Raw genomic sequence first — 64,286 nt, 5'->3', positions numbered from 1 at the left:
CTTTGGAAATGGTTCAGCATGTCTATTATTACTGAGCATGCACTTACCTATGAGCCAGCAACAGAAGTAGATACAGAAAGGCACATAGGAATGTTTGGCTGGGCGTGGTGGCTCATGCCTGTAATCCCAGCACTTTGGGTGGCCAAGGAGGGCAGATCACGAGGTCAAGAGATCGAGACCATCCTGGCCAACATGATGAAACACCATCTCTACTAAAAATACAAAAAATTAGCTGGGCTTGGTAGCACACACCTGTAGTCCCAGCTACTCGAGAGGCCAAGGCAGGAGGATCGCTTGAACCTGGGAGGCAGAGGTTGCAGTGAGCCGAGATTTGCGCCACTGCACTACAGCCTGGCAACAGAACAAGACTCCGTCTAAAAAAAAAAAAAGGAATGTTCATAGCATTATCCAAACCGGGAAAAACCCAGACATCCACCAGCAAAAACCTAAAGACAAAACTGTAATATATATTTGCAATGGAAGGATATAGAACAATGAAAATAACCACCACATGCACCAACACAGAGGATACTTAGCGAAAGAAGCCAGACACAAAGAAGAACATACCAGATGATCCATTCAAAGCTTGAACCCAGGCAAAATTAACGTGTGGCAACAGAAGTGAAGATAATTGTGACTTTTGTGGAGGAGGGAATGTATGACTGGGTGAGGGCTGTTCTGTTGCTTGTGCTAGCTGATGAGTGTGTTTACTTTGTAACAATTTACTGAGCTTTAATGTGGCAAACTGTGCTCCTAGCTATTTAGCCAACTGATTTGAAACTTTTGTCCATACAAAAATATGTATAGCAGCTTTATTCATAACTACCCCAAAGTGAAGTCACCAAGATGTCTTTAAGCAGATGAATGGATGAACACACTGTGGTATCCATTCAATGAAAATCATTTGGCAATAAAAGGAAGTGAGCTATTGATTCACACTATAACATAGATCGATTTTAAATGCATTTTGCTAGTGAAAAGCCATCCCCAAAGGTTCTGTTTATATTACATTCCAGAAAATGAAAAACTGTAGGGATGGAAAACAGATTGGCAGTTGCCAGGGGCTGAGGAAAAGGAAAGATTAGCTACATAGAGGATGCACGAGAGAATTTTAAGGAGATGGAACTGTTCTGTATCATACTGAGGAAGTGCTTACATGACTGTATCCTGATCAAACCCATAGAACCATACATGATGAAGGGGGATCTTTAATGTATGCGAAATTTAAAAATTAACCAAGATGTCTGGAGAATCCCAGGATGGAATGCAGCTTGTAACAAATGACCTAACTGAACTATAAATGTATGACATAATGTCACTGGAGCATGTGGAGAAAAAACAAACTGGCCTAAGTAACTTTGGAAAGTGATATTATGACTAGAAACTGAAAGGCTAAGGATAAAAGGAATTGTCCACAAACATTGTACTGTAGTTGGTAAATTTGTTTCTCCAAGGGATATGCACTAACAAGTCAGAGATGGCTTTACCTGCATATTAAGGTTGAATAAATGAGTCATGGATAGTGAGAGCCAGATTTCTCACTGTTGGAGAGAGAAGTCACAGTGAGCAAGCTAGAATGAACACTGTGGTACTGGATTAGAGTCAAAATTGTGTGTGTGTGTGTGTGTGTGTGTGCGCATGTGTGTATGTGTGTGTGTGTCTTAGCTCTGTTTGCCTAGTATGCCCAAAAGCAATGACATCCTAGCATTAGTGTGCACACTGAGCTCCCAGATCTTGGTTTCTAAAACCATTCCCCAATAAAAGGAACCAAAGCTCCTTGGAGAAATGGCTGAGTCTAGGGCTAGGGTAGGAAATATGTAAGAGGAGCCTGAAGCATCTTGTAGTGCCAGAAAGTAAGGAATTGCTACAAACTGAAGGATATTGGTGTGTCAAAAAGGCCAGAAGCCAACTGAATGAGCTCCCAGTGGCTGAGCTTCCACCAGGGTCTGGGTGAGAGGTCTGGTGGGAGCTGAGGGCATCACGTAACTAACCAGGGAAATCCTTGGAATGGGAATGAGGCTGGCAGAAACAAGAAATTGGCAGAATGTTTAGGAGAAGCGTGCATTGGGTGGACATTCATGTTGAGAAAAAGAATGACAGGGCAAGGGTATTAATCAGACGTGGCAGAAATGGAGGCAGAGGATGGAAGGTTTTCTGACAGCAGGTTGTAGGGGGCAGAGCATCAGGGAGAAGTAGCCCATGGAAACCAGGTCCGAGCAACGGTCCCTGAAGGGGAGTTTGGTAGCAGGTGGGGTTTGTGAGAGATCAAGAAAGGAGATTGCTGGGCAACGTGTAGGGGTTCCCATGGTCTCTGGGAGTTAGAAAGGACGAAGGGATCTTAGAAAAGGGAACTTTGGTTAGTGAGTGAATGTGGGGCCCTTTGGCCATAGGTAGGAGCTCTGCATAGCAGCGGTGGCACTGGCACACTGCTCGGGGGGCTCTGTCGAGACCCATCAAAGGCCTTGCTCTCCTGCTGTTTGGTTTTGAAAGGAAAGGGTTCATCAGAGCCAGGTCAGGGATTTCTGCAGGGAGGGAGCCTCACTTGGGGGCTGATTGGAGGTGTCAGGTAAAATGCCCTCCTTGAGGAGGGATTGATTCAAGTGGGAGGGGCAGGAGCCCTCATCCAAAGGCAGTGTCTGGAGGTAGGTGAACCCAAACTCCACCTACCTTGTCTCTTATTCCATTGGGGCTGCTCTAACAAAATACCATAAATTTCTGTGGCTTATAAACAACAGACATTTATTTCTCACATTTCTGGAGGCTGGAAGTCCAAGATCAAGGCACTGGCAGATTCCACATCTCCTGAGGGCTGCTTCCTTATAGATGGCAGCTTCTAGATTTTTCCTCCCATGGTAGATGAGGAAGCCCTTTTCTCTTCAGCCCATTATGAGGGTACTAATCCCATTCATGAAGGCTCTACCCTTATGACCTAATCACCTCCCACAGGCCCCACCTCCTAATTCCATCTCATTAAGCTTTAGCGTATGTATAGGTTGGGGGTGGTTTACAAACAGTCCAGAGTACCTTGTGACATCCTAAAGGCCAGAGTCAGGGTGAGAGGGCCCCTTCCCTCTTCCTCTTGGAAAGTGAAGCAGGGAATATGAAGGGAAATCAGAGTCTGTTTCAAAGGATACTGCGCATTAGTCAAACACCCATATTACAGATAGAAAGCCTGATGCGAAGACAGCAGGGAGAATGGGCCAAGGCCATACAGCAATCCAGTGGTAAAGGGGCCAGCTCATATCTCTGCAGCAGGAAATAGAAACTTTGAAAGCACCTGGCAATGACTATAATGATACAAGTGACCACTACTACATGCATTCTTCCATTTCTCACAACCACCTGTGAGGTCAGTTTTGTGTAGCCCATTTGACAATGAGGTCCGAGAGGAATGCAGTGTGTTGTGACTTTGTTAAAGTCAAAACACCTGCCATCAGTGCAGCCACTGGCTAAATTTCAGGTGTGCACACAAGGATTTTGTTAAACTTCACGAGTGGTTGTCGGAACCAGACCAGGCACTGAGGAGCGAGGCAGCTTTGAGGAGGAAGTGGCACTGATGCTGGAAACTTAGGTTCTGATGGGGACAGACCTAGAAGAAGGATCACTAAGAGTGACAGGTGGGAGATAGAGTGAAATCATTCAGAGGAGGGAGAGGTAGCTTTCCTCTGAAGGCTGAGGGGGTGGAAGTGAACTTCACAGATGAAAGGGGGCTCAGAGTCTAAACATCTCCGAGAGCTGAGAAGCTATTTATCTGGCCTCTGGATGTGTATCTAAATGTATATGTATATATTTGGTCAAAATGAAGTCACTTACAGACTGTATTTAAGTGAAAAGATTCTGCAATTTACCACCTGCTGGCTCTAACCCAGGATGGCCCAGCCCTTCCTTAGTTTGCACTTCTTTCCTCATGAAGTTGAATTGTTTTCATGTTTTTAAGTTATGCATTTTGTAGTCAGTGAGTTGTCATTTTACATTCTTTGCCCACATCTCCTTCCCTTTAATAATTATGGATTGTTATCTCCCATTTACATCCAGGAAACTTCAAGAGGTTGCTAAGGGTCTCCTTCAAGAAAGGGTTTGTAGCTTATCTGAACTTGTAGATTTCTTGGATAATTTGACGCATGTTCAGAAAAATGAATTTTTTTTTTGCTTTCGCTCACATCAGTATTAGTCTGTTCTCACACTGCGAATAAAAACATACCTGAGACTGGGTAATTATAAAGGAAAGAGGCTTAATTGACTCACAGTTCCACATGGCTGCGGAAGCCTCACAATCATGGCAGAAGGCAAGGAGGAGCAAGTCACATCTTACATGATGGCAGGGAAGAAAGAATGAAAGCCAAGCAAAAGAGGTTTCCCCTTATAAAACCATCAGAACTTGTGAAACTTATTCACTACTGTAAGAACTGTATGGGGGGAACCACCCCCATGATTTAATTATCTCCCATCAGGTCCCTCCTACAATACATGGGAATTATGGGAGCTACAATTCAAGATGAGATTTGGGTGGGGACACAGCCAAACCATATCAGATCCAATTTCACATATTTTTGGACCCAGGAAACCCCACTAAGGCCAAGATTACATATGCTTTTCCAGAGTCTGCTTTTGAAGTCTTCAGGAGGCTCCTGTGGAGAAAGGAGCTGCTGTCCAAGCCAGAGGGCCTGTGGGTGGGATGGGCAGCTTCCTCCACATTCCCTGTTTTCCAGGCTCGGGGGGCAGCCACTGGGAAATGGATGCAGTCAGGTCACTTGCAGGCCATTCGCCCAGCAGAGAAGCCACCAGGGTGGGAAGTGGCTCACTAGGATGAGTGCTGGGCCAGGTCTGGTCAGTGTGACCACCTTGTCCTGAGCTTATGATGATGAAGCTGCAGTCGGTCAGGGGCACGCAGAACAGAGTGCAGCAGTCTGTGTGGTCTCCCCCTGCAGCGGCATCTAGATGCTCTGCATGAAGGACAGGAGTGTCTCCATATCCCAGGGCTTCCACAGCAGGAAAAGAACTGACGAGGAGCAGTTCCAGGGATGGGAGAAGACAGAAGGACAAGCCTTGCTGTAAACTCAGGACAAGCCTCTTGGAAACAGTTTCAGAAACAGGCTGGAGGTGGATATGAGGAGGTGAGAGTAGAGGGGCTGATGGCCCCAGTCAATCAGTGGATGGCACTCCCAAGGCTCAGGAAAGCTGCCCAGGGTGTCTAGGCACCCCTTTAGGTCTCAAACGCTGGTATGCATCGATTCTGGAAGGCTCGTTAAAACATAGATTGCCAGCTCCACTCAGGTTTCTGATTCAGAGTGCTTGGCTTGGTGCTGGGAATTTGTATTTCAACAAGTTCCCCAGTGAGGCTGTTGCTCCTGGTCCTGGGACCCCTCACTGAGAACCAATAATGTTTCAGGATCCTTGAGGTGTCACTTTTCTGGACAGAAACCTCTGTGGAGGGTGGAGCCATTGCCCAATATTTGTTCAGGACCAATGGGCTTGTTCCACTCACTCAGCTCATTCCACTCACTTGGCCTGGCAGGCTGCACTCAGCTCACACCACCAGCCTGGATCCCAGGCCTGCCAAGGGTAAGCCAGGCATGGAGTAGTGAGGGGTGTGTGAGCAAGTGAGCATGGGGTCTGGTCACTGCACAGTCAGGCATGCCAGCTGCTGCAGTGGGATGGGCAGTTCCAAGTGCCAGCATGGGCACCAGCTCTCTGTGAAGCTGTGGCTGAACTAGGGACACTGCAAGCAGCTTCCACAGCTGCCACCAGGGAACACAGTGGTGCCCAGAAGCTTGAAGACTCCAGGAACCACAAGGCCCCAAAGAGGGAGTCAAAGCCCTGGCCTGGGGAGCTCCCAGGTCTGGGCTCCCTGAAGGGCTGCAGCTCTTCTCTCCTTCTCTTCATCTGCAACATGGGGAGCAAGGGACATGTATCGGCACTGTTTGTGTTATAACTCTTTCAGCCCTGCTATTCAGCAAGTCCTGAGTTCCTGTCCCGCATCCAGGAAGAATGAGGTACACAGACAAGTGAAGAATGAGCAAGGTGAAGAGGTGCTTTATTGAGTGACAGAATAGCTCAGAGGAAGCCCCGGAATGGGTAGCTCCTCCCTGCAGCTGGTCATCATGTTGAGTGTTCAGCAGACAGGAGGCCCTGAAGTGGGTGGCTCCTCTCTGTAGCTAGTTGTCCTGATGTCTACTCAGCTCTGGCTGAGCCTGGGGCTTTTATGGGCCTCAGAGGAGAGGAAATGCCACCCTGATTGGTCCATGGACAACCACAGGTGGGCTGGAAAAGACATCACAATTTCCCACTATGGTCCATGGGACTGCTGTCCTGGCCACCAGCCTTCAGGACACCCCTGACCTGAAGGTGGGGCCTCACCAGGGACCTGCCCCCCCCCAACCCTATAACCTGTCTGCCTCCTGCTGCTTCTCATGGTGCCAAGGCTGTAGGTGCCAAGGGGTGCCTGCAGGTCAGCGCCAAGCTGCCCTCAGGCCCCCATCAGCTTCCCTCCTATGCTCATCAGTGCCCAAAGTCTGGAGGGTGCTGAGGTGGCAGCGGGCTGATGTGTCAGTACTGCCCCAAGCAGGTGCACACCCAGCTAGGCTGTGACAGCACCCAGGCTTAGCTGGACTTTGCTCTGAGATTGGAGGGGGTGCCAACAGCAAGGAGAAGCCAGGCAGTGGGAGCAGGCATTTTCAAGCCCGCGAGGGGGGGCCTTCCCTGGCCCCCAAGGGTGCAAGGATGCCTGGGTCTGCAGCCACAACTTGGGCAGCTACAGCTGTGCCCAGAGTGGGTGTGGCTCCTTCTTGCTCCATGGAGCAGGAGGCCTGGGTCCATAGCCAAGAGTTGGGTGGCTGCGGCTGCATCCAGGGAGCTCCCACCCCACCAACTCTGAATGAGTGGGGCTCTCATTTGTCTCCAGCTGCTGCTGGTTCCACAGAATGTGCAGCCCTGGCTGCACCTCCTTGCCACAGCCAGTGTGATGGCAGCAGCCACTTCAGACAGGCCACCACTGCCATCAATAAGAGGTCTACAAATTCCTGGTTTCCAGTGTCCTGGCTGCTATGAACATGGTACCCATGTGGTTCATCCTGGAGACATGGCTTTTGCCTGTAACAGTGGCTCACCAAATCCTGCTGCATGACACAAACCATGACCAAGAGCCGATAAGAGCCACTCCTTGGATGTAACAGAAACCAGCTTAATGCTGCTTGCAGGACAGTTCTTTGGGTGGCTTGGACCAATGCAGTTCTCCTCACCTTTTTTTCTTTTTTTTCATTTTGAACGGAATCTCACTCTGTTGCCCAGGCTGGAGTGCAGTGGTGTGATCTCGGCTCACTGCAACCTCCGCCCCCAGGGTTCTAGCAATTCTCCTTCCTCAGCCTCCACAGTAGCTGGGATTACAGGCACCTGCCACCACGTCTGGTTAATTTTTTTGTATTTGTAGTAGAGATGGGGTTTAGCCATGTTGGCCAGGTTGGCCTCAAACTCCTGACTTCATGTGATCCACCTGCCTCGGCCTCCCAAAATGCTGGGATTACAGGCGTGAGCCACCATGCTCGGCCCCCACTTTTTTGCTTATAGTTCTCGAGAATAACTATAGAATGTGCTGAAAATGCAACATCCTGAGATAAGGAGGAACTGACCAAAACAGCCCAGGCTCTGTTCTTGTTCCCTCTAGAAACAGAGTGTTCTCCAATGCTTTAGCCCAGCAATTCCCACTACCTTTGAGTATAACACCCAGCGCCAGCTACTCTGCCGGGTCTCTTAGTTGTGGTACAAGTGGAGCAAACAGATGAGAGTCCATCCACTCTGGACAGCTTTCCTGAGGCTTGGAGGACTGGCTTGTCCTGAAACCTAGGCTTCTATTTTCCCTCACAGCCAATCTGTAAGTAATAAACCCACTTCAGTTCACCTGTTTATGGAGTGGGCAGTGTGTGAGGCCCTGGGGTGATTCAGTGAATCACATCAGGTGAGCATGAGGGGCTGCCTGGGAGAGGGGAAAGGCCATGTCAGGAAGGAAGGCCAGGAGAGGGGACCTGGTGTGGCAGAGGGCACTGTCCCTGGGGGAGTGGTGAGAGCCCTTAAGAGAGGAGGTTTGGATCCTGAAATCAGCAGGGAAGCCTGGAAAGATTAGCTGCGGAGAAGCAGACAGGGGTTTCAGCCTAATGCCTTGCTGGATGAAGAACTGCTTGGGTCAAATTTGCCTTTGAATCCTGGAACGTGGTGCCTGGTTTTCCCTCTGCATGTTGCCCTGTTTCTCAGCTACCTGTGTGTGTGGGTCCTGAGGTGGGGCCATCATGGTACACTTGAGGAGGGGCTCCGTGTGGGACTCCAGGGATCCACAGTTCAGAGCTGGTTCCTCAGGGAGTAACGAAAGGGGTGGGGAGGAACCCAATCCTGGGCCTGGGAATGGGTACAGCAGAAAGTGAAAGTCAAAAGTGCAAGCAATGAAGAAAACAGTAAAACAGTGCCAACACTGCGCATGTTCAGTGGAAGGCAAGGCATGCCTTGCATTCGCAGTCACTAAGTCACACCACCTCCTCAAAAACCCTGGGGAGTTGGTGCTGACTTCCCAAGGCCACGGAGCCAGCAGTTGCAGAGCAGGATTTGTGCTTTCCTCAGCCAGGCTGTGCTGCCCTGCCACGCCCGCGCCAGGAGGCCACGCCCCCAGTGGAAGGCCATGCCCCCACGGCTTGCAAGGCTGGACTGCAGGCGGGTGAAGGACTCGGTGTCCTGTCTTGTAATTTGTCTCTTAAGTGTGACACAAACACACACACACACACCACGTTTGAAATTTGCTCCATGACACTCAACTTCAGAAATCTCATGTAACTTTAATATTCAAAATCCATGTCAACCCCAATCATGTTTGTGGGGTTCTATGGGGTCTCGAATGAGGAATAGCTAGCTGGATTCCAGTCCACAATGGGCACCCTCACTGTTCGGCAGCATCCTGGGCCACAGTCCTCACGATTGGCTGGGCCAAAGAGACCCAGGACGCTGCAGGTTCAAGGCCAAGGCACTGGCCAGCCCTACGCCCACCAGCTGGACCCAGCCCAGTCCTTGTTCGTCCTCAGCTCCTCCCCCGCCTCAGGGAAGTCGCGTCCTGGTCAGGAGGACCTGCAACAGCCCACACTGTGTCCTTAGGGCGAGGGGGCTGTAAGAGTTAAAGAAAGAGGAAAGAAACATGAAAAGTGGCTAAACAGTCAAAGACAGGTTTATTTTGGAGAATAAACCTGAGGGGCTTCTAGCCTATTTCTGTCAGGAGCATTCTGTCTTACAGACTAGGAGTGTTTTAGCGTGAGAGAGCTTATCACAGATTTGAAGTGTTTCTGTGTGGGGGAGAAGTTTATGGCAGGGTTGGAATGTCTCCCGCGGGAGGGGATGTTATCTCAGGGCTGGCATGTCTCTGGTCGGAGAGGGGTTTATCTTAGGGTTGCAATGTTTCTGGTCAGAGATGTCATTTGTGGTTTATGGTCATGCTGACCGTAGCCATCAGGCTGATGACCTTTAGATTTAGGCAGTTTTTGATCAAGGGGAACTTTAAGATGGCGGTGCTTGTACAAGATGGAGATGCTCCTGCTCTGTCAGGGGCGAGGAGAGGCAACTCTGGGTGAGACCGCAGCAACAACAGCAGCAGAAAGGACCAACCTGCAGCTGGGCGCAGACCTGTCGGCAGGTCCTCCTGACCAGGACGCGACTTTCCTGAGGCGGGGAAGGAGCTGAGGACTAACAAGGACTGGGCCGGGTCCAGCTCGCGGGCGTAAGGCTGGCCAGTGCCTTGGCCTTGAACCTGCAGCGTCCTGTAATCCCAGCACTCTGGGAGGCGGAGGTGGGTGGATCATGAGGTCAAGAGATCGAGACCATCTTGGCCAACATGGTGAAACCACGTCTGTACTGAAAATACAAAAAATTAGCCAGGTACGGTGGCGGGCGCCTGTAGTCCCAGCTACTTGGGAGGCTGAGGCAGGAGAATCGCTTGAACCTGGGAGGCGGAGGTTGCAGTGAGCTGAGATCGCGCCACTGCACTCCAGCCTGGCGACAGAACAAGACTCCACCTAAAAAAAAAAAAAAAAAGTACCAACCTGCTCGTTTTTGGTGCATTGCTATAAATAACTCTTCCGTTAAATAAATGTACGGGCTAACGCTGCTGCTTTTGCTGTGAGGCTCTCATCTCAGCTTTGGAGGACGGAGACCAGTTGCTGGTAGAGTTCACGCACTCCAGCAGAGAGGGACTTCTGTGGTCCCCACAGCATGCGATTGGCTGGCAAAGGGCCTCGCAGAGGATGGACGCCCCCAGGCGGCCCTGCTGGGAGACGCCTGCCTGGGCAGTGCCTCTTCCCCACCGCCTGTCCTGGGCTGGCCCGCCTTCTTGGTTTAGGAAGCCAGATTCTCTGGTCCCGGCCGACTGTGCTTAGCCATTGTTTGTTGTTTTTTTCTTTTTTTTCCCTTTGAGATAGGATCTCGCTCTGCTGCCCAGGCTGGAGTGCAGTTATGAGATCTCGGCTCACTGCCCCTTCAAACTCCTGGGCTCAAGTGATTCTCCCACTTCAGCCTCCTGAGTAGTTTGGACCACAGGTGCGCTCCACCACCGCCCAGCTTATTTTCTTTTTTCTTAATAGTAGAGATGGGGTCTTGCTACATCGCCCAGGCTGGTCTTGAACTCCTGGGCTCCAGCAATCCTCCCTCCTCGGCCTCCCAAAGTGCTGGGATTACCGGCATGAGCCACCACCCGGCCTGCTTAGCCACTCTTAAGAGAGCGTTTGTTAGCGACAAATTCTCTTAGTTTTCCTTCATCTGAGAATGCCTATTTGTCCATTCTTGCAGGGCATTTTTGTTTGATGGGTTTTTTTCTTTCAATAAGGGGAAAAATATGCCACTTCCTTCTGGCCTTCAGAGTTCCATATGAGAAATCTATTGTCACTTGTGATGTTTTCCCTTTATAGATGAGGTGTCATTTCTTTCTCACAGCTTTCAAGACTTTTTATTTGCCTTTAAGTTTACAGAAGTTCAACTATGATGTCCCTTGGAGTGTCTTTGTGTTCATCCTGTTTGGTGGTCGCTAAGCTAAGCTTCTTAAGTCTATAGCTTTGTCTTTTGCCAGAGTTGGTAAGTTTTTGGTCATGATTTCCTCAAATATGTTTTGAGGACCACCTCTTTGTACTCTCCTTCTGTGACTGCAATGGCAGGAATGTCAGGTATTCCATGTGGATCCCACAGGTCCTGAAGTTCGTTTTTACACCCTGTTTTCTCTCCATTGTTCATATTGCTCTATCTTCGAGTTTACCAGTTCTTTTCTTGTTACCTCCATTCTATTGTGGAGCTCATCAGCTGAGTATTTTAAGCAGTCAAATGCTTCATATTTTAGTCCAGTTTTAGATTTACAGACCAGTCCAGCAGGTGGTACAGAATTCCATCTGCTCACCCCACTTCTCTGCCTGTTTCCTCTATTGTTAACGTCTTGGATTGTGGTGGTACATATGTTAAAATGAATGAACCATTATTGACACATTATAAATAACTATCGTCTATACTTCATATTAAGGTTCACTCTGTTGTACAATTCTCTGAGTTTTGACAAATGCATAAAGGTATCCACCTTTACAATTTCATATAGAATAATCTTGCCACCCTAAAAATCCCCTGTACTTCACTCATCTATCCCCCTCCCCCAAAATTTCTGGCAACCCCTGATCTTTTTACCATCTCTATAGTTTTGCCTTTTCCAGAATGTTATATAGTTGGATCCATACTATATATAACCTTTTCAGACTGGCTTCTTTCCCCTAGCAATATGCATTTGGATATCCTCTATGTCTTTTCATTGTTTGATAGCTCATTTCTCTTTTTTTTCTTTTTTTTTTTTTTGAGACCAGTTCTCATTCTGTCACCCAGTGGTGCAATCAAGGCTCCCTTGCAGCCTCAAACTCCCAGGCTCAAGCGACCGTCCTAGTTCAGCCCAAGTAGCTCTTCTCTTCTCTTCTCTTCTTTTCTCTCTCTCTCTCTCTTTCTTTCTTTCTTTCTTTCTTCTTTTTTTTTGATGGAGTCTCACTATGTTGACCAGGCTGGACTGCAGTGGTGTGATCTGCAACCTCTGCCTCCTGGGTTCAAGCAATTCTTCTGCCTCAGCCTCCCAAGTAGCTGGGATGACAGGCATGCCCCACCATGCCCAGCTAATTTTTGTATTTTTAGTAGAGATGGGGTTTCACCATATTGGCCAGGCTGGTCTCGAACTCCTGACCTTGTGATCTGCCCACCTCAGTCTCCCAAAGTGCTGGGATTACAGGCGTGAGCTACCGCGCCCGGCCTCTTTTGGTATTTTTTAATCATGTTGCTCATTTTCTTATTGTTGAGTTTTAAAAGACTTGTATATTTTGGATACAAGTCCTTTATTAAATATGTATTTTGGAAATATTTTCCCCATCTCTTGCTCCCATCTTCATTCTCATAACAGTTTTTAACTTTAATAAAGTCCAACTTACCAATTTTTTTCTTTCATGCATTGTGCTTTTGGTTGTATCTTATTTATTTATTTAGAGATGGAGTCTCACTCTGTCACACAGGCTAGAGTGCTGTGGCACAATCTCAGCTCACTGCAACCTCTGCCTCCCAGGCTCAAGCAATCCTCCCCCATTAGCCTCCCAAGTAGCTGGCACCACAGATGCATACCACCACACCTGCTAATTTTTTGTATTTTTGGTAGAGATGAGGTTTCACCATGTTGCCCAGGCTGGCCTCAAACTCCTGAGTTCTAGCTATCTGCCCGCCTCGGCTTCCCAAAGTGCTGGGATTACAGGTGTAAGCCACTGCACCTGCCCTTAGCTGTATCTAAAAACACATCACCAAACCCAAGGCCACCTGGATTTTCTCCTTTGATCTTCTAGATTTTTTTAAAATTATTATTATACTTTAAGTTCTAGGGTACATGTGCACAACGTGCAGGTTTGTTACATATGTATACATGTGCCATGTTGGTTTGCTGCACCCATTAACTCGTCATTTACATTAGGCATCTCTGCTAATGCTATCCCTCCCCCATCCCCCCACCCCATGACAGGCCCCGGTGTGTGATGTTCCCCGTCCCTGGTGTCCAAGCGTTCTCATTGTTCAATTCCCACATTGTGAGAACATGCGGTGTTTGGTTTTCTGTCCTTTGTGATTCTGCATTCTACATTTAGATCTTTGATCCATTTTGAGTTTTAATTTTTGAGAAGGGTGTAAAGTCTGAGCTTAGATTCTTTTTTTTTTTGTACATGGATGTTCAGTTTTTAAGCACCACTTGTTGAAGAGACTATATTCCTTCATTTAATTGCCTTTGCTTCTTTGTCAAAGCTCAGCTGACTATATTTGCCTAGGTCAATTTCTGGGCTCACTCTTTGGAACCATTGATCAATCTGCCTGTTCTTTCACTAATGCCATGCTATCTCAATTATTTAGCTGGATAGTAAGTCTTAAAGTTGGGTAGTGTCAGTCCTCTGAGTTGTCATTCTTCAGCATTTTGACTACTCTGAGTCTTTTGCCTCTTCATATAAGCTTTAGAATAAATGTCTTGATATCCACAAAATAACCTGCTAGAATTTTGATTGGAATTGTGTTGAATCTATAGATCAAGAAGGGGAGTATTAACATCTTAACAATACTGAGTCTTGCTATCCTTGCACATGAAATATCTATCGATTTATTTAGGTTTTCTTTGATTTCTTTCATCAAAGTTTTGAAGTTTTCCTCATATAGATCTCGTACATATTTTGTTTACTTTATGCCTACATATTTCATTTTGGGGGTACTCATGTAAATAGCATTGCATTTGAAATTCCAAATTCCAATTTTTTTCATTGCTAGCATATAGGAAAGCAAATAATTTTTAATATTAACCTTATGAAAATGGTGTAGATTTGTGTCCCCACTCAAATCTCATGTTTAATTGTAATCCCCAGTGTAGGAGGAAGGTCTTGGGGGAGGTGATAGGATCATGGTGGAGGATTTCTCCCTTGCCATTCTTGTGATAGTGAGTTCTCACCAGATCTGATTGTTTAAAAGTATGTAGCACCTCCCCCCTTTTGCTCTCTCTTCCTCCTGCTCCAGCCATGTAAGACGTGCCACCTCCCTCTTCACCTTCTGCCATGATTGTAAGTTTCCTGAGGCTTCCTCAGCCATGCTTCTTGTGCAGCCTGAAGAATTGTGAGCCAGTTAAACCTCTTTTCTTTATAAATTACCCAGTCTCAGGTAGTTCTTTATAGCGGTGCAAGAACAGACTAATACAGAAAATTGGTACTGGGAAGTAGAGCATTACTATAAAGATACCTGAAAATGTGGAAGCAGCTTTGGAAGTGGGTAATGGGCAGAGGTTGGAACAGTTTGGAGAGCTTAGAAGAAGACAGGAAGGGCCAGGCGCAGTGGCTTATGCCTGTAATCCCAGCACTCTGGGAGGCTGAGGCAGGCGGATCACAAGGTCAGGAGATTGAGACCATTCTGGCTAACACGGTGAAACCCGATCTCTACTAAAAATACACACACACACACAAATTAGTCAGGTGTGGTGGCATGTGCCTGTAGTCCCAGCTACTTGGGAGGGGCTGAGGCAGGAGAATCACTTGAACTCAGGAGGCAGAGTGGTGAAAGTGGGCATCTCTTGTTCCAGATCTTAGAGTAAAGGCTTTCAGTTGTTTTCCCATTCAGTAAGATACTACTTGTGGGTGTGTCTTACATGGCTTTTATTGTGTTGAGGTATGTTTCTTCTATACCCTGTTTTTTTAAGGGTTTTTACAATAAAATGTTGAATTTTATCAAATGCTTTACAGCATCAATTCACATTATTATGAATTTTGTCCTTCATTTGTTGATATGATGATCACATTGATTTGTGTTATGTTGAACCATCCTTCCATTCTTGGCATAAATTCCACTTGGTCATTATGAATAATTTTCAATATGTTGTGGACTTTGTTTTGCCTGTAAATTTTCTTGAGGATTTTTGCATCAATTTTCCTTAGGGATATTGGCCTGTAGTTTTCTTTTTTAATGTGTCTTTGATTTAAGTATCAGGCATTGAAATATTTCTCCCTCCTGTATTTTTTGGAATAGTTTGAATAGGATTGGTATTAGTTCTTCTGTAAATATTTGGTAAAATACAGCAGTGAAGCTATTGCTTCCAGGATTTTCTTTGTTGATACTTTTTATTAAGGCTTTGATCTCATTATTTGTTATTGGTCGGTTCAGATTTTGAATTTCTTCATGGTTCAATCTTGGTAGGTTGAACTACTACAAGAAAACACTGGGGAAATTCTCCAGGACATTAGACTGGGGAAAGATTTCTTAAGCAATACTCCACAAGCACAGGCAACCAAAGCAAAAGAGGACAAATGGGATCTCATTAAGTTAAAAAGCTTCTGCACAGCAAAAGAGACAATCAACAAAGAGAAAATCCACAAAATGGGGAAACATATTTGCAAACTGTCCATTTGACAAGGGATTAATAACCACAATATATAAAAAGCTAAAACAACTGTATAGAGAAAAATCAAATAATCTGATTTTAAAATGGGCAAAAGGTCTTAATAGACATTTCTCAAAGAAGAAATACAAAAAGCTAATAGACTTAGGAAAAGGTGACCAACACCACTGATTATCAGAGAAATGCAAATCAGAGCTATGAGGATATATCATCTCACCCCAGTTAAAATGGGTTTTATTCAAAAGATAGGCAATAACAAATGCTGGTGAGGATATGGAAAAATGTGAACCCTTGCATACTGTTGGTGGGAATGTAAATTAGTGCAACCACTATGGAGAACAATTTGGAAGTTCCTCAAAAACTAAAAATAGAGCTACCATATGATCCAACCATCTCATTGCTAGATATATACACAAAAGAGAAAATAAATATATCGAAGAGATAGCTGCACTCCTATGTTTATTGCATTACTATTCACAATATCCAAGATGTGGAAGCAACCTAAGTGTCCACCAACAGATGAATGGATAAAGAAAATGTGCATATATACAATGGAGTACTATTCAGCCATAACAAAGAATGAGATTCTGTCATTAGTGACAACATGGAATGGTGCCGGACGACATTATTTTAAGTGAAATAAGCCAGCCACAGAAAGAAAAGCTTTGCACATTCACACTCATTTTAGGGAGCTAAACATTAAAACAATTAAACTCATGAAGATACAGTAGAATGGTTGTTACTTGAGGCTGGGAAGTGCAGTCGGTGGGGGGAAGTGGGGATAGTTAATAGGTACAAAATACAGTTACAATGAATAAGATCTATTATTTGATAGCACAACAGGGTAACTACAATAGTTTTTTTGTACATTTTAAAATAACTGCGTATAACTGAATTGTTTATAATACAAAGAAATGATAAATGTTTGAGATGATGGATATCCCATTTACCCTGATGTGATTATTAGGCATTGTATGTTTGTATCAAAATATCTCATGTACCCCATAAATATATATGCCTACTATGTACCCATAAAAACTGAAAAAGACCCATAGACGGTGACATCTGGGGATTCCCCTAATACAATAGCGGGTTCTGGCTGATCATCCCACAGGGAAGCCACTCAGCAGCCACACAGTTCCCCTTACGCACACACCCCTAGTAATCAGCTCTGTTAGTGTATAAACATTAAAATATGTGCAGACAATATCACAAGTCATACGGGAAATGGAAAGCAAGACCACAGTGAGGTACAACTTCATACCCATTAAAATGGCTATTATAATGCAAACAAAAAAAGATGGAAAATAACCATCTGGTATGCAGATTATGTTACCTCTGGTCATATGCACTTAAGAAGAGGGGGAGAACTCAAGGCCTCAGAACAAGAGAGAAGTTCAGGCCAGGCTCTGGGCAGTAACTAGTCATGTGGACTCTGAACAATTACCTCATCCTTCATGGCCTCAATTTCCACATCTGTGAAATAAAGGGTCTGGCCAGGAGACACATAACAGCATTCTACATGTAACTGAAGAAATAGTGCCATGGATAGGTGAGGGAGGGTAATTAATGGAATTGCCTCTAGAGGGCAAATAAGTAACAGAATTGCCCCCAGTTTCTTCACGGCTTTCTAAAGAGGGGTAAAGACTTGCTGGATGCCAGATGTCTTCCAGGGATCCCAGAGAATTGGTCTAGGGAGGCAGTGCTTTACTGTATTATAGAAGAGGAATTAATCACACTAATTGCTTACTCTGTACTTTTGCTTAATGATACAATATAAACAAATACAATGAGAAATAATTTTAAAGCAATCAAAGCGCCTTCAAGTTATTAAAGCTCCTGAAGAATCAAACATTACACCCATATATAGAATTATTATACTAGGCACAATTAATGATTTGATTTATAGATGTTTTTATATAGGTTTGATATGCAACAAGTCTAGGGGTAAAAAATCAATAAAATCTGACTTCTAATAAGCAGGAGTTTCTGCCTTTTTCTTAAAAAATAAACTATTATATCAAAATGGTAAAAATGAACATTTTAAAATAAAAATTATCAACATATATTATCATTCTGCCTACTGAATTTTAATTTATCCTCAAAGTTCAAAAAAAAAAAAAACTTCTTTCTCATGCAGTTTCCCCATATCCCTAATTAGGATGAATTATTGAAGCATCCTGGGTGATTCCTGAACACTTTCGATCCTTCAGTTATTCAGGTCCAGTTTAATGGCACCTGAGAACAATTATATACTGAGAACTGTGCTATACTGACAAAGGCGACCAAAGAGCTTATACAGGGGCATACCTGTACCCTCACATCAGCTCCCAAGTCTCCAGAGGGAAACGGACAGGACATGATGAATCAGCTCTCTTTTTACTGTGTTATGCTTGGAAAGATTGTTATGGAGACACAGAAGACAGATAAATCAACCTTGCCTGGAAAACTGGAAAAAGGTTCAAGCAGGAGGCAAATTTAGACCAATATGTATCAAGAACTCGTTGATTCTTACAGGAGGAGGATATTACCAGACAGACAAGTGAAATGACAAAGCCATTCTAGAAATAGAAAAGGTAAGGAAAAGAATCAAGAAGTGGAAGTTAAAGGCCAGCTCTGGGTGCTTTGTGACCAGAGCCCAGTTGGCAGTGGGAAGATTTATGTTCTATACTAAGGACGTTCTCTGTAATGACAATCCACCCTGTTGCACTAATAATTTAAGAGCATTTATATGAATATATACAATTCAGGGAAAGATAAAGAGAAAAAATTGCTATCAACTCTGTGTAGATTTGGAAACTGGTATCAAAGGAACAGTTTCAGCTGCATTTCTTTGTCTAGAAAGTTTTATTTAAAAATGTAGTCTACTAACTTGAGCCTCAATTTTTGGCAATAAACTAAAAAACGCTACACAAACCATCACAGAATTCACTTTGTCCTTGCAGGAAAGAAAAAAGAAGAAAACAAACCTCCATGTGAGAGGGGGTCTAAAAGAACTCTCCAAACCTCCATGATTTTGCAGGAGACAAGACAAGGGTAATTACCTGCAGCACCTGGACCCATCTAGATTAACTAAATTTAATGAGGCTCCAGAGGAAGGTCTTCAAGACTCAGACCTTAGTTATGATTAGAAATTAATCACCTGTGTCTTCAGATAGCCCCCGTTCCATGTTTAGAGAGAGATCTTTGAGCACCCATCTTCATTCATTTGAGAACAGGGTCACTGAGAGGGAGTCTCTGAGGTCACAGAGTGTATTAGTTCACTTTCACACTGCCATGAAGAAACACCCAAGACTGGGTGATTTATAAAGGAAAGAAGTTTAATTGAGTCACAGTTCCACATGGCTGGGGAGGCCTCAGGAAATTTACAATCACGGTGGAAGGGGAAGCAAACATGTCCTTCTTCATGTGGCAGCAGGAGAGAGAAGTGCAAAACGAAGAGGGGAAAGGTCACTTATAAAACCATCAGATCTCGTGAGAACTCACTCAGTTTCACGAGACCAGCATGTGGGAACCACTCCCATGATGTAATCACCTCCCACGAGGTCCCTCCCCCAAAACGAGGGGATTACAATTCAAAATGACATTTGGGTGCAGACACAGAGCCAGACCATATTACAGAGCCAGAAGAGCTGAGCAGTGGGCACTTAGTAAATGTTCATTAAACGAAACCCCTAAACAAGGCTGGCTTCATAGAGGTGCCACCTGTGCAATGGCAAAAGCCCCACATTCAGAGGGGACCTGAACTTGGTTTAATGCTATGTTGTCACTGCCTTCAAATTCTTAACATTTTTTTAACAAATGACTCCATTTTCAGTTCACACCGGGTCCTGCAAATTATGTACCCAGTCCTGCCCCTGAAACAAAGATATGGTTTGTTCATGAAGGGGCTCCCTCGACCCTTCCCTGTGCATCTCACTCCAAGATGCCCTAAGTAAAAGGGAACAAAGAGCTAGGAGAAGGTAGTAGTTGATGATGATCTTGGAGGTCCCACCTGACCATGGCTGGCGATGCATATGTGTGGGTGGGAGAATTTGGTTGCTCTCTCCTGGCAGCCTCCATCCCATGCAGAAGGCCTGCACTTTGCCTGTCTGTCCCCCTATGTCCTCTACCTGACTCAGGAGTGTGGATGGGGGAGGGGAGGCATTGGGCCCAGTGCTCCTGGTCCCAGCTGGAGTTCTCTGTTGATCTGGGAGATTTGGCTCCTCTGACTACTCCTACCCCATCGCCATTAGGACAGGAGTTGGTGAAGGGGACAGGGTGGGAGGCTTAATTAGCAGCCAGGGCCAGGCAGCAGGCAGTGGGGCAAAGATCAGGCTGACTTTTCCTGCTACAGATCTGCTCTCTGGAAGAGGCATTCATGGACTGGCTTAAGCTGTGGCTTGGCTATTTTAGGAATATTCTTAACCCTTCCTGAGTCACTGCTGTCATCAGACTTCTCTCCCAGGGCTCAGAGCACCAGACTGTTCCCTCTCCCTGTCCCCTTCTCCCCAGTCCCTGCTTTCCTCCCTGGCAGTTGAGAAGGTCAGAGTTTTCTCAGGGGTGGGGCAGGTTGACTTCTGCCAAGGAAAACTCCCGGGTCCCTGAGTCCCCTTCTTTGTCCTGCCCTGTGACTTTTCCCTCTTCATCACAGCTCTGGACTCAGCCAAGTGGCACAATGGGCATCACCTCAGCCCTTCTTCTCATCTTATAAAATTGGAACCTCAGACTCTCTCATCTGAAAACAGCTGACCTGTATCCCAAGAGTAAGATGGGAAGCTGTAGTCCTGACTTCAAACCTCTGGCAGAGCATGAGCCCCTGCGTGCCTGGCTTTGATGCCCCATTAGGGGCAAGTTTCCACAGCCAGAACCCCTCATGGGGTTCCCTCTGCCTGTTTTTTCCTCCACTCCACGTCCTTCCCAGAGTCTGGCTTCTTGGAAAAGCCTAGGCCAGGATATAGGCATTACCTATGTAAGGCCAAGGGGAGTCCCACTGCTGGCCAGAAGGGCTCAACATCAATATATCTGAAATTCAAGCCATACAGGGGGAAGAGATATTGGCTCAGTGTCAAGGGTTTCTGTGTCCACGCTAGGCTTGCCTGAGCTGGGAGGCCCAGGACATCTGGGCTTTGTGATGCCTTCTGACACTAGGAGTTGGAGTTTGCCACCAACTGCTATTGGGAAAGCTTGACTTGGTGATACAGGCGTAATGCTGATGATGCCATACAAATGCCCAAGGGCCTATAGTGTGCCTGACACTGTCCTGGGCAATGGGTATAGAGGATCAATAATCATTCTCTTCCTGAGAAAGGAAGCTCTCCTGGGCTGGTTAACCAGGCATCTGGCCACAAGCCTGGTCTAGTGTTGATGGGCTCCAGCAAGTGAGTCATCCCAACTAATTCCCCCTCTTCCAGGTTATCACAACAAGCCCAGCTCCAGAAGTGAAAGAGCTGGCTGCAGATGGGGGTGAGGCCAGATGAAAATGCTTTCGCTCCCCTCAAGGGCTGCAGAGGGGGCTCTTGCAAAGGGGGTCATTGAACTGCAGTTTCTTCTGTCTCCAATCCAGAAAGAGCCTGATGGATTGATAAAGGTGTCCTGGGAAAGATTTTGAGTTCAAAGAGACAATCCCCTCCAGGAACTCCAGAAGAATTTTGTCTGGCGTTTAAAGAGTAAGAAGCTGCTGGGTGTGGCAGCTCACACCTGTAATTGTTGTGCTTTGGGAGCTACAGGCAGGAGGATCACTTGAGGCTAGGAGTTAGAGAACAGTCTGGGCAATACAGTGAGACACTCCCCACTACAAAAAAAGCAAGAATACCCCTCTCTTTACCCCTACTTGAGAGACGTGACTAGAAGGCAGAAAGCTGGCTGTTGACGGGGGAGTCTCTCTCTTCAGGCAGAGGTAGGGCTGCTTCCTGGGACAGAGGCATAGATGGTATTTCTGGCTCTGCAGTTCCTGATGAAGACATACTGGGGCACCCAGGCTAACCTTTGGCAAAACTAGGAGCTGAACTCAGGAGTCCCTGATGCCAGCCTCGCTGATGCGATCCCCCCTCCCCTCCCCCATGTGTCTTGCTCCCTAGCTCCCTCCCCACCAGCTTCCAGGCCAGGACCCCCAGCTGGCTGGTGGAGGATGTCTTGCTCCTCAGCAGCTAGGATTTGTAAGTATTTATAGGAACATGGAACAGATCAGTGGCTGACAGGCCCAGGGAGCGTGCAGGCCCCTTCCCAGAGGTCAGCAGCTTCACTCCCCCTTCCTGCACCCCATCCTGATTTGACGGAACCCAGGATGACAAAGAGGGAGTAGGTGAGCAAGGTATGGGGTGGCAGCCTCCATAGGAGCTCAAAGGATGTATTTGTCCATCTGCCCTGGGCTCAGCTTCCACACTCTGAGTCACTCACATCCCTCCACCCTAGCCGGAGCTCACCTGTGTGCCCACATGACCAAGACCACACTGACCCCAAATGTACAGTTTCAACTCTCAACACTTCACTGTCACACTCACGTGTGTACACACATGCTTTCTAAATTCCACAGCCACATGGATGCTCACAGGCTCACACCTTTGCACACACACAGGCTCACTCACAGGCCTACGGGGGGCCCAGATCCCGGTCATTCCCACAGGTCTTTATAAGGGTTCTGGGAGGGAAACTTGTTTCCTGTCTAAGGCAGGGTGGGAGTATGTGTGTGTGGGGGGGGAACGAGAGTGAGTGTGAGAGTGCATGTATGTTAGTGTGGGTGTGTATGTGTGTAAGGAGCAGGAGTGACTGGGTCCTGAGTTTAGGGAGTGGGGAAGAGAAAGGAGAGATGGAGACAAGCGCGGACCAAGAGACACTCAGAGCTGACATCCTGGAAGAGAAGCCAGGCTGAGATAAGAGCAAGGCAAAGAAATAGACACCGACAAGGATCAAGCCAGGGCAGGGTAGGGACTGGGGACAGATCCCGCCCCCATGAGAAGCTGTCACATTGTTGCTCAGGTGGCCTGTGACAGCAGCGCCATCTCCAGCTGGAGCCTCCCCTCTCTGGATCTTGTCATTGTAACTTTGCTTTGCTACTTGGGCAGCCAGGAGTGGTGACAGGCAGGGAATATGGTGCCCAGGGCAGCTAGCCATGCCACTCCAGTCCGGCTGCCAACCCACCTGTCACTGCCCATCTCATCACCTGTGGGGGTGGGGGTGGGTGCAGATGAAACCAGCGATCACCTTGGCTACCCTTGCCTCCTAGTGCCACAGTGGAGGCTAGGGGAGCAACCGGCCTTCCTCCCCAAAAGGTGGTCAGGGTTAACCGCACTTTGCCCAGGTCACTGAAGCCTGCAGCTGAGCTTGGGGAGAATGGGCCGTCTCTGCTCCCAGGCACCCAGGAACTACTGGAGAGAGACAGGAACCAGCCTATGAGACAGGGGCTTAAGGAGGAGGTTGGAGAAGACACGCGTTTGGCATAAACCGGGGGCCCCTCTCTGCGCTCACCGAGCCGGCGGCCTGGGCGGTGCTGAGCCTGCCCCTGGCGGCGTTCGCCTGGGACAGCGCCTGAGCGGTGGCCGATCCCACCTGGATGTCCCGGGTCGGCTCCCACCCCACGCCGTCCCCGGCCGCAGTGGGGAGAGGCTCGCGCTGGTCCTTGCCATACTTGGCTGCTGCCGGGCTCGGGGTCCCGCGTCGTACACGCCCCATCAGCCCTGGCCGCCGCTCCTGAGGGAACGCCCCGGGGAGCCGTTCCGGGCCCCGACGGCTGCGGGCCCCGGAGCCAAGAGAAGAAGCAGGTCCCAGGGCCGACTCCGCAGCAGCATCTCCAGCTTTGTCCGGGAAGCAGAGGCCGCCGCCGGCCACAGTCGTGGGTGAGAAGAAGGGCGCGAGGCGGCCGGGGCTCCTGCCGGGCACCCCAAGTGCGCGCCAGGCTTCTCCATGACAGCTGCGGCCCGGGCTGCCTGGGGCCTGGGACTCCGGCGCGGTCCGGCCGCGAGAAAGGCAGGCGCTGCCCCAGTGGGGAAGGGGCAAGGCTGCGGCTCCGGCCACCGGGCGGGGGCACAGAAACGACCCCGGCGCCGTCTGAGCGCCCAGGTCCGTTCCTGCCGCGGCCAAGAGACACCCGAGAGCGCCGGCGGCTGGGGGACCAGAGGGCCCTGCAACTCACCAGGCGGCCTCGCGGCGCAAAAGCGGGCGGAGCCAGAGAAGGGGCTCGGCTAGGCGGCCACGCTCCCTCCCCGGAGGGCGGCGGGACTCGGATTTCGCCGCTGGTTTTAAAATTGTGCCTGCGGAGCCCAGGACGCTGGGAGGAGCGTTCTGCGCCCCTCCGGTCGCGGTCTCCGCACTAAACCGACTTCCAGAGCCGCCTCTGCTCCCTGTAGGGGCGGAGGGGCGGGCACCGAAGTCCCACCAAGTCGCAGGTCCTCAGCCTGGGGCATGCTTTCTATGCTCCGGATGCAGGGGGGTACTCTGCCTCTCTGCTCCCTGGGGGCCAAGGCGTGCGCTGCAGGCTGGAGCTGCGGCTCCGAGGCTTCCAGGAGCCCCGGCCCCGCCGTCGGTGGAGAAACGCTGGGGGCTTCGAGGTCGCGGCTTCCGGAAATCCGGTTACTGAGCGGAGTTGGGGGTCAGGTTCCAAAGGGATAGCGCCCCGGGTTGTAATCACCATCCGGCCCGCCGCTTCTGCAGCCGCGAGTCTACAGCGGAGCTGTTGGGTGGACCAAGCGGGTGAGGCGCGGGCAGGCAGCGGCTCCGCCTCGTAATCCTCCTCCGACCGGTGCCCAGGGGCTGGCCCCACCTTTCCGTCGGTCACCCACCAACGCCGCTCCCTCGATCCCCAGCACCCCTCCAGGCCCAGTTCGCTTCAGAGGCGCGAGACCCGGAAAACAAGGAAGAAGCGAGCTCAGCCTCAATCCCCGTCCCCACCCCACTTTCGGGGCCGCTGCGCTGGAGAATTGAAGGGGGTGGACCCCGGATTAAAGCCGCTCCCTTCCCAGCCTCGCTCCTCTTTCCTTCTGTCCGTGATGATTTCTTTATTGTCAGGCGAGAGCCAGGCTCCCCGCGCTCACGGGACCGGGCGGTTGGGAGCAGGTTCTGGAGCTCACGCCTGGCGTAGGCGGAGGTGACCCCAGCGCCCTCGCCCGTGCAGGGGAAACAGCTGGTTCCCGCCCGGATGGGGAAACCTGGACTGCGTGGGCTCGGGCGCCTGGCAGGCATGCGGGGCCTCTAAGGCTTGGCCACTGTCACGGGTCCTGTGGTTGTTGCTTCCCCCCTCGCCACGCCCTTCTCCTGGGACGGAGATTCATTCCCTGGCGGGTGTCGGGGACCTGGGCGCAGATTCATTCCCTGGCGGGTGTCGGGGACCTGGCGCTCTTGCAGGGACGCCCCCCGGAGTCTGATACGTGGACTTTAAGATCAGACGCTTCGGGGCCGGGCTGGGAAAAACTGGCGGAAAATATTACAACTCTACTCTCAATGCCAGGCTGTTGTAGAAGCTCCTGGGACAAGCCGTGAAGTCTCCGCAGGAGGCTTCAGAGATATACTAGGCGGCTGCTCAGTTCGCCAAGGTCTTTTCCATTGACTCACAAGCGCCGCCTGGAGGAGGAGGCCGCGCTGGACGCGCCGGCGGCGCCTTTGCCTGGGGGAGCGCAGCCCCGAGCTGTGGCGTGGCCGCGCTGGGAGCGGCGTGTCAGAGGCTGGGCCTGGGGACCCGAGGTTGGGCGGGGCGCAGGAGGTGGGCTCAGGGCTCTCCAGAGCACCCCCCTGAGCTGACCCGCAGGACTGCCGGGCCAGTAGGCACGGGGCCCGCGCGGTGACCTGCGGCCCCGAGGCTGGAGCAGCCACTGCAAACGCCGCGCTGGCCCCAAACACTGCGTCCTTGAAATGTTTTAATTAAGAATAATTAATAGGGCCGGGAGTGGAGGCTCAAGCCTGAATCCCCAGCACCTGGCGAGGCCGAGGTGGGAGGATCCCTTGAGCCCAGAGGTTCAAGACTAGCCTGGGCAACACAGTCAGACTCCATCCCTACAAAACAAACAAACGAAAATAAAACAAACAAAATGAAATTAGCCCGGCATGGTGGCGCGGGCCTGTGGCCCCAGCTCCTCGGGAGGCTGAGGCAGGAAGATGGCTTGCGACCGCACCACTGCACTCCAGCCTGGGAGACAGAGCAAGACCCTGTCTCAAAAAATGTGTATGTCTGGGTAAATGTATAGATTTTAAAACTATTTTGAAGGCGGCCTTTTTAACTTTAAACTGACCACTCTGGAGGAGACGCCTGACCCAGAGCGCTTTCCCTAAAGTTCGGTGCCCAAAGTGCACCTTCCCATGGTTGGGGTTTCTGCCTTTCGCCAAGCCTTGCCTCTTGCAGAAGTGGGCTCCAAAGTGTCTCCCGCTCCGCCCCAACTGGAGAACAGTGTAAATTGTCGGCCGGGCGCGGGACCTCATGCCTGTAATCCCAGCACTTTGGGTGGCTGAGGCGGGCAGATCGCTTGAGGTCAGGAGGTCGACACCAACCTGCCTAAACATGGTGAAACCCCGTCTCTACTAAAACTACAAAAATTAGCCGGGCGTGGTGGCGGGCGCCTGTAATCCCAGCTACTCAGGAGTCTGAGGCAACAGAATTGCTTGAATCCGGGAGGCGGAGGTTGTAGTGAGCCGAGATCGCGCCACCGCACTCCAGCCTGGGCAACAAGAGTGAGACCGCGTCTTAAAAAAAAAAAAGAATTGTCAACCAGAGGGAGCGGCAATTCAGAAGCACGCTGAAGCCAAGTCCTCAAGACTAGAAAGCATGAAGCAGGGGAGGCGTTTTGAAAGCGTAAGGACAAAAGACCATGGGCCTGGATGGCTGATTCCGGGATCAGCATCGTAATTTGTTGAGAAGGAGGCCGTGCTGTGCTGCCAGTTATTAATGGGTTTAATCGGTTGATACACAGCCCTACTGGCCTAACCAGTAGCCCAGGGCCCGAGAGGATTTGCAGGTCGTGTCAGAATTTGATTGAAGTTCCTTCCACTTGGCATAAGGAGACACCATCAGCCTGATTGAGAGGGTCATGGTGAGATGGAGCCCGCCAAGGTGGCAGCGCTGAGCTGACCAGGCCACGGACCATAGAGTGGGAGCCTTTCCTGCCCCCTTAACCGCAGCTAACATCAAAAGCACTGGTATGGGCTGTCTAACTGGAACCTGAGTTGGTCTTTGTAATTACGATTCTTTTGGGTTTATTTTGCCAGTTCATTATCCACCCCTCTGAAATCAGGCCTCCCAAATTTAACAGGTGCTGGGGAGGACCCCAGGGAGTGGCTTGTGGGGGCTAGCTGGTGAAACTGCCCTTTCCTTTCTGTTCTATGAGTGTGATGGTGTTTGAGAAATATGGGGCTATGGTTCAGGCACACTTCACATGTGCAAAGATGGAGAAAGCACTCACCTACACATTTAGGCTCAGAATATTGATTGAAACATTTTGAAATATCAAAAATAAAATGTTATTTTTAAAGTTTCTCTGAGATTTCGCTTAAGTTTTGGTAGATATTCTTAAATTTTAGTGACCTCAGTTTGGGAATTCAGTAAGCCAAATATTGTATCCTTATTATTAGTTATATAGAACTATGCCTTAGACTTTGTTAGAAACTTCTGCTTCAGCTTGACTGACTCATTTTCCATTTCTGGTTGTACAAAATGAACTGACATTTTAATGCTGTGGCCACCTTTAAATAAAGTACAATGTGACAAAAAAATACAAATGTTTTCAGAGATAAATGCATTCTTTGACATCTGAGGTTACAGCAAATCTATTCTTCGCCTGCTTGCTTGTTCAGAGTTGTAATATTTGCTTTGGTGTAGAGCTGAAGACACAAATTGGTAACCAGTGGAATTATATGGCCTCAGACTTATTTATTCTCATCATTTGTTTCCCTCATATGCAAATTTATTCTGTACCAGGAAATGTCAATTTAATTATATTCTACAGTACACAGTGAATCATGTAAAGTTAGTCAAGTTGTAAATACGCTAGAACCATTTAAGCTCACAAAAATATATCAGCGCATCATGGGTAAGTGACCTTCCCCTGAGAAAGCGTATCTGTTTAACTTGCATGATCTCACCCTTTAGTGTTTACTTCTTTAGTCTACATTTGTTTCTCAGTTTTAAGTATAATCATGATATGAAGAGACAAGTGAAATCACCACAATTTTGTTTCCAAAATGTGAGACCATGCAAATACTGAAATGAGATTGAATATCCAAAATATCAAACCACAATTATGGCTTTGCTTTACTTTTTGCCTGTTTAAGTGACATGTGGCCTACAATAGTTGGTAGGTATTCCTACCACAACCTTGCTTAGAATAGTGGTTGGCTAAATATAAACTTTAGAGATGAAGGTGGTTCTATACCCAGATTTCAGAGTGACTGCTATGTCCACTTTACTTTCTTTAAAATACATATTTTTTTACTTTTCATTTTCATTTTCTTCTTGGTTGACTTATTTTGGCTTAGGGATTTTTTTTTCCCTTATGATCTCAAGAAATTTTTTCTCATTTAAAAAGACATAATCGTGCCAGGTGTGGTGGCTCACGCTTGTAATCCCAGCACTTTGGGAGGCTGAGGTGGGTGGATCACCTGAGGTCAGCAGTTTGAGACCAGCCCGGCCAAAATGATGAAACCTCGTGTCTACTAAAAATACAAAAAATAGCTGGGCATGGTGGCAGGCGCCTGTAATCCCAGCTACTCAGGAGGCTGAGGCAGGAGAATCGCTTGAACCCAGGAGGCAGAGGTTGCAGTGAGCTGAGATCACGCCATTGGACTCCAGCTGGGTGACAAGAGTGAAACTCTGTCTCAAAAAAAAAAAATTGTAACTTTTCCCATATAAAAAAAAAAACACAAGATCTGGAATACAGAGAGAAGCATAAAGCTTTGCAGGTCATAGATGTAATCTTCCAGGAAAAATTTCTTTCAGATGTGACCAGAATTGGAAACATATTCCCTGCCGTCAGATAGCACTGGCTTAGGAGATGAATGAGGAGGAGTCTGCAGGCTACCTCGAGGATAAGAAGGAGGCAAAAGGCAAGCACAGGGGCAGCATGCACTCAGACTAGGGCTGCTCCTTCCTGGGCAAGTTTCAGAAACTCACTGACAGAGCTAGAAGCTCCCATAGAGATGAATGCCCACATTTTCCAGATGGGAGAACTGACGCATTGAAAGGCTGAATGACTTGTCTAAGACTTTGGGGCCAGAACAGGGATCTTATTCCAGTATTTCTTGCATGAAACCATTCTACTTTCCATGTTTCTAATTTATAACTTTTTAAAGGTCATTTTAAAAAGGAAATAACATAAACATCAAGTCTGGAGGCTAGTGGTGGGATTATTCGCATTTATTTTTCCACTTGACTTGACATTTCAGGGCAATAGTGATGCTTAAGTAAAACCAAAATTATCCTGGGAATATAAAAAATAATATATCTGTTTACATTTTGGTGTGGGATGAGTAGAATCTTGTTTTCAAATTCCTTGTTTGAAAGGCTATTAAGAAGAATACACCCTCACTTAACAGTTTTCTAATTCCTTGGTGGTATCCTCTGTCCCTTGGTAACATGTGAAAGTAGAGCACACTTTTCTATTTTTGTTCCTGCCGCACCCCTCATAAGGTGAAGCACGCATAGAGCACTCCCAGGGTCAGTGTGAGCCCAGCACCAGCTCAGGCTGCCGATGCTCCAGAGTCGGATTCCACCTTCCACTCAAATGGCAGCCACAGGTAGACGTGCCCATCACAACCAACTCTGTGCGGTCATAATCTCTGTTTATTCTACAAGTGGTTTCCACACGAAAAATGGCACAATGTTTCTCCGAGGATAACTACATAAAAATCAGCATACTTAAATTCACAGCAAATATTCAGACAATTGATGAAAACACTTACCCAAACAGTAATTGTAGACTATGCCTTCTGAATATATTTTTCATAAACTTGCAGTAAGGAATCCTCACAGGCACTGAACAATTCAAAAAACGCAAAGCTGTTTGTTAGAATACTGGTGATTTCGGGTAGAAACTCATGCATATCCTGGTAAGGGTTGAAGTTGCACAGGTGTTTTCATTTGTCAAAGCCCAGAAAACCATAAGCTTTAGATTTGTAAATTATGTTGTATTATATGCAACCTTTCTTTTTAAAAATGAGCTGTAAGTGGTCTCCCAGACAGTAGCTCAGCCTCCAGGACTCTCTTCCAGCATGGCCAAAGACACCTCTTCACACAAGATGGTAGCAGCAAATCATAGGTGCAATCACACCAAATTCACAGAAGATCAATTGAAAATCCTCATCAATACCTTCAATCAAAAATCTTACCCAGGTTATGCTATGAAACAAAAACTTGCTTTAGAAATCAATACAGAAGAGTCCAGAATGCTTGTTTAATGCTTCTAAGACTTTTCAGTGGATTAGTCTAAATGATAAGTGTATTTTTAAAATTTTTAATAAAAATTTATAATTTTTAAGTAAACCTTTCTGTTAACAGTCTTGATTAGAGGATTTTAATTATGCTTAGAGAGAATACATCTGTATCTTCTTCTATTTCATTTGAAAAGTACCACTTTTCAATGTCACACCCATAATGAGGCAGAGTCTAGCTCTGTTGCCCAGGCTGGAGTGCAGTGGCGTGATCTCAGCTCACTGCAATCTCCAGCTCCCAGGTTCAAGCAATTCCCTACCTCAGCCTCCAGAGAAGCTGGGATTACAGGCACACACCACCACACCTGGCTATTTTTTTGTATTTTTAGTAGAGATGGAGTTTCACCATCTTGGCCAGGCTGGTCTTGAACTCCTGACCTCATGATCCACCCACCTCCATCTCCATCTCCCAAAGTGCTGGGATTACAGGCATGAGCCACCGCGCCTGGCTTTTTTTTTTTTTTTTTTTTTTTTTTTTTTTTGAGACAGAGTCTCGCTCTGTCACCCAGAATTGAAGAGCTAGGCACAGATTCCAGAAAAGACCAGAACCTGACTTTAGATTCAAGCCACAGCCATGGGCAAGATCAACCTGGTGTGGAATTTCAAAGTAGAGAAGCCAGACGGTGTCATACCACCTATAGCGCCTCTCAATTACACACTCTCATCAAGGCATTTATGATAAACCCATACCCTGGGATTGATTCCAGAGAACAACTTGCTGAAGAAATTGGTGCTCCAGAGTCAAGAGTCCAAATTTGGTTCCAAAATCAAAGATCTATATTTCATCTCCACAGAAAAAGAGAAACTGTTGTGTTCTTAGAACAAGAAGACCAGGGGCAAGATTTCTGAGGGACTTCAAGGTACAGAAAACACACAAAATGGCACCAACCTCACTAGCACTCTCATTTCTCTAGAGCCAGAACATGGTGAACACAGTCAAGTTCAGTGTATTTGGTATTATCAACTTAGGCCCCAACTCTCTCTCACAGTCCTCCTGGGAATCTATCCTTTTGCTGAAAGTGCAAGTTAAGCCTTCTGAAGATGGTAAAGAACTTGGCCGGGTGTGGTGGCTCACGCTTGTGATCTCAGCACTTTGGGAGGCTGAGGCAGGAAGATTGCTTAAGCCCAGGAGTTTGAAACCAGTCTGGGCAGCATAGTAAGACCCTGTCTGTATTATAAAAAACAAAATAAATAAAAAGGACTGTAGGAGGCCGAGACAGGTATAGGAGGCACCACACTACCCTATTGACACAGCCTGGATCCAGAGTTCGGCAGAACTTGAGACAATGAAAATAAACTTAGTAATAATCATTTTTCAATCATCGCAGTAATTATTGATTTGGACAAAAATCAGTTAACCTCAAAACCTTAAAGTGACACTGCTCTGCCTATGGAGCAGCCTTTCTTTTATTCCTTTAGTTTCTTAATAAATTTTCTTTCACTTAAAAAAAAACCTTATAGTTTGACAAAGAATGAGATATATACCTCATCTCAAAGAATTTCCTCACACACAGTTATTAATTACAAAAGGAAAATGCGTAATTTTGCAGTGGAGAAATATGGCCAACCCCACCCTAACCAAGTGGCTGGTAGTCACTGCACCAGTAATGGCACAAACCAATGTGAGATGCTTCCTGATACAATACACTAAAAAGGGCACAGTCTTTTCTGCATGTTGCTGACAAAAAGTGGGTAAGCTGAAACTGAAACTAATAATTAGGCAATGTCAAGCAAACACGAATTCAGGTTGACAGCCTGCAAAGTAACATCCATGTACTCTTCAGCAATGGATTGATCCTAGCTACTCAGGAATCTGAGGCGGGAGGATTGTTTGAGGCCAGGAGTTCCAGATCAGCTTGGGCAACATGATGAGACCCCGCCTCTACAAACGTCTTTTTAAAAATGAGCCGGGCAGGGAGCGGCGGCTCACGCCTGTAATCCCAGCACTTTGGGAGGCCGAGGTGGGCGGATTACGAGGTCAGGAGCTCAAGACTGTCCTGGTTAACACGATGAAACGCCGTCTCTACTAAAAATACAAAAAATTAGCCGGGCATGGTGGCGGGCGCCTGTAGTCCCAGCTACTCACGAGGCTGAGGCAGGAGAATGGCGTGAACCCAGGAGGCGGAGCTTGCAGTGAGCCGAGATCGCGCCACTGCACTCCAGCCTGGGCGACAGAGCGAGACTCTGACTCAAAAACAAAACAAAACAAAACAAAACAAAACAAAACAAAACAAAAACCAGGTGTGGTAGCGTGCATCTGTAGCCTCAGCTACTCAGAAGCCTGAGGCAAGAGGATAGTTTGGACACAGGAGATCGAGGCTGCAGTGAGCTATGATCGTACTACGGCACTCCAGCCTGGGTGACATAGCACTTTTCTGTTTCCAAACAACAACAAGAAAACAAAAAAATGGATAGAATAATGGCAATAAAATGGAGAAAAAGTAGGCTGACTCAGGAAATGCTTAGAAAATGCAGCCATACCTCAAAGATATTGTGGATTTGGTTCCAGACCATCACAATAAAGCAAATATTGCTATAAAGCGAGTCAAACAAATTGTTTTGTTTCCTTGTGAATATAAAGTTATATTGACTGGGTGTGATGGCTCATGCCTATAATCCCAGTACTTTAGGAGATGGAGGCGGGAGGATCACTTGAGATGGAGGTTGCAGTGAGCCGAGATCACGCGACTGCCCTCCAGCCTGGGCAACAGAGTGAGATTCAGTCTCAAAAAAAAAAAAAAAAAAAAAAAAAAAAAAAATTAGCCAGGCGTGGTGGTAAGTGCCTGTAATTCCATTTACTAAGGAGGCTGAGGCAGAGAATTGCTTCAACCTGGGAGGCAGAGGTTGCAGTGAGCCGAGATCAGGCCACTGCACTCCAGCCTGGGCAACAGAGCGAGACTGGGTCTTAAAAAAAAAAAAAGGCCGAGCGCAGTGGCTCATGCCCGTAATCCCAGCACTTTGGGAGACCGAGGCAGGTGGATCACGAGGTCAGGAGTTCAAGACCAGCCTGGCCAAGATGGTGAAACTCCATCTCTACTAAACATACAAAAAATAGCCAGGTGTGGTGGCATGTGCCTGTAATCCCAGCTACTCTGGAAGCTGAGGTAGGGAATTGCTTGAACCTGGGAGCTGGAGGTTGCAGTGAGCTGAGATCACACCACTGCACTCCAGCCTGGGCGACAGAGCTAGACTCTGACTCATTATGGGTGTGACATTGAAAACTGGTGCTTTTCAAATGAAATAGAAGATACAGATGTATTATCTCTAAGCATAATTAAAATCCTCTAATCAAGACTGTTAACAGAAAGGTTTACTTAAAAATTATAATTTTTTATTAAAAAATGCACTTATCTTTTAGACCAATCCACTGAAAAGTCCTAGAAGCATTAAACAAAACAGAAGCAGAAAGCTCCTTGGTGCCATAACTTTGGATTCTCCATATCATCACTCACTAAAAGGAACCAAAGCTTCTTGGAGAAATGGCTGCTTTCTGGCTGCAGGCAGGCAATGTGCAAAATCAGTCTAGAGCACCTTGTCATACTGGAAAGCAAGGGCACTTTTATACCCCCCAGGATCATGTCCATAGGATCCGAGAGGCAACTTGAAGGAGGTCCCACTATCCAAACATGAACTAATATAAGCATCAATAATAATGATGACCACAAGCCAGGCATGGTGGTTCACACCTGTAAGCCCAACACTTTGGGAAGCTAAAACAGATGGATTGCTTTAGCCCAGATGTTCAAGACAAGGCTGGGCAACATGGTAAAACCCTCTGTCTGCCAAAAATAGAAAACAAAAAAATTAGGCAGGCATGGTAGCATGTGCCTGTAGTCCCAGCTACTTGAGAGGCTGAGGTGGCAGGGTCACCTAAGCCCAGGAGTCTGAGGCTGCAGTGAGCTTTGATCATGCCACTGCAGTCCAGCCTGGGCCATAAAGCAAGATTCATCTCAAAAAAACCCAAACAAACAAAAATGATGATGATGATGATGATGATGATGACTGCAATGAGCAGGTGCACACCTGATGTTTAAATCATCAAGCTTATAATGATATTAAAGCATGCAGTCAATAGAATAAATACATCATCCAGATATTGGAATTAGCATTAAAAGACTGCAGTACTCCCCCTTTATCTGTGGGGCGTACTTTGGAAGACCTCCGTGGATCTCTTAAACCATGGATAATATCAAACCCTACCTTAGCACTTAACACACACTGTGGCTGTAACTTTTGCAGTTTGAGGTACAAAAGCAAAACTAGCAATAATTTATTTTTCCTTTTCCACAATTTTACAAATAAAAGATTAATTCTTACCCTAGATGTTAGCAACCTCAGCATATTTTTTTTCCTCATTAAGTGGAAAACTTTCTGCTTTTCAGTTACTGAAAGCATTTTCAGGTTTCTCTTTTGCATATCTGAATTGCCAGCATCACTACTCTTGCATATTGGGACCATTACTAAATAAAATAAGGGTTACTTGAACACAAACACTGCTACACTAAGCTAGGTCCATCTGATAACTTAGATGGCTGCAAATGTCTAATGAGCAGGAAGCAGGAAGTGTGGACCTGCCGAGCAAAGGGATATGTCGCATCCTGAACCGGATACAGCAGAATGGCGGGAGGTTGCATCACATTTCTCAGAACAGTGCATGACTTAAAACTTACAAACTGTTTACTTCTGGAGTTTTATATTTAATATTTTTTGACTGTGGGTGACTGAAAGTGAGGAAAGTAAAGCCACAAATAAGGGGATACTACTATATTATAGATATGCTCAAGGACTGAAATAATAATAATATTGAGTAAACATGTGTGAAATCTCAGTAGAGATAAAAACTTAAAAAAATTAAAATTTGAGTACTTAAAAATACAATATCTTACAGAAAAATTTCATTAGACTGAGAAGAGGCAGGAGAATAATTCCCAATATTTATTTTTAAAAAATCAACCCATTTTTGGCCAGGCACGGTGGCTCACCCCTATAATCCTAGCATTTTGGGAGGCAAAGGCAGGCAGATCATGAGGTCAGGAGATCGAGACCATCCTGCCTAACACGATGAAACCCCATTTCTACTAAAAATACAAAAAAAATTAGCTGAGCGTGGTGGCGGGTGCCTGTAGTCCCAGCTACTCGGGAGGCTGAGGCAGGATAATGGTGTGAATCTGGGAGGTGGAGCTTGCAGTGAGCTCAGATCTTGCCACTGCACTCCAGCCTGGGTGACAGAGCAAGACTCTCTCTCAAAAAAAAAAAAAAAATCAACCCATTTTTAATTTCTTCAAGTGCTTTCTAGGATTTTAGGAAAGCAGAATACTACTTAGAAAACTGGTAAATAAAAAAGTAACTGATAAATAGAAAATGGTAAATAAAGGGAAAGAATCCCATATTTATTCTACTTTTTCTCTACAAGCAGTACCTCAGGGTAACCAAAGAAATAATGAAGAAAAACTATCTACAAAAGTTTTCTATTCAATATATGAAAGAAGAATAATAGAATTAAAATGGCTCAATTTCTTGACCTCTAATTTAATCAGTTTTGGAAGTTATCATCCCTGCTGCTCTGGGTTTGGTTCAGCCAGGAAAACAGCCAATTAAGTATTATAGAAATAAACAGTTTAATATAAGAATTAGTGCCTACATTCTTGTGCATCTAAGCAGAAAAAAAAATGAAGGTTTGGCAGGTTGCCTACAGAAAGTCAGAAACACAATCACAAATGGCATCAGCTGAAAACACTGATATAGGAGGGAAAGCAACAGCTCATGAAGAGTCCAGGAAACTTCTGTATTCACCAGGATTATGAAGTACATGCTCATGTGAGGTCTATGATGGGGCTATATCTGGATGCTAGAATTGCTGAGAAGAAACTTGTTAAAAGCTGTGAAAGTCTCCATGCCTGGCTGCCAAAAATTGCTCACAGTGACTTCGGCTTTACTTTTGTCTTTGGAATTGTGTGTGAATTTTCTCTATTTGCAAATTTTATGAGGATTCATTTAGGGAAGACAGTTCTAGAATACAGGCTTCTTAGTTTTAGAAAACTGTAGTGGTTGCTGCCAAGTTGGCAAAATAATTCAAAACAGCTGCTAATATCACAAAAAGAAAGACAACTAGAAATAATGTTTGGGTAGAAAAACATAATGTTGTCTATGAAATATTCTTCAAAAAAATCTAAACAGTTCCTTAAACTTTCATGTTTTTCTAAAAAACACTTAGTTATAAGGGTTAATGGAAGACATCCTAAAACTCTTCTGTTGTGGGAACTCAGGGACCCCGAACGGAGGGACCAGCTGGAATTGTGGCAGAGGAACATAAATTGTGAAGATTTCATTTTAATATGGACATTTATCAGTTCCCATATAATACTTTTATAATTTCTTATGCCTGTCTTTAATCTCTTAATCCTGTTATCTTCGTAAGCTGAGGATGTATGTCACCTCAGGACCACTGTGATAATTGTGTTAACTGTACAAATTGATTGTAAAACATGTGTGGTTGAAGAGTATGAAATCAGTGCACCTTGAAAAAGAACAGAATAACAGCGATTTTTAGGGAACAAGGGAAGACAACCATAAGGTCTGACTGCCTGTGGGGTTGGGCAAAAAGAGCCATATTTATCTTCTTGCAAAGAGCCTATAAATGGATGTGCAAGTAGGGAAGATATCACTAAATTCTTTTCCTAGCAAGGAATATTATTATTAATACTCTGGGAAAGGAATGCATTCCTGTGGGGAGGTCTATAAATGGCTGCTCTGGGAATGTCTGTCTTATGCTGTTGAGATAAGGACTGAGATACGCCCTGGTCTCCTGCAGTACCCTCAGGCTTACTAGGGTGGGGAAAATCTCCACCCTGGTAAATTTGAGGTCTGACTGGTTCTCTGCTCTTGAACCCTGTTTTCTGTTGTTTAAGATGTTTATCAAGACAATACATGCACCGCTGAACATAGACCCTTATCAGTGGTTCTGCTGTTGCCTTTTGTCCTGTTCCCTCAAAAGCATGTGATCTTTGTTAGACCCTATTAGTAGTTCTGCTTTTTGCCCTTTGAAGCATGTGATCTTTGTACCTACTCCCTGTTCTTACACCCCCTCCCCTTTTGAAACCCTTAATAAAAACTTGCTGGTCTGAGACTCAGGTGGGCATCACAGTCCTACCGATATGTGATGTCACCCCCGGTGGCCCAGCTGTAAAATTCCTCTCTTTATACTGTCTCTCTTTATTTCTCAGCCAGCTGACACTTATGGAAAATAGAAAGAACCTACATTGAAATATTGGGGGTGGGTTCCACCAATACAGATTCTCATATTCTGGTGATTAAGATGGGAGCATCTGTGGGGGTGTCCATTTCACACAGAGTAAAAGCCCAAGTTCTGACAATGTCCTACTAGTTCCCATGTGAACCAGACCCCACTTCCTGTATAAGCTCATTGGTTACAACTCTTTCCCCTTCACTCACTCTGTTCCAGGTACACCGGCCTTGCTCTTCCTCAGCACAAGCCCACCCAGGACATTTGCACTTACTGTTCTCTCTGTCAGGAGACCTCCCTCCTTCCTTTAAGTCTCTGCATAAAGGGAACCACCCTATGAGTGAGGGTTTCTCTGATTACCCCTTCCCCATCTGGACACTCCCTTCCATGCTCAATTTTTTCCCAGAGCTCTTAATATCACAAGTCTGTCATTTATATTCTCTCTTTCTCTCTCTCTTTCTTTCTTCTGTCCTCTCCCACTAGAACATCATCAATAACGGGTGTTCTGTCTCTTGTCATAATCCTTAGCAAATACCAGGGGCTCAACAAACAGTTGTTGAATAAGTGAATCTTACTTTAATGGAAAAGCAATTTCCTTGGACTCAAAGATCTGCCCTAAAGTAGGAACTTAACCTGAATAAATAAATGAATGAATGGGTACAGGAGAGACTCAACTTACATCTCATTTTTGATAGGTATAAAGACTAATATGAAAGCAGTGCTTTACTACTTAGAAATCAGACATAACGGTTTAAGTGGCTTATTCAAGGACATACAATAAAGGGAAAGTAATACAGTCACATATTAAAACTCCAGCTAAGCCCCTGACTTTATTTTGCTGTGTCCCTGCATGTTCTCAGACCTGACAAATCAGAACTTATCTAGATTCTCTTGCTTGGCTGAAATATTAGTACCAAAAAGGTTACAAGTTAATAAACTCTGGATTTATTATGAAAGGAAATTTCACAGAAATCTCAAAAGCATTTATCTTGTATATTCAGATACGTAAAAAATATACAGAGAGATATCATCATCCATGCTTTAAAACACCCCCAGAAGCAAACCTGAAGCATAAACTTCATGTGCATCATCAGTGCCCAGCACTGCCCATCAGCCAGCCCAGAGCAGCATCCATATGGTCACCTCAGGTGTTGGAGACACAAAGAAACAAAAGACGTTCCCATCGGGGGTCATGTTTGTTGAGGGGAAAGAGACACGGGGACAATGCAACTGACTTGGAATGGGACAGCAATTTGTCTTCCAGAGGCCGTCTCAGCTGCATTTTGCAAAGTGTTATGCTAGCCTTGCTCACACACCAGCAAAGCCCATGCCAACTCACCATCCAGCAACATCTCTCTGCCTGCTTTTTTTGAGGGGGTGTGCCAGGGTTGTGTTTTGTTCAAACTTGAAAACTGCATTTCTAGGAATCCTTTTACCAGCATATGGGTGGGAAAGAGGACCACACCGTGATGAGGAAGCTGGACCCAGAGGAGGGACTGCCAGGTTCAAATCTCACCTCTGTGACTCACTAGCTGTGTCCCCCACAGGCATGTCACCAACCAACCCTCTCTACACCTCAATGTCCTCACCTCTAAAAAGTCTGCTTATAATTCTTATGATAATTGTAGGCGATATTGCAGGAAAAACACTTATCTTAGTGCCTTGCAATTCCAGGCCTTAATACACACTACCTATTATTATAATAGCTGTTACTATATTAGTATTATATTAATGTTGACTTTTTAAAAAAATCACCATTCAAAAATAAATAGTACATTTGTCTTCATCTTGAGTTTAGCTCGTGACAGTGACTTCTAAAGGTTTATCATTTATCTACAACTAAGTGTTTGCCTATAATCAGGAAAACCTGCTATCAGGCAAATGTTAAGATTAAGCTTTTCTACATATGGCTGGCAAAAATAAAGTCATTTAAAGCCTTCCCCCTCAATTCTACACCTGAATAAAAATATACATGAGTTGTTAATGGAAAGCTTAACAGAAATGTTGAACAAAGATGACCTCATATAGTATTTAAATAAGATAAGCAAAATGAGTAACATTTTAAAATATATACATAGGCACGTGTAGGTTCAACTAGACATTTTTCTGGCAAATTACTGTCTGATAAAATAATTGTTTAATCTAATATCCTATATTGCCTCACTGCTTGAAAAATGAAATAAGATCAAATGACATCAAAATATACATTTATTTTTCTGTTTCTACTAACCATGCTAACCGAGGACACATGTCAGAGGCATTAAATGAGCTTTACACCAAGTTACACAAGAATTCACCTCACACCTGGAGATCCTGATTTAGTAGGCTGGGGAGGAAGCAAGTATTTGAGTTCTGTAGAAGCTCCCCAGCTGTTACTAATGATAACACCTGTGGTTATTAACCACTGTGCAAGATCTCTCTTTTTTTTTCCCCCTTTCAACAGGGTCTTGTTCTGTCACCCAGGCTGGAGTGCAGTGGCACAATCATGGCTCACCGCAGCTTTGACCTCCCAGGCTTAGGTGATCCTCTCACCTCAGCCTCCTGAGTAGCTGGGACTACAGGCATGCACCACAATGCCCAGCTAATTTTTTGTACTTTTTGTAGAGATGGGGTTTCACCATGTTGCCCAGGCTGGTCTCAAACTCCTGGGCTCAAGCAACCCACCCGCTTCGGCCTCCCAAAGTGCTGAGATTACAAGTGTGAGCCACGGTGTCCAGCCCAAGATCTCTCCTTTGACAAGAAGCTTTTTGCCTTGAAATTGTTTGCAAAAAGTGTTTCTTGATTCTGTAACCCTGCTCCCAAAATAAAACTTGACTGCTTGCAACTCAATAAAGAGAAATGTTGAGTTGCTCCTCAGCCCTTAAAAATAATTAAATAAACCTCTGGTCTTTTAACACTAACAAGAGAGTTAAGGGAAATGGGAAGGGAGGAGGCGGGACTTTCCATCTGTTCCATGAAATCATGTGACTGCCTTCCCTTTAGACTAATAAGGCTGCCAACAGAACTCTCAGTGCTGATGGGTGTGCTCTGTGTCTCGTCTCAGTCTTCCTATGCGTAACCATTAGCCCCATCGGCCTGCTCATAACCTTCCTAACCTCTTGCCATCCAAGGTCCTTGCTTCTTTCATTCATTCAGTCAATGTTTTCTGAGCAAGTACTGCACCCCAGGGAACAAATGCGAAAATGCCTCTGCCCTCCTGGTGCTTGCATTCTAATTTCTAACAAATGGCCTCTTCAAACTGCCAGACTTGTTTAAAGAACTGCTTCCTTAATGTGTTTCTTAAAAATGATGGTATTTTGGGGCAGAAAAGCAAATAACCGCAGTTTGAGAAAACAATGTGGTTCAAAGGATTAAAGAAATTAGAGGCTATTGAGGGTCTGCACAGGAAAAGATAAGGGAACTTGTGAACCTTTTGCAGTGGAATGAAGCAGTAACAGAATGACTGGCTTGGAGGTTACTTCTGGCGGGGGACATAAACCCACTCCGGAAATAGGAATGACTTGTTAGAGGATTAGGATTCAGTGGCCAGAAGTAGGACCCATTCCCAGCAAGAACATATTTAACAATTCCTACTAGAAATGGGATCAGGAGAGAGGCAAATTCACGACCAGGAGAGGTATCAACATCTTCAAGTAGCCATAACAACTACTTTAATTCTTTGCTAAAAGTTTTTCTAGGTCAATAAAAAAGTAAGGAGTTAAAAAGTAAGACTGATACTTCGATAAAGTTATCAATAACAACCAAGACCCAGAAAGCTTACCCAGCTAGTCAACAAGGAGCCATGCATAAGGCTCTTACTACTAACCCCATGCTTTTTCCACTACATCATGCAGGGAGCTGAGCAGGGTCATCTTTCATCAGCAGTTTCTAAGACACGGGACACTACAGCTGCAGAACACAGCATCGGGGAAGGTCAAACCTATAGCAGCTGAACTCTGGTCAATGACAAATGGTTCTCAAATGATCAGAACTGGGTGTCTAGGTGGAGAGCAGTTGCCAAGAAGAGGAGAGAGGTTGTTCAGAATTGCTACATTAGGATAATTGTTACTCATGAAACCCAGAACTAAGTTCATTCATCAGCAAACTTACCTAATTCTGGGGGTAGAACAGTGAGGCAGTTCCCCTGAATGTGGAGCTCTTTAAGCTGGGTAAGCACCCTGATTTCCTTAGGCAGTGAGATCAGGTTGTTATCCCTATTGCTGAGCTAAACAGAAGAAAACAGGGAGTTGTCAACACATTTTCACATTAAAAGGTGCTCCACAGAAACTCTCATCCTCCTCCATGTCCTCTCTTCTACCACAGCTCAGTCCTTTCCATTTATTTACAAGCGCCGGCAGATAATCAAGAAACACTATCAGAAGCAGTGGTTTATTCCTGCAAAACAAACCTGACTCCTTCTCAGATTGACTTGATTCTACCCCTACAAGGCTGCAGCAGTGAATTGATTCTCTAAGAATTTAGATAACTTACTTACTATCTGCAACTTTGTGAGCTTCCCAATATCTGGTGGCAGGATTTCAAAATCGTTGTCACTTAGATAGAGTGCACACAGGGTGGCTGCAAATTAAACAGCAATATATAAACAGGGTGGCATGGAACCCAACCATTTGAGGTCTGATCAATAGGAGGGAGTCAGCTTTGATTAATAACCCTGGCTTGGTGAAAAGCCTTTGACATACCTAGGGCTCCCAATAATAACAAGCAGGTCAAACTTACATTTACTGGCTTATTGTGGAGCTGGTGTGTCCAGGAAAACATCTATATCCAAGAGGACTGATACAATTAACAACGTAGGCACTTGCATTTTGGGGCACAGAGTTTCAACACATTTTCAAAAAAGATTGCTATTTTTCTCACAGATTACTTTTGATTCACATTTATTTCTCCATTTGCATCCAAAGTAAAACAAAGAAAACTACTGTGCCACTTTTGTGGATACCTAGGGCAAAAAGGTTCTTTCAAGGGAATACAACTATGTTAAAATAGACCTTTTCCTATGTAAATAGCACTGTGTTAAAAATTAATGAAAGGCTTTCTGGTGATGGAGGCTATAACCACAGCTCATCAGTCCATAATCTGACTAATTATTACTACTTGTTTCTACAGCCTTAAGGACAAAAGTAAATGAAGACAAAGGGACTAAAATAATGGCATGAAGTTAACAGAGTAAATCCTAACTTAAGCAGAATATCAGTAGTCAGAAATTTGTTCACAATTACTACACAATGATAATATGATTCCAAACTATTGAAGGCTAAAATTCTAAAGCATCTGTTTATCCTCAACCAAAAAAGCTGAGTATAATTAGAGGTATGTTTTGTTTATCAGTATTTATTTATTTTTTAGAGACAGAGTCTCGTTCTGTCACCCAGACTGGAGTGCAGTGGGTCACTGCAGCCTCAAATTCCTGGCCTCAAGCAATCTTCCTACCTCAGCCTCCTGATTAGCTAAGATTACAGGCACATGCTACTATGCCTGGTTAATTTTTTAATTTTTGTTTCTAGAGACAGGGTCTCTCTATGTCGCCCAGGCTGGTCTTAAACTCCTAGCCTCAAGTGATCTTTGGAGCTCAGACTCCAGAACTGTATGTTAATATAACATAATAAAAACAGGGGCTTCACCACCCAAGAAAATATTTTACAGTTGGTTTCCTGTGCTTGAGAAAGTCACAGAGAGAGAACGTACATAAGGCAAAAAGTGAAATTTTAGAGACCAGCTCAGAAAATTCAGATTTTCTGAATGCCATGTAAGTTACTAATTGAAGAAATAGAACACTCATTTAAGAGAAACAAACCTTGTCTGAAATAGTGCATGAGTTCCCAGAAGAAATCATTTTTTAATTTTCAAAAGCATCTTCAGCAAGAAATTTGTTGGCATATAAAAGAATAAGGTGTGTTCACCTGTGGCCAATAATTTCTTAATGCCTGTGTACTGGATAAATAGGTCAATAAGAGTACTTTTTAAAAGGCTGAAAATAAGAATCCTGGCTGGAAAATTTAAAAATTCCATTAGTGGTTTATTAATAAATATTTTTATAAATAATTGATTGGGACATCCTGCACAAATATCGTACAAAGAATTAATACCAACATGGGAGGATACCTTTTTTTGGCACGCTATTTAAAAAGAAAGTCAAGTCTCTTAGCTAAATGTGAGGTTTGATCTCATTTAGGTATATCATCTCTCTCAGAATGTTAATATGACTTTACTAAGTCCACTTCAGCCCAATGGTGTCACATAACGATATATCAAATGCACATATGCTGAGCTATGAAGGAATATTCAAAAGAAGTCTCTAAAGAAAAAGTTATCTCTGTCCAATAATTTCTCTTGGAGTTTAGGTCCCGGCAAATAAATTTCACTCTTAGAATGCAAAGTATAATGTTGAGGAGATTCATAGAACTGAAAGTTTCTTACTCAGGTAGAAGAAGTTTCCAGGAAGATAATTTTCATTCAAATTGTTGTAAGTCAAGTCCAGAACCTCAAGAGCTGGCAGGGAGCCAAAGCCTTGTGGCGAAATGTTCAGCCTGTTCATGCTGTTGCAGGGGGACAAAAATCTACATCAGGACACCAAAGACACATTTATAGAGACTATCAAGGGCACCTCAGTTTCACAGGCTGAAAGTGTAAGAGAGTGCCATGATCCTAGAGTCACTTTATACTTTATTTTTATTTTTATTTTTTTTGAGATAGGGCCTTGCTCTGTTGCCCAGGCTGGAGTGCAGTGGCACGATCTTGGGTCACCGCAGCCTTGACCTCCATGGGCTCAAGCGATCCTTCCACTTCAGCCTCCCAAGTAGCTGGGACCACAGGTGCACACCATCACACCCCACCAATGTTTGTATTTTTTGCAGAGATTGGTTTTTGCCGTGTTGCCCAGGCTGGTCTCAAACTCCTGAGCTCGAGCCATCCTCCCACTTTGGCCTCCCAGAATGCTGGGATCATAGGTGTGAGTCACCACATCCATCCTATTTTTTTTAATTATAAAAATCATTTATGTAATATTTATATTGACAAATGAAGATTGTAAATACCTATGGTGTACAACATGATACTTCTGATATATGTGTAATCCATCATGGAATGGCTTAAATCACACTGTTTAATATACGCATTGCCTCATATCATATGCTTGTCATTTTTTTGTCTTTTGTGGTGAGAATGCTTAAAATTCACTCTCTTAGCAATTTTCAAATATGCTACATATTGTTATTGACTGCAGTCACCATGATATACAATCCATCTCTTGAACTTACTTCTCCTATCTAACTAAAATTTAATGTCCTTTGGCAATTTCCCTCTCCCTCCAGCCTCTGGTAACCATTTTATTCCCTGTTTCTATGAGGTTTACTTTTTTACATTCCACATATAAGTGAGATGATGTGGTATGTCGTCTTATTTAAACTAATAATTTTAGAGAACTTATATATTCCTGAAACATTTGGAAATTTCTTAGTTGTCATTTTTCTCCAATGGTGAAATTGAATCACTGTTTTACACAAAAATTCAAACCATCACAAAATATCTGTCCTTGTAAAGAAAAACGTCCTTATGAATGTAGTGATAATATCTGAAACTATACACATGAAGCTTTGTAGTTTTCAGACTTTTGCTTTATTTCATTTCATTTATTCCTTTTAGGAGGGAAAATCATGGTTTTTTTTTTTTTCTACAACTGTTAAAATTCAAAGTTATCTTCAATTAGAATGGTGATGGCCAGGGGCTGGAGGGAGGGGCAATGGAGAGATGTTTTTCAATGGGTGTAGGATTCAGGTTTGCAAGATGAGAAAATTCTGCAGATTGGCTAAACAACAATATGAATACGCTTAACACCATTGAACTGTATACTACAAAGACAGTAATTTTTTTTTTTTTTGAGACGGAGTCTCGCTGTGTTGCCCAGGCTGGAGTGCAGTGGTGAGATCTCAGCTCACTGCAAACTCCACCTCCCCAGTTCAAGCGATTATCTTGCCTCAGCCTCCTGAGTAGTTGGGACTATAGGCACGTGCCACCACGCCCGGCTAATTTTTGCATTTTTAGTAGAGAAAGGTTTCACCACGTTGGCCAGGATGGTCTCGATCTCTTGACCTCGTGATCCACCTGCCTCAGCCTCCCAAAGTGCTGGGATTACAGGTGTGAGCCACTGTGCCCAGCCAGACAGTACATTTTATGTGTATTTTATTGCAACTTAAAAATTTTTTAAATCGTACAATTGACTCTTGAGCAACATGGGTTTGAACTGCCTGGGTCCAGTGACACATGGATATTTTTCTTCTGCCTCTGCTACCCCTGAGACAAGAAGACCAACCCTCCTCTTCCTCCTTAGCCCACTCAACATGAAGAAGAGGATGAAGACCTTTAAGATGACCCACTTCCACTTAAAGAACAGTAAATGCACTTTGTTTTCCTTATGACTTTCCTAATAACATTTTCTATTGCTTAGCTTACTTTATTGTAAGAATGCAGAATAGAATACATATAACACACAAAATATGTGTTAATTGACATTTATGTTTTGGTAAGGCTTCCGGTCAACTGTAGGCTATTAGTACTTAAGTTTATTCAGAGTCAAAAGTTATGTGTGGATTTTCGACTACATGGGGGGTCAGTGTGGTGCTCCCTCCACCCATGTGTTGCTGAAGGATCAATTGCGTGTGGGTGTGTGCAGGGGTGTGTGGTGTGTGTGGGTGTGTATGTGGTGTTGTGTGTAGTGTTGTGTGTGTGTACGGGGGTGTTATGTGTGGTGTGGGGGGTGTGGTGTGTGTGTGGTATGGTGGTGTAGGGGGTGTGCTGTGTGTGTGGTGTGTGGAGGGGTTGTGGTGTGTGTGTGGTGTGTGTGGGTGGGCATGGGGTGTGTGTGTGGTGTGGTGGTGTGTGTTGTATGTGTGTGGTGTGTGTGTGGGGTTATGGATATGGTATGGTGTGGTATGTGTATGGGGTGTGTATGGGGGTGTGGTGGTGTGTGTGTTTACGCAGTATGTGTTTGTGTCTGTGTGTGTGTGTGTGTGTCTCTGATGAAGTCTAAGGGAATTTTTTTCTTTTTTTTAATTATACTTTAAGTTCTAGGGTACATGTGCACAACATGCAGGTTTGTTACATAGGTATACATGTGCCATGTTGGTTTGCTGCAACCATCAACTTGTCATTTACATTAGGCATTTCTCCTAATACTATCCCTCCCCCAGCCCCCCACCTCCTGACAGGCCCCAGTGTGTGATGTTAAGGGAATTTTTTTCTACACTATCTTTTATCCTTTTCTTTAAGCCCCTTATTTTTCTTAATGCAGTTCCGTTTGAGCATACTTAAAAGCCAATTAAAAAAAAACTTTAATAAAAGTTGACTGATATTGAAAGATGGAAGGAAGTATGACAATAAAAATCATTCTAGTCATCGATGCTTCTCATAACAGATCCAGCTCAGTCCAGTCCTACCAAGCAGGCCTCACCAGAAACAGCAGACAGCAGAGGGAGAAACCAAAATGGAAACGTGGGTTCCCCCTCTCAGGCAGAAAACGACCCAGACAGACTACACCCAGCAAAACTACCTCCACGACTATCTACTGCCATGACAGCAACAACAAATATTCTCCATGAAGTCACAGTTTGTGAAGCACATTATGGCAAGTACTTGGCTTGTTGTATTACCTTGTAACACAGGCAAGATGGAGCTTGTAATTAGTGCTATCTTGAGATGAAAAAACAGCCTAAGAGAGAGTAAGGAGAAAAGACTTCAGAAGTGACTGATGAAGGTGACGTGTCTGGAAGCACCCTGTACCTCACGGAGGCCAAAGCCGTTCCAGACCCTTGGGCTCCCATGCAAGGATTCTGAGAAGAATTGCAAGTCAGAGACAGAAAGGAAGGTAGAGAAGCATACACTAGGTGCTTCTGTCTTTAAACACTGCTTTAAGTTATCCGTTTTTGAAAACTGCTGATTCCTTAACATTTTTCTCTGCAAATAAAGAAATGCACTTTTGCAATATTAGGTATAGGAAATCCACGGTTAGACAGGCTTAGAGGGAAGAGGCATCTCACCTGAGAGAGAACTCCCATTCAATCTCCAGCCCAGAGCAAGCCTGGAGCCCCTCCACCTCTTGGTGGCAAGAATCTACTTAATTGAAGGTTCCTTTTTCCTTTGAGTGACAAACCAATACCTACAACGTGTAAGGAACACAGCAGAGTCCCATGTGGAGCTGACAGCAGTATGTAACAGTAGTAGGCACACCACCATGGTGGGGCAGAAAGGAAGCCCTTAAACAAATGCTGAAACTTCAGAAGAACTCCTAGCAACAGCCCCAGCTACAAAGGGGGCAAGGAACTGCAGAGACTTCTGGCCGCCTCTTCGGAGGCCAGACCATGTGCATGGTGACCTGGTGGCATCTCTCTCTGCAGAATGAAAGCTGGAACATGCTGGCTGTCCCCCTTCCCCCCAGAAGGTGCTAACATCCATCTCCATCCATCCACATTTCCACGTGTAGGAATTCCATGCTTAGGGCCCCACTCTGACACTGCTAGCAATCAAAGTTTCCATGAGAGGTTACAGTGGGAGTAGGAAAAGAATGGAGCTTTAAGGTAGGAGACAGCTAGGTGAGGAATCTGGCTCCAGCACTTGCTAGCTGCGTGACATTGACCAAGTTACTCAGCTTCTCTGAGACTGAATTTCCTCAACTATAAAATAAGGCTGACAACATCTTCAGGGCAGGATCACTGGGAGGATGAGAGAGAAAATATGTGAAGCACCCAACACCTGATCCATGGCTCAGATGTGACTTCTCAGGAAATGAGAGCTGTTGCTAGAATTATTTTTCAAAAGGTTTGAGAGAAAATTTTGAATCAGCCCTAAGCGAGCAAGCTCACCTCATGACAAGCCACTTTGGATAGTCCGAACTATTAACTGTGGTTTTACTATTTGTGCCACACTTGCTTAATCTCAGGTGACTTCAGGTGTTGAAACATAAAGCTTTGCAGGTCTCAGCTATGCCAAGTGGTATCAATTCTTTGTTTGCATGGGAAGATTTTTCAAATGCATGTTGGAAGTGGGCAAATGTCTGCATATGATGGAGAAATTTATAAAACCAGGGGGTCTAAGTCTATTCAGCATCTTTTTTCCTTTTCTTCTAAAGCCCCAGAAAGGTCTGTACTAATGACTCCTTTTCAGAGTAGTTTCTTCTCTGCAGGTGGTCCTGAGCACCTCCAGCTTCAATAAAACCTTCTTGGCTAAAGGCACTAATTTTTCTCACCTCCACAGTGACCTACTCACACAGTTATCAAAAATAAAAGTTAAAAAAAAAATCCAGGCTGAGCCCGGTGGCTCACGTCTGTAATCCCAGCACTTTGGGAGGCCTACACAGGCAGATTGCTTGAGCTCAGGAGCCCGAGACCAGCCTGGGCAACATGGCAAAACCCCGTCTCTACAGAAAAAACTACAAAAATTAGCCAGGTGTGGTGGCACGTACCTGTGGTTACAGCTACTCAGGAGGCTGAGGTGGGAGGATCACTTGAGCCCAGGAGGCATAGGTTGCAGTGGGCAGAGATTGCACCACTGCACTGCACTCCAGCCTGGGAGACAGAGCGAGACCCTGTCTCAATAAATAAATAAATAAATAATCCAAATCCGTAAATAACCAATATGGTACTTAATAAAAACTTCTATGTGTTCATGAGACAAGCTCTTGCAAGAAACAAGGTCAAACGTTATTCCCGAATAGTTGGGCACAGTGGTCCTGCAGTGAAGTTATCCTAGAAATAATCATCAACATGGTAACCTATGTGGCTTCACATTTTTTGGAAAATAACTCTATGAAATAAACTGCATTTAAGGAATTAAGAACAGAACTAAACTTTCTTTAATTTGTTCCGGTGGCCTAAAATTCTCTCATGTCTTACAATCAACAGAATAAACTGCAAGTACTATATAAAACTTTGAAAGCAAATTCTTATTGAGGGTGCCTTTTGGATCATGCATACACGTGGCTTCCCTGCTCCGTTTTGTGATCTCCTGTGTGTATGCTTTCAGCCCGGCTCCTTAGAATAAGGAGTCCTCCCTATAACTTGCCTCACTGTGTGGTATAATTCTTTATACCATTTGAGGACAGAGGTATCCTTTAGTGAAACCCATCTTAGCTCCTTTCCCAAAGAATTGGGAGGTTTTCTTCAAACTTTGACAACTCCATCTATGTTGCTGTGTAATTAAGTACAAAAAGCTTTACACAATCAATAAAGCACCAACAGCCCAAAATGCAAACAATTCCAAAGAGAACAAGAAGGCAACTACGATGCATTCATTGAAAAAGAAAAGTTTAGGGCTGAGTGCGGTGGCTTACACCTGTAATCCCAGCACTTTGGGAGGCTGAGGCAGGTGGATCACCTGAGGTCAGGAGTTCGAGATCAGCCTGACCAACATGGTAAAATGGCATCTCTACTAAAAATACAAAAGTAGCTGGGTGTGGTGGCACACGCCTGTAATCCCAGCTACTCGGGAGGCTGAGGCAGAAGAATCGCTTGAACCCGGGAGGTGGAGGTTGCCATGAGCCGAGATTGTGCCATTGCACTAGAGCCTGGGCAACAAGAGCAAAACTCTGTCTAAAAAAAAAAAAAAAGGAAAAGAAAAGTTTACGGCTCTGTCCTATGGTGCCTCAAACCAAACAACAAAACCTGAGCTTATTATTTTCTTCCCAAACCTGTCTCCATCTGTTCTATTTTTCAGCTGTCCAACAGAAATGTAGGTATCATTCCATCCCATCAGTTACTGTCTGTCAACGTTACCACCTGTATATTTTTCATATAAAATCCCTCCCTGTCTCCACTGTCACTCTCCTAGTTCACATGGGACATGAAGCTTATGTTCTTACTGGTCTTCTAACCTCTAGTTTCCCTCCCTCCACCCTCTTCTCCACACTGATCTTTCATATCTTATATCCACTACTCGGCTATGCAAATTTCTCGATGGTCAGCATGATAAAATTGGAGCTCATTAATTAATTTATGTATGTGTTTATTTTTGAGATGGAATATCACTCTGTCACATAGCTGGAGTGCAGTTGTACGATCTCAGCTCACTGAAACCTCTGCTTCCTGGGTTCAAATGTCTCTCCTGCCTCAGCCCCCTGGGCAGAATAGCTGGGATCATAGGTGCATGCCACGACACTTAGCTAATTTTTGTATTTTTAGTAGAGATGAGGTTTTGCCATCTTGACAAGGCTGTTCTTGAACTCCTGGCCTCAGCTGACCCTCCAGCCTCAGCCTCCCAAAGTGCTGAGACTACAGGCGTGAGCCACCATGCCCATGAGGAGCTTGTTTATTTAGCACAGAGGCCTTTCATTAGCACTTTTGACTCCCTGCCATTATTATAAACATTTATTTGTTTACAGTTGGTTTCCTCAACTGTAATGGAAGCTCCATCAGGGCTAGATGGCCAGCAGCTGTAACAATGCCTAGTACACGATTGGGAACTTGGTAAATCCTCATTCACTGAACAGCGGATATCCAGGATTCCCTGTCTAGCCTGACCTCTGACCTTACAGCCACCTGCCTCACACTTTATACTCAACAGTACCAAAGAACTGACAACTCCCAGGCCCCAGGCAGGCAGTGCTGTGAGTGTTTAAATATGTCATTCGTGGCTGGGCGTGGTGGCTCACGCCTATAATCCCAGCACTTTGGGAGGCCGAGGTGGGTGGATCACGAGGTCAAGAGATCGATCGAGACCATTCTGGCCAACATGGTAAAACCCTGTCTGTACTAAAAATACAAAAATTAGCTGGGCGTGGTGGTGTGCACCTGTAGTCCCAGCTACTTGGGAGGCTGAGACAGGACAATCGCTGGAACTTGGGAGGCAGAGGTTGCAGTGAGCTGAGATCACATCACTGCACTCCAGCCTGGTGACAAAGCAAGACTCCGTCTCAAAAATAAAAATTAAAAAAAAATTGGCAAATATCTGGCCAGCATCCATTGCCACTCCACGTCAATCACTAACTTAACCAGAGTATTTAGTGGCTACAATTTCATGAATATATGACTGCACAGAGACTGAAGCATGAGTGGGTGGGCAGTTTCACCTAATAGCTGTGCCAATGAAGATGGAATTCTGATGCTGCAGTTCCGCTTGGGGTCCATGGATGTATTTGTCTGTTCTCCCATTGCTATAAAAGAATGCCTGCGGCTGGTTAACTTACAAGAAAAGAGGTTTAACTGACTCATGGTTCTACCGGCTGTATAAGAAGCATGGCAGCTGCTGCTTGTAGGGAAGCCTCAGGGAGCTTTTACTCATGGTGGAAGGCAATGCAGGAGCATGTGTATTACATGGCAGGAGAAGGAGAGCACGAGGGGTCTTGCAATAACTCACTCACTATCATAAGGACAGTACCAAGAGGGGATGGTGCTAAACCATTCATGAGAGCTCCACCCCCATGATCTAATCACCTCCCACCAGGCCCCACCTCCAACAATGGGGATTACAATTCCACATGAGATTTGGTGGGGACACAGATCCAGACCATATTAATGGAGTCTGATGGAGCCTTTAGACCCAGAACCATGGGGTTCTCTTCCCAGCTTGGCCACTAACATCAGGGGTGACCAGGACCCAGTCCCTTAGCCCCTTTGAAAAGGCTTGGCTTCCTCTGTATAAAATGAAAGCACTAAAACCTGCCTTTCCTACCTCACAAATGTTGACAGGATCAAGTGCTACAAAGCAATACACGAAGACAGGTTATCATTATTATTATTTACTGCTCCCCGGTTCTGCAACCTCAGTTGAAACAAAACTCATATCTTTACCTTTGCATAAAGAAAGACAGAGAATTGTCACCTCTCAACTACAGAGAAGAATTGCAAAAATGAATGAAGCAGCATTAGGGAATATATTCTTCCCTCCATGGCACGAAGGTCCTTTATAAACTATTCTTATTTAACACAGAGAGAAAAAAGTCAACCATATTACAACTTCTCTGCCAGTTCATGCTATGCAAATAAGTCCCTTCTTGGTCAACAGAGCTGAGATAAAATTTTACTGGACACAAAATACAGTAAAAATTTATCTTCCTTATTGTGCCAACTATTAGCTTCTCAATTAGCTCTCAAATCTTCACTAATGTAGGCCACCAAAAGGATATATTAAAACAATAAAACTTTTTTTAAAACACAAAACACAAAAAGAAATTAGAAATCCACTTCTGTGCAATGATATGCATGGAATCCCTCCCCTGGCCCTACCCAGCACGCCCCTTCCACTCTCTTCCTCTCCATCCTTTCACCTCCACTGATACTCACCCAAGGTTCAGGTGTTTGAGTTTTTGAAGCCTGCTGATCTGTGTTGGCAGCTTCTCGATCTGGTTATTTAAAAAGTTGAGCACTTCCAAATTCTTCAGTTCTGCTATGTTTGGTGGTACCGCCATGGAGACATAAATGCTGAGTGTGAATCTGGGAATGGAACTCCTAGCAAGGGATGGCAGCAGCACATTTTGTTTTTATTCAAAGCTAAGAAACTTATAACTCCAAAAGGACCATCGAATTCACCTATTGGTCTTACTTATTTTTCACAAGTTTTTCATAAGCAGTCACTCACTTCTGAGTGGCTGCTGAAATGCTTCTTCGTATATCATTAGCTAAGTGCTTGGCATAGTTTGTTTCGGATGGACAACGAGGAGGGAAACAGAGCAAAAATGCACAAAAGAGAATTTCTGTACCATAGCAGCCTATAAAAGTGAATATTACGAAGCATATACACTTATAGCTGTCATATAGGATCTTTTAAGTGCAATTGTTTTTTTCTTTCGGTTTTCTTGCATTGCCACCAGAAGAAAGACAGCAACCTCCAAATCCCTTCCTGGGTGACATACATTGAAGCTGTTTAACCCAGTATCTGAACAGCTGTCCTCTTAACATTGCATTATATTAGCTCAATTTTAAATAACGAAATATTCAATATCCCTAGTTTCTGATTTTGGCCTCTGGAGTAATGTATCTTGATCAATACCACACATACATACAGACACACACCCATACATACACATACACACACACACAAAGGTTACATCAGATTTGCAACACATTGATATATTGTTATTATATAGAAATAAAAAAGTCAACTCAGTAACATGCTATGAACACTAGTATGCAGATCAAAGGTGAAAATCAACCACTGGGGACCTGAAAGGTTTCTCCTTCCCTAGCATATATATACTTGAAAATACAAATGTAAAAGCCAAAGGCATCTTTATCTCAAAAGGACAAACTATAAATTGGCAGCAGAAGGACTTTCCATAGGCTGTAATTCATCTATTCCATTTGCTATTCAATCATTCTACAAACATTTGTATGGGTGATAAGCTTGGCCATGGTTCATGTAAACTCTGATACCAAGACTATCCAGGTAACTAAAAACATGAACAGGTGCCTGGAGCCCAGCCCGAAAAAGTGTGATGTCTCATATCCGTCAGGTTTACTTCCCATCCCATCTGCTTCCTCCAGGGGTGCCCCAGGAGGCCAGAAAACCAACCTGCTTGCCTGCAGTCAGACCTAAACTCAGACCCAAGAGCACTTGTGATTAGAACCAGTACAAAGGTGTGTGTAAAACGCCAAACATACATCTAAAATATTTAAGCAGCTAGCCATTTCAAGGAGACCAATTGATAACTCCCAGGGGAATAAAATTAAAGGGACAAGAACATTGCTAATTATAGTTTTGAGTCATCATTTTCAGCTTTCTGAAATGTCTACAGTATCGCTGACCTGATTTCTTTTAGAGTGAATGCTTGGCGAAAAGTAAAAGAAACGCTTTCACTGGAAGAAGGGACTGTGAAGAATACGGATTACTCTGAACTAGGGCACATGGGCAGGGAGCAGTGGTCTAGTGAGCAGCCCCTGGGTGAGCTCCTGAAGTGGCTGTTGATAAAAGAACAGGTTTTCATGGGGTAATCTAGACAGCTGGAAGTTCCTCCAGAACCCTCCCTCTTGGATACCTGCAAGAATTCAAAGGAATCCTACCTGTACAATATGGATGCAAATGCACATTCTTAGGTGCACAGTCCATGGAACACTTCCATGGAAATGAATGGTATTCATCTTGTGTAAGTGATTATCAAGAAAATCACCAGGGCCAGGAGTGGTGCCTCACGCCTATAATCCTATAACCCCAGCACTTTGGGAGGCCTAGGCAGGTGGATTACCTGAGGTCAGGAGTTCGAGACTAGCCTGACCAACATGGTGAAACCCTGACTCTACTCAAAATACAAAAATTAGCTGGGCATGGTGGCAGGTGCCCATAATCCCAGCTACTCGGGAGGCTGAGGCAGGAAAACTGCTTGAACCCAGGAGGTGGAGGTTGCAGTGAGCCAAGATCACGCTGTTGCACTCCAGCCTGGGTGACAAGAGTGAAACTCTATCTCAAAGGAAAAGAAAATCACCAAGCTATGTCTTCTAAGTCACTGGATGTCATCTTCTCCCCCCAGATCATAAAGTATATACAGTGCAGCTGCCCACAGACCTCATCCCTCCCCTGTCCACCCTCCAGCTACCACTAAGCCTTCATCTGATTAGTTTGAAGAGCACATTCATCTGATGAGTTCGAAGAGCAATAATGAAAGTTAGTGAAATCAGGAGAAATTTATGATCTCAATTTAGCCACAAACCAAGAATAATGCAGGCAGAATTACTGTCGTCTTCCTGAAGTTACTCTGCCAATGGAATTAAATGCTCTCTAAAGATATCACCTTTTTGACAGGATGAGAGATTATTTCACTCTCCTTGCTAAATCAGTCCAATTTAAAACCACAAATTATGCTAAATGTGATTTAGGGCTTTGTCTTGTGGACGCAAACGATAGCCTCATATTCAATTTACAAAACCTCTCCCAGCCTTTTGGTGAGCATGTGAATTTTTTGCTTAAGACTCCATTCAAGCTAGATGAGAAAAAAAATTACGCAGCTAATATTCTCCCTAAATATACAGAATTTTTTTAACCCCCAGCCATAGTGAAAATCTAAAGAAATTAACATGCAGACCCGTCTGGATGGGATGGTATTCACTCTTTGAACCAACACTTAGAGAATGCTTATTAGGTGCTCAGTGCCATACTTTTCACACATAGCATCTCAATACTTTGGGGGTAAAGTAGGAGGGGCATGTTATTTAAGGAAAGTAAGTTACAAAAGACAGGGTATCAAAGTCAATAAACTGAAACAGGCCTAGTGCTTGGAAAATAAACTACTCCCAACCAAACTAGTTGTCCAGAAAAAATAACCGGTTAGCAATATGAATTGTGTCATGACTAAATCATATACATATGTGGCAGGAACAATTTTAGCTATTTCAAAAAGGCCACTGCAATATCTTACCACTCAAAATATTTTATTGGAATTTTCCAGATATCTATAGGATGCATGAGCAAGAAGCATTTTAAAACCTAATAGCGTGCATCAGTATATTTCTTATCATGTCTTTGAAATGTTCCTTTTTCATCAATCTGTCCAGCTTCTGACCTATGACCCCAGCTGACCTATGACACCAAAGAAACTGAAGAGCAATGTGGTCCTTGACCCTACAGTGCTGTGTGTGCCCTTACTCAACTCATAACCTCTCTGGGTGTCTATAAAATAAGAAGGCTGGATTATGACCGTTTCCAAGGTCTCTTCCACCTCGTTTTAACATTCTAGGATTCTAACAGGAGATGGATTATGAAAATCAATGATAGGGCTTCAAATAATTCAACAAATGGGGCCCTCAATTAGGAAGCTTAGTCATGTAGAACTTTGCTTCTGACAAAGAATTGAGTATCATTTTCTGCGTAGCCAAAGATGGTTGCTTTAAGTTTGAGACTTCAGTTGCTAGGTTTGGGGGAACAGTCCCAAAGGACTCAGACATTCCCTGGCTCCTCAATGTCACATTTTGCTCTAGTTGCAGGATCACAGGACTGCTGGGGATGCTTTCTTCCTAGAGCGTCTGCTGGTGTTTTGGAAAGGTGACAAGGATGTGGTCACATCACCCCAGAGACAAATCTCAAAGTTTCTTCTGGGCTTTGTAGCAGTTCCACCTAACACACCTGGCATGACCTTTTTTCCTTCAAGTTCTCCTAAACTGAAGAAACTGAATGTGATTCAAGAGTTTTGTCCATCTGACGTGCTAGCCCTAGATTTGGCAATTCAGCACCCCTGTCTCCCGCAGCACAGTTTCTGGGAGGTTTCACGAGCAGCCCAAAGTGCCTGAAGGGCTCATTAACTTCTCTTTGGCTGGAAGCACATCCACTTTGCTGGACAGGCTGGAGAAACCAGAGTCCATCTGTGCGAAACACTGGCACAGCCCCTTCCTGAGCAACAGCTTTACTCCTAAAAGGACATGTATCTACTGCCATTGGTTATATCTGCAACAGGCATGAGCCACCCCGCACTGCACAGTTGATTCACATTCACAAAATCAACAATCAATCAGCTCAAGAATAGGCTTTCCCTAACCAGCCAGCAGCCCACAAACTATCTCCCCTGCACACAAAGAATCAAAATCAACTACTGTTATAACAATTGCAGTTTCAATTCTGTTGAATTGAGTAAGGAAGATTCTGTTCTATGATCTAAAATTAATAATTCCACAACCAACATCTTAAAGCATTTTAGGAGTTTACCAATAATAATTAGCAGGGTGTGTTCTGGGGCTGGGCTATCTGATGGACAGCCACTAGCTATATGCAGCTATTTGAATTTAAACCTAGATTAATCAAAATTAAATAAAATAATGAATGCTATTGTTGGTCACAGCAGCCACATTTCAAGAACTCGACCGCCACATGTGGTGTCTAGTGGCTCCACTACTGCATGGCAGGGATACTGACCGTTTCATCACCACAGAACGTTCTATTAGACAGCCCTGCTCTATGGCAGTGGGTCTCAAACCACGGAGACATCAGAACCACCAGAGGCCTTGCTAAAACACAGATGGAGGAGTATCCTGGAGTTTCTGATTTAGTAGGTTTGGGGTAAAGCCTGAGAATCTGAATTTCCAGAAACTTCTCAGGGGATGCTGATGTTGCTGCTCTGGGAACCACATTTTGGCTTAGAAAACTTTGAATTCATTGGCAGCATCATGATTATCAATCCAACACATATGTCCCTTACCCCATGCAATAATGCAATGAGTATAATAATCAATCTTATCCAAATGAAGATGCTTATTGAGCCTGGGGATTGATGAAAAGTGAAACAAATGATACTCTAGATAGCTAACACGTTCAACGTGGGTGCCACAATCAAACCCTTTCTAGTCAACTTCTGCTTCCCCACACAGGATTTTATGGCGAGATCAGTATATTGCTTAAGATGGACAACGTTCCAGAGGAGAAAAGCCTTGAATTCCCTAGCACACTGAATTAAGTCACTCAGTGGCAAATTCATCATGACCAAGGGTGGCCATACAAAGAGATGTCACCTGCTATACTGCTCAGCTTCAAAACACTGAGCCTTAACGGCAGGATGCTGGGTGGTAGTGACGGCACTGACAGACCGGCTTGGGTGCAGCTGATCTGGGGGCTTTTTGAGCAAAAGCATCTTGTGGCCCTTGAGGCAAAGAAACAAAGCTGTAAGGAGCGACAGACTCTGGGAGCAGCAGGCACAATGTGAAAACATAAGGACAAGTGCTCTGCTTGGGTGCAGCCCACGGGAGGGTCAGGGGGTCACACTTTGGTCTTTAGAGTCATATGGTTACCAGTGACAGCCAGGTTCTCTTCAGCTCCAGAAGGACAGCACTAGACCCTGCACCATGCTAACGCACACCTACGGCTGCCAGGAAGCCAGAAGCTGCTCTGAACACATGGCGCTTTCCATCCACAGCACGGGCATGAAATCTGGAGGTGACCTCCACCCACCATCTCCACCAAACTTCTGGGGAGTTGGGGGCTGCACTACACCCAACTGTTTTTGCAGAAGCACCAAAGGATGTTTTTAGAACTAGTGATTCCTGAGCTAGGGCTGGCCCAGAGCATGAAAGCCAGGGGACCAAGCCTCTTTGAAAAAAGTGAACTGATGGCTGAACCTCTGCTTCCAGTGATGGATGGTGAGTTACAGCAAGGGAATGAAGAGGAGGACTTAGGGCAGGCAACTGCTTACAGCCAGGGCTAGGACAGCAGGTGGCACAGGGGCATGCCACCCTTGTGCTGCAATAGTGGTAACACTACTGTATTGTGCCCGCTTCCAGGATGCAAAAATGCCACCAACCCTCAGGCCAAAGAGTCCCCAAAGAAAACACATGGAATGAGTCACAGCAAAATGAAGCCGAGTAGCATTGCTTCTAAAAACCTGACATATTGCTATTTTTTAAAAAAGGAGGTTTTTGTCTGTTGCCATAACAAATGAAAATGCCTGCTCAGATGTTCACAATGTCATATATTTCTACAGCTTTTTAAAATAAAGCACAGAAGGATAGAGGATGGTAGAGGATATTAAAATTAGCTTGTCACTTAGATAATTTAGTATATTACATTACTACAATTAAGTTACTAGAAAAATCACTAAAAACCTGAGAATAGATGAAAATGAGTGAGATTATTCATTATAGGTATGGGAGAGGGAAGGACCATTTATGAGAAAACGGTGAAAGTAAACATTTCCTTGCCCCAGCATTTGATGAATATGATACTGAAAAACAAGTGCCCCTCTTTGGCCTGAATGAAGCAAGGGAGAAAAAAACCAAATTAGCAGAAACGAGATGAAATATGACTTGGGGCATCCGTGGTCAAAGTGAAAGCACAGGCTTTTTAATCTCTAGCCGTAATAACTGGAGAACATCAGTCCATTCACAGCACAAAGGTGATGTCTAGACTAATTATAGACATGCCAATTCTTTCAGCAAATCATAGTTCTCGATGCCATTTTAATGATTATACATAAAGAAGAATCTTCTCAGTCTCGCGTAGGAATAATTAAACTATTTAGCACTTTATATGCAAAAAAGGTCATTTGTAGTTATAGTGATTAATTACCTTCAAGTCCTCCTAAGCACTTTATATGCAAAAAAAAGGTCAGTTGTAGTTATAGTTTTGGCCAGAAAACAAAGGTTTTCTGGCCAAAAACACAAGGTGGATAATTAACTTATTACATATTACCATAAGAGTTTGAAGTTCAAAAGTATACTAATGAAAACTGGCTTCACAGATTTTATGGGATTTCACCCAAAGCAGGTATTAAAGCAGTGAATTACAGTAGTTCTGGGTTACTTAAAAACATAAAGTTTATGAAACAGTGAAACAAATTATCATTTAAAAGGTTCTACATGTTCCTCAAGGTAAACATAAAATAGCAAAATATCTAAGGATCTACCCCAAGAAAGGCCAACAAATATTATTAGCTTTATAAATAACAAAGTTCTCCAAATATTATTAGTTTTATAAATAACAAAGGTAATGCTACTTTCAGTTAATAAACAACAAGTATTTACTGAGAACCTGTGCCCCGAAAGCACATGCTCACTCTATCCTATTATGAGCCGCCTCAGGATTCTATAGCCTAAGTCATTTTAGTAAACAAAAATGTCCCTGGCTTAACTCACTGCAACACAATGGTCCTACTCTTTCAGCAGCAATGTGAAAACGAATTGCATGAAAATTAGAGGAAAAAAGGTATAAGCAAGTAATAAGGTAGATTTGAGAGTATAAAGCCAAACATGCAAAAATATATGTTCCTGAGCTATAAAAAGGTGTATGCATAACCAAACAAATCTCCTAAAAAATTGATAAGCATAGATTTCTTCTCCTCTGAGGATATAAAAGTTAGTTAATTTCTGAATCTTGTGTTAACTTCCAAAGCATCTTCAGGAGGACATATGAACTCTGAATTCTTGCAGGAACACCGCTTCTAAGTTGCACTCCAGTTCTGATGTGCTACCCCTCCAGCAAAGCCGTACATCAAAAAAGAGCTTTAACTGGGGAGCTGGGAGGGAGAAGCAGCGCTGAGAGGAAAGGAAATGGCATTCAATGGCATTCAGTGGCCGGGGGAGGAGGTGACATCCAGCGAAGGGTAAGAAAAGGAAGGGTAGGAAAAATGCCCAGGAAATTCCAAAACACTGGGAAGAGAGAGAAGGAGAATATGAAAAAAAACTTCAACCCATCAATGGAGAATAACAAGCTCAGTGTTATAAAAGGAGTGATCTAGGCTCTTTTATATGAGTACATGTCTTTATTATGTATAATATATTTGAATGTATATCTACATGTAAACCTCGATTATTAACATTACGAGGTAGACAGTAAGCAAGTCATATTCTATCTTGCACTCTCTTACACGTACACATAAAAAGCATGTTTTGCCATTAGTTTCTGTCTCCTTTTACAATTAAGAATTAATCTAGGCTGAGTGCAGTGGCTCACACTTGTAATCCCAGCACTTTGGGAAGCTGAGGTGGGTGGGTTGCTTGAGCCCAGGAGTTTCAGACCAGCCTGGGTGACAGGGCAAAACTCTACCTCTATAAAAAATTAGCTGGCATGGTGGTGAATGCCTGTAGTCCCAGCTACTCAGGAGCCTAAGGTGGAAAGATCACTTGAACCTGGAGGTTAAGGCTGCAGTGAGCCGAGATTGCACCACGGCACTCCAGCCTGGGCAACAAAGTAAGACCCTGTCTCAAAAAAAAAAAGGAATTAATCCAGCAAGAGGCCAAAACTGGACTGCTTCTCTTCCTACTGGACCTTATCTTTAGGGTCACTGCATGAGGAAGGCAGGAAGGGGAGGGAAAGGAAGAGGCCCAAGGCTAGGAAAATCCACCAAATCCACATGGGAGCTTTGATCTTTCCCTTTGAACTAACACAACTATGGCTTTTAACTTTAGGAATTGTCCCAGTTCTTCCGTTGGAACGAGTAAGGATCCAGAGCCACAGGAACACTTCGTCCATGGTGCTCCTAGATTGACCTGATGGGGCATCTCAAGTGCACACACACATCACTTGCAGAGACAGCAGGGTACATGGTGGAGCAGCCACTTGGAAGCCGTGCAGAAAGCTCTGTCGTTCCCTCATTCTCATCACTTAACTACACCTGTCTCCTCCACGTGATATAGAGTGGGGGTTCAACAAGTTTGCTCTTGTCACTTTCATCTCCTGCTGAAGTTATTACATAGGTGTTGTTCTTGATGGTCCTGCAGGCTGTGGGGTGTCTTGTATTTCTTTCCACACATTGCTGGTTCAGTTGGATGAAAAGGAGGGCTTCACAGAGAAAGATGAGCATTCATCTCAACTTTCTGAAGGATGAGCAAAATCCAGAGAGAGGGGTAGGAACTTCAGATTTTAGAAAAATTCAGGTAACTAGAACAAAGAATATATAGGCAGGGGGAAAAAAGCTAAAGAAATAGCAAAAAATTAGACAAAAGAGGGTTCAGACTGAAAACAGCAAAATGCAAGGTTAATGAGTTTGTTAACTGGTTATCAGTTGTATTTGAGTGGTTTTGGCCTATGAGGCTGACTGACGAAGAAAATGAAAAATGGAAATGGGAAAGGTATTCCATTAAAAAAAATCTGCATGTGCCCACACTCATGTTCCATTCAAGCCTGGGAGCTAAAGATTACAAATTCTTATTTAACCAAATGTAAATTTAAGCAGATAAATAAGGTGGCACTTATCAACATTTTTTAAGAAGCCATCAAGAATGAGTTCTGTGATGCATTAAAAATCGTCTAAAGTTTTATACAAATTTCCAAGAAGCATCTCCTTTAAGAAATAGCATCACTAGGCCAAGGCAGATAGATAGCTTGAGGCCAGGAGTTCAAGACCAGCCTGGCCAATATGGTGAAAGCCATCTCTACTAAAAACAAAAACTAGCTGGGCATGGTGATGCACGCCTGTAGTCCCAGCTACTAGGGAGGCTGAGGCAGAAGAATCGCTTGAACCTGGGAGAGGGAGGTTGCAGTGAGCCGAAATCGTGCCACTGCATTCCAACCTGGATGACAGAGTAAGACCCTATCTCAAAAAGAAAAAAAATAGCATCACTATGTCCACATACATGCAAACATACTAGTGTTATCTTCACCCAACTCTGGAGTTTCTAAATCTGAGCTATGTGGACCTCTAAAGAATTCATGGGTGAACACAATGGGATCCATAGGCCTGCTGAAATTGGAACCATCACATGCACTTCTCTACGGATCAGGGTTGTAGTTTTCACTCTACTATTTAAAAAAGTCAGTGACTTAAGAAAAGTTAGGAAGGCCAGGCACAGTGGCTCACAGTGGTCTGTAATTCCAGTACTTTGGGAGGCCAAGGAAGGAGGATCTCTTGAGCCGAGGAGATCGAGTCCAGCCTGGGCAAATTAGCCAGGCGTGGTGGTGCACATCCATTTGGGAGGCTTGTTTGAGCCCAGGAGTTTCAGGTTACAGTGGGCTAGGATCATGCCACTGTACTCCAGCCTGGGTGATAAAGACACTATCTCTAAAAAATAAAAACATAAAAAAAGAGAACAGATGCTCTAGAAGAATGTATGTACCTAAGTATCGCACTTCTTAGTGTATCTCCTCTAACATCCTGCACATTTACTCACATGTACACACACACCAAGTTATTTAGGAAAGAGTGCATCAACTGAAAATCTATGTATAATATTTTGCTATTACATCAATTCTGTTTGATAGACATTCTATCATCAATAGCAAAAGAAACCTTTTTCAGGATCAGCCGCGCACATGGGCTAATTATGAGTTGGAAAGTGACAGACTTGCACTCCCCCGTCTTATTTTCTCCACAGCCTGCCACCGTTCTGAAGTTCTCACGATTGGGGTGGTTCCATTTAAAAATATACTGTGGAGGAATTAGCATGTTAGCTAGCTTCCGCTTAGCACAGAACAGGACCTCAAGAAAAAGGATTCTGGAACAGGTACATTTTGGTTGGAGGGGCTGACGACAAAGAGAATGGGGGCAGGGGGGTAGCCACAGTCTACAAGCTGAGGATAGATAAGATGCTATCGGGCGGACACTTCTTCGACTTCACCTGCTGGCCTTGGGTTGCCCTGGTTCTGGGTCTCTGAGTCAACAGATCCTCCCATGGGACAATCTCAGGAGCTCACTCACTAAAGCCAAAAAGAGCAACACATGCCCAATGGCCAGTGATTTCTGCTCCTCTCCCTTCTGCCACCCTCTACCCTATCAAATGAAAAGAACATTCCATGCTCATAGATATGAAGAATCAATATTACTAAAATGGCCATACTTCTCCCCCAAATTTACAGATTCAGTGCTATTCAATGCATTGAATGTTAAAACCCAGATTTTAACTGTGTGTAATATGTCAGCGGCCAGTGTGGAAGAACTCAGATGTGCTCCTTAAAAAATACTGAGGTCTCAGAGCAGGCACAGTGGCTCATGTCGAATCCCAGCACTTTGGGAGTCTGAGGTGGGTGCTCTGGAGTTCGAGACCAGCCTGGGCAAGCTGGGTAACAGAGGGAGACTCCATCTCATAAAAAAAAAAAAAAAAAAAGGCAGGGTGATAAAGAAAAGGGCAGGCAGCACCATTGCAAGCTGGAGCCAGAATGATATCACCCCTGAGGGGTCCTTCTTTTTGAGAATCCCATTATCTCCTGTGAATCCTGATGTTCTGAAAAAAATGTGTGAGATGCTTCGGCTAAGTTGCAAATGATGATAGAGCAGATTCTCAAGACTGTATTTTCATGCTGTTTCCTTTCTTTCAATGTAGGAGAAAATGACTTGGCCCAGAAGCTAGCAGTTCTCTGTGGCAGAGAGATCCCTGGGCCCATCCGGTCTACTGAGAGTACATGGTCATCTGCTTCACCTTGGACTCCAGTGTAACCAGGGCAGGCTTCAATGCATCCTTTCACAAGAGTAATGAGTTTAAATATTTTTTTAATCCCATGTTATCCCATCTCCTCTGCTTTCCTCTCTCTTTCTCTCTTCCTAATATAGCTTTCTGGGCACGAGGACACAAGGCACGTCAGAGGACATGGGTCTCTGCCCAGGTTCTGGATGGCTGGCTCCCCTTATGTCAATGCTGATTCCTGATCCAAAGCACTGTGGCCAAGTCGTACAAAAGTGTCCTGCTTCAGGCCTCTGGGTGGGGCATCTTCACTCCAGAGGAGGTGTCTCCATGAAATGCATGAGAGAGAGCTTTAAAGCAATTTTTCAGCCTAGCTGAGGGCTGGAACTAGAGCACAGCTCATATCCATAACTCATCGACGGAGCAAAACGTCATCATTTATCCTTATGAATTACTTGGTTAAAGTCATCCATTTGAGGGTTGGCAGGAAGGGTTT

At 44.7% G+C, this 64,286-nt stretch overlaps 2 protein-coding genes and 1 pseudogene across 2 annotated transcripts; 2 read left to right on the top strand and 1 right to left on the bottom strand.

Moving 5' to 3' along the window:
- Window positions 1–22,967: 22,967 nt before the first annotated feature.
- On the top strand, window positions 22,968–27,088 carry LOC129393150 (translation initiation factor IF-2). The gene is given in 6 exon segments (XM_055092326.1): window positions 22,968–22,989; window positions 22,992–23,143; window positions 23,145–23,212; window positions 23,214–23,303; window positions 23,305–23,399; window positions 23,402–27,088. Coding segments are annotated over 6 exon segments (753 nt in total). The 3' UTR covers window positions 23,728–27,088.
- A 2,514-nt stretch (window positions 27,089–29,602) lies between these two features.
- Window positions 29,603–30,751, top strand: LOC100992992 (double homeobox protein A-like; annotated as a pseudogene).
- A 10,160-nt stretch (window positions 30,752–40,911) lies between these two features.
- On the bottom strand, window positions 40,912–57,594 carry LOC100982414 (ras suppressor protein 1-like). Its single transcript, XM_055092259.1, has 6 exons — window positions 57,476–57,594; window positions 52,331–52,495; window positions 43,482–43,600; window positions 41,539–41,621; window positions 41,154–41,268; window positions 40,912–40,952 (listed from the first exon to the last, which is right to left on the bottom strand). Exons 1-6 carry the CDS (start codon window positions 57,592–57,594, stop codon window positions 40,912–40,914), a joined length of 642 nt encoding a protein of 213 aa, XP_054948234.1.
- Between the last annotated feature and the right edge of the window lie 6,692 nt (window positions 57,595–64,286).

This window comes from Pan paniscus, chromosome 8 (genome assembly GCF_029289425.2).
Source record: "Pan paniscus chromosome 8, NHGRI_mPanPan1-v2.0_pri, whole genome shotgun sequence".
NCBI classification, from domain to species: Eukaryota; Metazoa; Chordata; class Mammalia; order Primates; family Hominidae; genus Pan; species Pan paniscus.
This window is presented reverse-complemented; position numbering and strand designations above follow the sequence as displayed.

Bases quoted from the DNA above. Each gene is read 5' to 3' on its own strand.
- LOC100982414 (XM_055092259.1), bottom strand. From the start codon at position 57,594: ATGCTTTTGCTCAAAAAGCCCCCAGATCAGCTGCACCCAAGCCGGTCT. The intron at 41,622-43,481 runs GTAAGAAACTTT...TTTAATTTGCAG, and splicing joins TGGAAACTTCTTCTACCTGA to CCACCCTGTGTGCACTCTAT. The intron at 40,953-41,153 runs GTAAGTTTGCTG...TGTGTTCTGCAG, and splicing joins TGTTCTACCCCCAGAATTAG to CTGTAGTGTCCCGTGTCTTA.